General features: G+C 39.5%; 4 protein-coding genes across 6 annotated transcripts in view; 2 read left to right on the top strand and 2 right to left on the bottom strand.

Annotated features, from left to right (window-relative positions):
- Nucleotides 1-360: 360 nt before the first annotated feature.
- Nucleotides 361-7,252, bottom strand: LOC133142487 (uncharacterized). Its single transcript, XM_061263739.1, has 10 exons — nt 7,212-7,252; nt 7,010-7,079; nt 5,609-5,668; nt 5,339-5,488; nt 5,083-5,203; nt 4,598-4,810; nt 4,320-4,403; nt 3,740-3,881; nt 2,891-3,053; nt 361-2,350 (listed from the first exon to the last, which is right to left on the bottom strand). Coding segments are annotated over exons 3-10 (1,110 nt in total). The 5' UTR covers nt 5,611-5,668; nt 7,010-7,079; nt 7,212-7,252; the 3' UTR covers nt 361-2,115.
- A 782-nt stretch (nt 7,253-8,034) lies between these two features.
- LOC133105693 (chondroitin sulfate proteoglycan 4-like) lies at nt 8,035-31,142 on the top strand. The gene is made up of 10 exons (XM_061215971.1): nt 8,035-8,213; nt 12,650-12,813; nt 13,412-16,960; nt 17,453-17,926; nt 18,185-18,361; nt 21,344-21,542; nt 23,237-23,368; nt 25,963-26,135; nt 26,313-26,496; nt 26,702-31,142. The coding sequence occupies exons 1-10, from the start codon at nt 8,129-8,131 to the stop codon at nt 28,765-28,767; spliced, it is 7,203 nt and encodes a 2,400-aa protein (XP_061071955.1). The 5' UTR covers nt 8,035-8,128; the 3' UTR covers nt 28,768-31,142.
- A 9,491-nt stretch (nt 31,143-40,633) lies between these two features.
- Nucleotides 40,634-51,246, bottom strand: LOC133142105 (sorting nexin-18-like). Its single transcript, XM_061263087.1, has 2 exons — nt 49,474-51,246; nt 40,634-42,190 (listed from the first exon to the last, which is right to left on the bottom strand). The coding sequence occupies exons 1-2, from the start codon at nt 50,960-50,962 to the stop codon at nt 41,937-41,939; spliced, it is 1,743 nt and encodes a 580-aa protein (XP_061119071.1). The 5' UTR covers nt 50,963-51,246; the 3' UTR covers nt 40,634-41,936.
- Nucleotides 51,247-53,803: 2,557 nt separating this feature from the next.
- The window catches only part of arl15b (ADP-ribosylation factor-like 15b), a 98,115-nt gene continuing 90,970 nt past the window's right edge, over nt 53,804-60,948 (top strand). For all 3 annotated transcript variants that reach the window (XM_061263089.1, XM_061263088.1, XM_061263090.1), the window contains exon 1: nt 53,804-54,200. In XM_061263089.1, coding sequence (XP_061119073.1) covers nt 54,189-54,200 — 12 coding nt within the window. In that variant the 5' untranslated portion in view covers nt 53,804-54,188. The remainder of the gene's footprint in view (nt 54,201-60,948) is intronic.

Here is a 60,948-nt window from a genome sequence, read left to right as displayed (position 1 = left end):
ATGCTGATGCTGATTTATTTTAGTGCAGAGTAAAAAGTATGTGTGCTCTCCCCAACATTACTACAAATATTGCTTTTAATTTTACAATATTGTATTATGTGAATATAATTTTGAAAGGTTATACATGTAACTCCCTGAAAAGCTTCTGAACTCCTGAAAAAACATTACAGACATACATTTATAACCTTGCTAGCAAAATTTAAAATATCAATAGTTGGTCGTGGGTCTTTTGAGGAAGCACAGTTTGTTTAACAAATCGCAGAAACAATGGAACTTCTGACTGGATGGAACTGCTTCTCTGGACACTCTGGACTCTGGACACTGGACATGTGTATAATAATGAAGGTGCAACAACATTAATTTAAAGAAAGCAGCATTGAACATTTAATGTATACATTTATAATGATATACTGTACTGAATACGGATACATAATAACATAAATAATAGGAAACAAAAAAGGGAGTCATGTTTGATCATTTCACAAAGAATAAATCACAAATATATTTTTCATTTGTTTAATCATTATTATCAACAACAAAAGCTAGAAGATTAGCATTTGTTTGGAAGATTTCTGTCAAATATCTTGCAGCTTCTGGTATACAGTACTTAGCTCAGCCCTCACCCTGCCCAGTTCAAATAAAGAGACATGATTTCATTTCATTGTGACGGTCAGGATTCACAGCAGCCCACTCATAAAGCATCACAATCAATCAATAATACAATCAATAATTAAAGAAATCCAAAAATAAATCTATCAATAATACAATCAATCAATAATACAATCAATCAATTAATGTATCAAACAATCAAACAATTAATCTATCTCTTCTTTCCCAATTGGAAATTGGACCATTGAAGTCATAATGCAGGAATATTTCAGCAGAAATGGAATGAAAGGAGATTCAGGCAGAGAAAACAGATGAACCTCAAATTTCAAGTTCAGTAAATTTGAGGTTCATCAGGCTGGTAACATTTTTATACATCACCTGCCTTACCGGAAATAATTTCATGATTTGCTGGTGCTACACTTGTAAAGTAAAAGTAATTAAAACAGTGTAAGTCAGTGTTCTTTGAAATGTCTAAAAGTTAATGTAATGTAATGTAAATGAGCTGGAATCTGAACTGAAGTTGAGAAGCATGGTCTGTGTGGTTTCTGTAGTAGACATACCTTAAAATACAATACAATAAAACATGCAGAATACAGTTCACCTTGTCCTGTTTGAATAAGATAAATGAAATAGCAGAAATAAATAAGCAAAACAAAAACAGGAACACAGTGTTAAATACATAATTCAGCACATAGGTTCAATGATGAAGGCAGCATTTCTACTAAAAAAATCCTGCATAATAGGATACACTATTTGTGTATACTAGTTCTGAAATAAATGCTCTTGCATTCATTTTGAGTAAAGTGTAAAGTACAATAGTATGATAACCATACATCTTGAAAAGTATTTTGTCATTTTGACTGCCTTCATCTTATACTGGAACCATATTACATTGATTCAAGGAAGCAACACTCTTGAGCTTACTTCAGGAAGCACTTCAGTGGCCAGCATTATATTTCCTATAGCTAATATATATTAGTTATTAGCTTTCAAATTATAAACTATATGCTGCTCCCAAGAAATCCTGTCACCTTTGGTGATGCAAGGTGTGCAACATTTTCACAAAACGTTGAGCACGGAATTTACCTGCAACAGATAACTGCTAATATCCAGGAATAAATGTAAAAAATCTGTTTACATTAGCAAACACATTTACTTCGGGGGAAGCTGAGTTTTGGAAAAACTGTATAAATGCATGCAAATCATTATGCTCTGTGGTATCCTTCAACATAATGCTCGTTTCAGCCATTGAATGCAAAATTACAAAACAACAGGCAAGTAAAATGGGCAGATTTGTTCAATGCAACAGCAGGCCTGAGAATATTCAAAGTAACACCAAGGAAAATAAATATTAACACATTCAAACAAAAAGTGCTCAGATAACTAATACTGTAAATATGGTCAATACAATTGTTAAAATGGTGATGCTATTGTTCCACATCAACACAGTGCATGAAGAAATATAACATTGCAGGAAAGGAGTGTTAAAACAGAAAAGGGTGTTTTTCAGCATTTCCCCTGGAACTTGCTATACTCCTCTTTGACACAGCCATAGACAGTGTGGTAGAAGTGTCTGTCTGGGGCCATGAGATCAGTGACAATCTCTGTGTGGTCCATTTTAGGCAGGAGGTGAAGAGACACCTTCACAGACACAGAGGCAAGGACCTCTGAGAACCTGATGGAGGACTCCATGGGCACGATGATGTCATTTGTTCCATGGATCAAGCAGAAGGGGGGCATTCTATAAAAAAGGTTAAAAAATAGTTTAAAAAAGAATGAAACCACTTTCATACACTTCATTAAGACCCTTGTGCTCATCACATTATCCCTTATGATTACTAGTGCATACATCGTCCCTTGTGCCATATTATCTGGCAGCCAACACCTTCAACCACAGTGGATGAAATGGGTTTAGGTACTATGGAAGTGCAATATTCATCTTTTTATTAATTTGACAAGGAGTTTAAAGTTAATGACTGAATGCACTACTGCTTCCTGTAGCATTTGCTATAGTTTGGCTATAAACCAAACTAACTGTATACTATACAGAACTGTTAAGGCAGTTAAAAATCCATCAATTCATCAATCTGCCATCTGCCTTGAGATCATATTTCCCCCTCTAGAGAGTTAAATCACTGCCATCCCTGACTTTTGCACTTGTGTTCGCATTGTCATTCTGGATAGAAGTCTGCTTAATGGCAATAAAATAAAATGATAAATGATCAAACACAGTGAAACACTGAAACTTGCCAATTCTGCCAGAAATGTAACATTGCCTTACCTCTTGTGCTTGTCCTCGGTGAGTATCTTTAGAAAATCTGTAGGTGAGTAAAATTCAAAGTTCTCCACACCGCCCATGGCTTTGTGCATTGTGGAAACATACTCAATTCCTCGCATCTTCTCATGCTGGTAATGGTCCAGTATATTGTAAACACCGCTCAATCCTGTAATTCCATTTCATGCAAAAACCAAAATCACAAATTCATCCATTTTATAAATTAATAGTCACAGCTTAACAAACAGGGTAATGTATTATAAGTAAATGAACAGGCCAAAGTCTATAAATAATGAAATCAGATACATTGAATCCCCATCAGGTGCAGAGGTATCCCTTTTGCACCAATACCCCAAGATACACTATCCAATAGAGGATACTGCCACATATTGATCAGATTACCACTGACCTCAGAACTCTGAGCCATAAATACAAAACTGTCTATGGCCTGAAACACAAGGAGAAGTCTTTATATTCCTGACATCACTCCCTGACTGTAAACCTACTGTATGTAATGACTACTCAACTTAATAGAAACTGCCAACAACCCACTCAAGATTACATTTTTCTTCAAATTGGCTTTGGTCAAGAAATCTGCTGCTGTTTGTCATGCATTATCATACATACATTCATTAAAACCAGGACATAATATTGTTTTCAGATGCATTGTGAAATAGGACACTATAAATAACCATAAAAGCATAATTCAGAAACTATGCTTTGTTTGAGTTCCAACACTGCTCTGCATTTCCTGTTTCTTTTGAAGGTGCTTTGTGTCAGAAAAAGAAAATCTATGGGAAAGTAACAGAAAGCTTTCAGAGCAGTTTGCTTTCTACAGTAGACGTTTACTGGCACCTGTGACTCCTTTGATTGACTGGGCAATTTCCTTCTGTTTGGCCACTTCTATTGCCAGCTCTTCCATTCCTTCCACCAGAAAGAGGGTAGTCAGTGCACACAAGTGAGCACCCGCTGAGTGGCCAATCAATACAATATTGTCCTGTAAACAGAAAAAGGTCAATAGCACCTCTACCAAGCATCACGCTACAATACACATGCAAGAATTTGTCCTATTCAATGCAACAATAAAAACTATTTCTGCATCACTTGTATATGATAACATACTGTATATTATGTGTGTCAAGGAACACTTTTTTTTGTGCTTTTTTGTGCTTTCTTTATTTACTCTCAACCAAAATTCCCTCCCAGCACTGTGCTGCACGTTTCTCAATAACTTTCACAGTTCAAAGGTTCCATATGAATGAACCATAACTCTGCACTGGTAAATAAATAAATACACATTTTTATTCATTACTGTTCCCGTGAATAGCATTTTTAGACATTTCTGCATGGCAGTGACAATGAGACCACAGCTCACGTTACGCATATGTGCTTAAAAGTTCAGTTAAAATGAAGCCGTTACTGTAGATGCACTTACTTTGTCCATACTGAACTTATGCCCATTGTCCCCTATCCAACCGAGACAATCAGCAATATCTTGAACCATATGTAAAACTGTCCCCTAGAAATAAGAGAATAGTATAATAGTTCCGAAATGTCCGTTTACTGCCAAAAACTGCTCATATAATTGGCATGAATTTGACATCACAAGATACAATCATGTTAAAAGCAATTGTCAATGATCTGAGTTTCACCCATGTTATAAAATTAATGTAATTTCCCAGTTTGTTAAACATGGCTGATCTAACACTGTACCTTTGGATAGGTGGCATAATCTGGGCAGACCACAGTGGCATTGAGTTCTTTTGCCATTTGCAAGGCCAGCAGACAGTATATGGCTCGCTCTCCTGAACCCCATGCACCTCCGTATACAAAAACAACCACAGGTGTAGCAACACCACTGGAATGGTCCACATTTGGAGCATAGTACAAATCCAATTTGTTCCCACGACGGCCAAAAATGATACCCTGAATTAGAACAAGCCAAGCATTTACACGGTTATTGTGAGGCAACACTTGGGAAACACACTATTCAATTTCTATACTGTTACAAAATAAATGGAAATAATATTTTTAAGCTTTAATTACATTTTGTATCGTATTCATCTTTCCCCAGTCAGAAAAATGTAAATACAGTCTATTCTGTAATCACATAATTACAGTTTTCCTGGACCATAAATGTGAATTGTCTACTCTCTTTTCATATAATTAATGTTTTCACTTAGATACTGTACACTTACCTTTTCATAATGTTTATGGTTATCAGTATTACTGTACCATGACTTCCACTGAAAGTACAGTTTCCCATACTGAAGATACTTCAGCATTTCCAAAATAGCTCTAGTTAGAGAGTATATCCGCCTAGGAAGAATTTGGGTATCACAAGTAAACTCCAATTCTCATGCACTTACAACACAAATAGACCTTCTTATGAGAACAATAGCACACAAAAAAAAAAAATATATATATATTATACGTGTGTGTGTGTTGATTTACCTTGGCCTTAGGGCCTCTATGTATTTTTTATACCCTGGTTTGTTTGGCCACCCATACATCCACTGGGCCATGAGGGAGATACTGTAAGGAATAATGACAAAGAAAGCCCCAGCTGCCATTGGCAGGGAAATATGGTACCTTAGCCCCATCCTAAAGAAGAAAAACAAACAAATAAGGACTTCATTATCAGTTCATAAATAACTTTTTTCAAATAAATATTCAAAACATTGTATAACCTGAACTGAGTGCATGAGGATGTTTTCCACTTACATTTTTGTTTTTGCATTTACTTCACCAGAGACACAAACCCAATGGACAGTGCCTTGTTCACTTTAAGGAAAGGAAAAGAAAAAAAAATTAAATGTGGTTCGGAAATGAACACCTTTTACATTTTAAAACAAATATTTGTTCATGAGAGCACACAATTTCAGAATGTAAAGTGTTTTGTTTAGATAATATAGCCAAACTGGATATAAATGGATAGGTCTAATTATAGCACTACTTTAAAAACAAAGGGGCAGGAAAAAACGACTGTTAAAGGTGATCGACTTTTGACGTTAACATGTTGTAAAGTATAACCAAGAATGCAACTATGATCTAGCTGGGCAGGGATGCAAGATTCAGGAATTTTCAACTTAATTATGTAATCAGCTCAATCATATTTTGATCTGACATTAAGCACCAGCTACATCCACAGACTGCAGGCTATCCTAAAGATTTTACTGTGCTCAAGTACATGAGTGAACAAGCCTTTTTAGCCTTTTTAAAAAATAAAAAAAACACAAAGAAATTGGTTGAAACAAACAGCAGACCAGCAACCTGAGACTGGAGTTGTGCAACCCTGCACAAGAAGGTCCAAGGTTTACATACTTGTTTTTTCTTATTAGGCTTTTATGTGGCTAATATAATACTCTAAAGATTTTCAAATTGTTAATGCTTGGCTATGGATACATCTGTCATAAACGTTCATATTGGTATGTCTTCAGTGAATAACTTATTGGTCATCAAACTATCACTTAAAACAGGGTTGACCAATTTTATCCAAAAAGGGCTTTGTGGATGTACATTTTTGCTTTAGCCCAGCGCTACAACACCGGATTCAACTAAATAACTAACCATGGTCTTCAATCAAACTGTACCCACATGGCCCTTTTTTGATAACATTGGACTTCATCTGACTTAAACAATCTAAGCATGACTGGTCCACCATGGGTATCTATGGAAAAAGGCAAGGAGCGCACAACTCCAGTCCTGGAGGGTTGATCTGCCTGCAAACAATTACCACAGATTTATTTTTCTGACAGCAAACTATGGCGGTTCATCCTGCATTTGAGCCCAGTAAAATCCTTACGATCTTGGCTTGTACCGACACGAGTCCCCACTCTCGCATGAAAACAAATAATGACGCATCCCCTCTCTCTATTCCGAATATGCTAGCTGATGCCACATTTGACATTTTACGCGTGTAGCATAATTGCACAGAACTTAGAAGGACATAACAAATAGAAACCATTGAGATCCCGCCTACAAAACAAGAACATCTGTCCATTTCCTCTCTGTAAACTGAAGTGAAGCAGAAACGACGATTACCAACCAATTTAAACAAAAGCAAAACACTGTTAAATCTACGTTCAGTAATCGTGCCTGGATGTATCACCATTTAAAGCTTACTTGGGAATGGTAGTAGCTAGTCAAGGTTATTGTGCATCCACAGGATTGAGGCTCTCAGCCATCGCGACAGCTAGGGCATAGACGGAAAAACAGTCATAATAATGATATGAGCCGTAGCCTATCATTTACATTCAGCGTTGGTATAACGTCAAATAACATACAAATATTCATTTTCTAAAAACGAAGAGGGCAAATTGCAGACCTGCGCACTTGTCAGCCAGTAGAACACACAGGAAGCCGGGCGGTCTCTCAAAAGACAATAGACTGGAGACTGCGCAGTGACAACCAATCCCAGCAAAGTACAGGTCGGCGCTGGTTTCAAGTGCCTTCCCCTGCATTAGCTAACAATATCTGAATGTAGCCTTAGTAGCTAGTACATTTACAGTAGCCGGTGGCATGTAGGCTAGATTCATATGTGGGCAACAAACAACTATATGCAACCTGTTAGCTGATCTGTAGCACTGGATGATAATAGCCTGTCCACGAAGTGGGAGATGTTAGTCTAACCTATATCATTTTCGGCCTGGGGAAGAGTAGGGTACAGTGGAGGGAATGCGAATTGCATGCTGTGTATGGAGGGTCATCTGACACGTCCGTAGACTGAAACGAACAGCTGTGAAGAACAGACCACTGTAGGCTTATCAACCTAAAAGGAAAAACATTAAGAAAAGCCTTTCATCTCAATAATTTGACCTTTTCAAAATTAGGCTACATAACAATCAACATTTTATGAACATAACTAGTTCGTTTTTAACAGTAAAAAAATGTGTAAACTCAGTCTAGACTCAGCCCCAAATAAGACCACAACTCCAAACCCATAAACTATTGTTTCTAATTCTGACTCCGGAACAATTGCTAAGAATGGGGGGTGCGGAGTTGGAGGCTGCACTGGTTGAAGGCTGGGGCCATGGCTGGGGCACACCGAGGAGGAGTTAAACTGTAGCCTACGCCTCTGACGCTACTTGCGTGAGGGGGACGCAGGTACAGTGGCAGTGCTACTTCTGAATGAACACATCGAGTGCCTGGCTTCGTCGACGAGGAGTGAAAATGTGATCAACTGTTCCAATTCCACAAGGAGTTGGAGAAAAGGGGACTACGAAAGCATTTCAAAGGCGAACAATGGACGCCGTTATAAAATGTCCCATGTGGCTTTTGTGGAGCGGACTACTACTGCTTTCACTGTGGAGTAAACTTGCACTCGGAGGTGAGCCCCAGAAAACGTATTGCGAGGTGCAGATTTAGCCTATTTATCTCATTTTTACCGGCTGGAGTAGGCTACAAGCATACGAGATTACCTCTGTGAAGTTTCCACTCTCAATGTAGCCTAGTTGAACGTATTATTACGCTGCTGCTAGTATGATATTAAACATAATATGTCAAACCTTGCGTCTGAGCAACTTTGAAACATTGGTGAAACCGTTTCAAAATGGATTTTCTGCAGTCTACTTGCTGGTTTTGCAGGCTGTTTCGAAACTCAGTCTTGTTTTGCTACAATATTATGCTAATAATAGATTGAAAATAGATGGGTCTCTCAAAATAGCAGGTCTCTCATACTCACATATATAAATATAATGTTTGTATATATTTATGTAGCGCTATATGTAGTTTAATAGAGAGAGATCATAAGCTTGCACCATGTTTCCAAATATTTCCCTTGTTATTAATCCTCTTAAAGCTGTGCCCCTGTCCCCTGACCTAGAGACAATGTCTGCGAGTTATCATTCGAGATTTTGGATTTTCTGTGTGCTTTATATTTCTACGTGTAGCGTACACATCTTGAATTATGTGGAGATGGCTGAAGCCTAGGTGTAACCAACCCTTACACTTTACTTGAGATATCGTATCGAAAAGTCATTTTGTTTTTAAAATCATTCGGGATATTTATCTGCGTCAATAGCACCTATAATGGCACCTTGGATGATGGAAAGAAATAAAAATAAAAACACCAGTTTTTAGCAGCATAACAATGACCACACATGTCATCCGTGTTCTAGAAAAAACCCTGATTATGATGGTTGTGTGTGTGTAGGCTATGTGTTATGTCGTGACAAACTTTGCTGCCGACCTGTGAGACAAGTAATGTGTGTTTTCATGCTTTTTTTGTTCTCAGCAGTTTATTGAATTAGTGAACCTAAGCGCGCATTTGCCCAGTCCACATATCCAGCCCAATGCATAACTGTATAAATGCTTTTTCAGAAGAGGAACTATATTTCCCTGGGTTTTTAAGATGCTGTTGAGGGTTGGAAAAAGATAAGGAAATTTCAGATTTAAGGCCATATTAACCTATTTCTGCATGGTTAAGTCATTCTCACACTCAAGTTCCAAATGCTATTTTGGGTTGTTTACATACTTTCTCCTGCAATACTGGGTCAGATGTGCTTTTTTTTCTCATGAGTGTCAACAGAATGTCAGTATAACCTGCATGCATTTATCCATTATCCAGTAATGATTAGCAGGGCTTTCCAGTGATTAACGAGGATGGTTGTCGTGTGCTAATACTGATCACACATGATTGAACACCGAAGTAAGTAGCTTAATGCAGTTTATGTGCTAGCTAACATGGGAATACTCATTCAGTGATCATCTTAAATCACATTCGCCTTACATTTTCAGCATATTAAATTGGAAGATTAATTTCCCATAGTCTGCTTCATCAGAATGCAGAAAGTATGCAAAACACATTTTTTGTTTTATCCTCTGCCTATATTTAAAGACACAGGTAAAAATAAAAGATACAGCATAAGCCATGTAAAAGCAACGTATGCATAGTGTTTACTTTCTTTATTTTCAATATATAATAAAATGTGGACCCAGATAGTTTTCGTTTTGCATGATGCATTGGGATAATTATGTTTTATTTGTGTGTGATCTAGTAAATGGAACCTGCCTAGGCCAGTTCAGTTGAAGTATCCTGAAAGGCTATGGTTTGAACTTTGAGGACTCTCTTTTTCTGGAAAAGACCCTGCTCAAAGTCAAGATCACTGTTAAAGATAATGAGAGAGCCAGGAGATCCCACTTTGATTGCTACTCTTAGCATTATTACACACTGTTGTGACATTATTGTAGTCATTACTTATTGCATATTTGCCATATTTTACATTGTTGGCTGGAAGTATCTCCACCGATAAAGCAGACTAATTATATGGTACACAGACTATTGTTGTGTTCATGACATCTTGGAAGTCAGCGGCTTCTGACTTCCAAGTAGGAAATATCCTATTGAACTATATGTCATAATCGCGTAATCTTGGGCACCTCCGGAGTACTCTGAGTTTGTGAGAGGATGAAAAATAGAATGCATCACAGCTATGACAAAGCGTCAAAGCTGAACATCCTGGTTTATTGGTGACATCCAATAATAAGCCATTATTCCGAACATGCATGAAAGTTGAAGGGTTGGAGTGGTGTTCATTTTGTTGCCCTTTGGTCCTAGTTCCAACCTTCTGACACGGGCAGTGAACGCACCATATCTTTTAAAAAGGTATACATACCAGTATGAATTCAATTATAGATTTGAGCACATATATTAAGCACACTGTTATTAGAACCAGAAATCTACAGTGTATGGCATCGAAATATATCCTGATGTCTCACAAATAACAGTGTTGGGACATCATTCTGCAGTCAAGACATTTTTTATACAGTACCGTAGACAGGATTTACATATTTTATTTCAGATTTATGTCACATGTCGTCCTGTTTTAAATTGAGGAATTTCTGAATGTTGCAACTGTGAAACTGCATAACTGTTTCTGCTGGCTAATAGGAAGCTGAGGTGGTCTGGCATCTTTATACCTTGGACATGTGGACATGTTAACCTCTACATCTGTGTACAGCTACATACAGTGTAGCCTTTCAGACCTATAGTCTTCTCACAGTGGAAGGATTGAGAGGAAAAGTCCTGAGGATTTATTCAGATCTGAAACAAGGGTGGACCTAGTTCCTATCTCTCAAAGATAAAATCTTTTAAGCACTGAGTTGGTGATAGCTTCCATGGTCTAGCTTTGAATGATTTTTTTAGTATGCGCGTCCATGTTGCAAAGTACTGCATATGTGGCATTTTAAATATAAATACTGAACTATATGCAGCTAAATGCATACAAGCATGCAGACGTGGTCAAGAGGTACTTAAAAAAAATAATAATAATTCAGATTTTATGGTGAGATAATTAGTGTACAAACTTGCTTCTCTGCAAAAACAAAACAGTGGAGTATAACCAGAAGAGCCACTGTGTTCCAAAAGTTTCATTGGGACGAGCAGTTGGCTAATGCTTTTAAAAAGCATTGATTGCATTAGTACACATTCATTGAATTCAGATAATTAGGACTGCATAAGTTGCTATAGTACACAGTTAATGGTCCAGAAGTTGCCAGAACTCATTAGTGCAGTGTTATTCGATGGTGCCCCAACTGAAGCACCCATTGTTTGGTACTTTCTGTTTTGAATATGTAAGGTATGAGAAAAGCAGTTGCAGGGCAGCGAGGCTTAAGTTCACATTAACCAGGCTCTAGCAGCGATGAAAGGGAACATCAACAAATGCTCGGAGAGTTAATAGGCAGCCACAGAACATTAGTCAAGATTAGAGGACACCACATCATGGCAGGGGAAAAACAGCTGCATCTACACCTTTTGCGGGTGTTGCAGTCAAAGCCAGAGTGGTGATGTCAGCTTGCCTTTCATGTCCATTCGGAGGTGCGGGGGAGAGCATGCCAGCACAAGTTTGAGCTGTACTCCCCTAACATATTTCTGTGCTGTAGCAGCGCCCCATTGCCTGTTGTACTGTAGGAGAGATTTGTGTAGCTTATAGCACCGAATGCTGTGCCAGGGTCTCCAAAGCAGAGCCTGGGAATGTTGGGGGGTGTATCAACAGGGAGACGTGTTTTCTCTTCTACCGTCTGTTAACTTGGAGCTTTCAACCCCAAGTTTACATTTACTTTTGTGCTCAAGAGGGCATCTTGTGAAAACTGCTTCTAATTGTTGTTTGCCTTTTATTCTGTGTAGATAAACAATTGAAAACTGTAAATAAAGAATAATGCATCAGTTCATATTTGAACATATCCTTGAAATATTGACATTGTATGTCATGATGATAAAAATAGTCAAATCTGCATTTCATTTTAAGTTAAGATGGTTTATGCCAAGCTGTTAAAAATGAAGTACACCTCTGATCTACCAGCACTGTAATGTACATTTAAGAAGATGGGTGAAAAAGAAAGTGGCATTGTGGTTGAAATCATTGGAATGTGTTGCTCTTTGGTATGCTCAAGTAGTATTGTGTGCGTTGCGATCCACAATGCTGTAACTAAATTTTATTTTACAAAAAAATCTGCTCTGGCATTTACTAATTGTAATGCATAAATAATGTACATTTCTGACTTTGTCAGTACTATTGTTTGTAAGTTGATTCATTTTATTACATTTCTAAATAATAATGGCATTACTTTCACTATTTTATAGTTTTATTCCTTTCAGTTTTAGCATACAGGAGACTTGAAGTGATTCAGCTTATTACTTACCCTATTCAAAGGTTCAACGCTAATATTCTTAGCGCTAACAAATTGGGTTTTAGTTCCATAACCAAACCTCTATGTTGGAACCCTGAATATAGATTTTCTGATGATTTCCGCCCTGACCCACAGCCTCGTTCTATGGTGACGGCTTTGTGCAGCTGAAGACGGTGGAGTCTTCCAGCCATACCACACTGCACATCAGGTTCCGTACCTCCAGCTTCAATGGGCTGCTCTTCCTGGCTGCAGGTCAGAATGACTACTGCCTGGTGGAGCTACATTCCGGTCGGCTTCAGGTCAGTGCACAGCAATGGCACCAGTGAAGAATCAGCTCTAGCTGACCTTTACTTCCTAAATACAGAGGATGTGTAAATGTTTTAATGTTTGTGTGAGAGCGCATGTTCAACTCACATTAAGCCCATGTCTTAAATCTTGGCTCACAGTTTTTTTTAATCATTAGATTTTTTTCAGGGTGCAGGGTCTTTCTTAATGAATCAGAGATACACCTCCCAAGATTTATTTTCTCTGAATAGTGATTGCAGAACAAGCCTTCGCACGTTTGTCCTCAAAAAACTGTCGAAGTTCACAAATTAGCCAAAGGCAAAAAAAAAAAAAACTACAGGAATATTGTACTTGCTCAGGTTTTCTATAGTAGATGTAGAAATAGGTAGATAAGTACAGAGGATGTGTTTTATTATTTGGGATGTTTGCAGTCGATGAATGAAAGGTAGCTGTTGCCGTTAAAGTGAGTCCCATACTGTAGAATTAAACAGAGATTTTGCTTAGTTTTTCTTTGGTAATCACCCCTTGTTTTGGTATTGACTTTGTTAAACTCACAAGCTGTGATTTATGTTGGCAGAAGAACCAACTGCCATTTGTTGTCTTCTTCTCCAGGTGAGGTTAGAGTTGGGGTCTGGAGAGCGCACACTTCAATCAGAGAAAGGAATCCTTCTGAACGACCTGGCCTGGCACTCGGTGGAACTGCGACATGAGAACCTCAACATCGCACTAACAATAGACAAACACTCCAGCACAAGGCTGAAGATGCCCGGGCCAGAGAGGGTGCTCAACATCCAGGAAGGTCTCTATGTGGGTGGCACAGGTGGTCTGGACAAGCCCTATCTTGCCAGCTACCCAGCAGGCTTCAGGGGCTGCATTGATGAGGTGCTCTACAATCAGCACAACCTCCTGTCGTCACTCAGGCCGTATTCTGGCTACAAAAGTGTCTATGAAGTTTCTCTAGGGTGCAGCCCTCAATTCCTGGCAAGCGTTGACGACCCCATAAGCTTCTTCAGCTCCAGAGCCTATGTTTCCCTCCCTCTCTGGAATGTGCAGCAGGAGGGAGTGTTTGAATGCGTAGTGCACACATCAGCTGAAGAGGGGATTATCCTGTACAGCGCTGCACGTCAAGGGGACTTTGTCGCTATGGAGATCCGTGGGGGCTTGCTCGTTGCGGTTATAGGAAAGAGTGGGACCAAGACAGAGCTGCGTTCCCTGACATTTATTAATGACCTGAAGTGGCACCCCGTCAAGCTTCACTTCACTGCTAAGAGCCTTGAGCTGTCTGTGGATGAAGAGACCGTGAAAACAAGCATCAGCTCTCGTGCCCGTTCTCTGCAGCTGAAGGGATCCCTCTTTATTGGAGGCATCGATGACAGTACACGCACAGAGGTCAGGAAAATGGGGCTTGCCTCCGTATCAGGGAAAAGAGTCCGAGGTGGCTCTTTCAAAGGCTGCCTGAGAGACATCAAAGTCAACACTTTAAAGATGGGTCTTCCCAACACAGTGGTGACTAAAGATATATCTGTGGGATGTGAGCCTGAGAAAGAACCAGAACCAACCCCCACAATGTCTGCTGTCCATGTGACACCAACACCAGCAGTTCACTTGTCCACACTCGCCAAGGGACTGGATAAGAAACGTGGACAAAACTTCTTCCTGCTTCGGGACCTTGTGGTTCCTGAAGGTGGAAGAGCATCTTTGGAGTCTAAGCACATTAAAGTGAACCTGGATTTTAAGAAGTTGGGGATCCGCCAGTCTCAGATTGTGTTCAGGATTGAAGAGCAGCCAGTTCACGGTCAACTAAGGCTGGATATAGATCAAGACCAAGAGGAGAACACCTTCAGCATTTTGGATCTGTGGCATGGGAGGGTTATGTACATTCATGGGGGTTCAGAAGACCGACAGGACTTCTTTATGTTCTCCATTTTCAGTAGCAGTAAGCGGGAAGTCCCTGCTTACCTGAAGGGGAATAAGCTGTACCGATACAACATCACTATCACTCCGACTAACGATGCCCCTGAATTGAGCCTTCCTGAAGGGAACCTTTTTGTGCTGCTGGAGAACTCCAAGAAGCGCTTGAGCAGTGATATCCTCAAAGCCACTGACATAGACAGCAACTATACTGACCTAATCTTCTCTATACTTGGAAATCTCAATGCAGATGCTGGGTTTTTGGAATGTGAGGACAGTCCAAGCAGTGCAGTGACCACTTTCTCACACATAGACCTGGAGAGAGGGAGGATAAGTTATGTGCACACTGGTGTTAGGACGTCCAGAATTGTGTTACGAGTCAGCGATGGCGACAAAGTCAGCAACACCGTCGTGCTGAGAATCATGGCCATCCCCTTGGAGCACGGAATCGCCAACAACACAGGACTAGAGGTGACGCAGGGTGATGCCACCCTCATAGGAACAGAGCAGCTGGCTGTACAGACCAATGCTGTGAAGCAGGTGGTAGATATTCGGTATGACGTGACCGAGCCGCCTCAGTTTGGGGAGCTGCAGCGGTTACACTCTAGTGGGGAATGGAAGGCCACTAATGTCTTCTCCCAAAGGCTGCTGGAGAAGGAGCGTCTGAGGTATCTTAGCACCTTCCAAGATATTCAGATGACTAATGTCACAGATCATTTCATATGCAAGGTCAGCATTGGAACTATGGCCACTGATGAAGTAGTCGTCCCAATCACTGTAAAGTGGATCAGATATAACCTGGTCAGAAATGAAATGGTAGAGGTGGACAAAGTGCGTAAAGTATCTCTAAGCTCTGAGCACCTTTACGCTCTCAGCCAAGGGGTGAAACTTTCTGAAGATCAGCTTTACTTCAGACTTATGACAGTTCCAATGAAAGGAAATATTCTCCTGAATAATAAGGTATTAATGAAAAACTCAGCATTTAGCCAAAAGAACATCACAGATCTAAAGGTTGAGTATGAGCTTGTTGATCGGCCACGGGATGACACAAGGGATATGTTCACCTTCCAGGTGTTTTCCAGGCATGCTCTTTCAGCCAGCTATGACTTCCATATCAGCATTAAGGCAGATGTCAACAGTGTAATCTTACAAAATGTAGGCCTATTCATAATGGAAGGAGAAAGCAAGATCATTACCAAAGAAAGGCTTTTTTCAGAAACCCTAAGCACCAAAATGATGTTCTACACTGTGACTAACAGCCCTAAACATGGGAAGTTAAAACGTATAAACCTCTCCAGCTCCACCTCCAGCAATGATAACATTACAGCTTTCACCAATCAGGACATCTTGGAAGAACGGCTGATGTACGTACACGATGACAGCGAAACCACATACGACCAGTTCACATTCATTGCCTCTACCAGTCAGGCCTCTCCATCCGCTCTGATGAAGGACGAGAGTGGTGCTTTGGAGGCGACTTTTAACATCTCCATCCAGCTGGTCAATGATGAAAAGCCTGTGCGTCTCGTCGATAAGGTCTTCCATGTGGTCAGAGATGGGCAGAAGCTGCTGACACTGGAGGACCTTTGCTACCATGACGCAGACTCCGACTTCAACGATGGGCAGCTGGTCTACACCCGTCGTGGCATCCCCATGGGGGAACTCGTGCTGGTGAATGACACATCCCAGAAGCTCTACCGGTTTCAGCAGGAGGATCTGGAGCAGAAACGTGTGCTTTTTGTGCATCACGGGGTGAGCTTTGGCCGATTCGTACTGTTTGTATCGGATGGGAAGCACTACGCGTCAACACTGTTGGATGTTAGCGCACAGGATTCATACCTGAAGGTAGGCAACAACACAGGCCTGCTGGTCCAGAAAGGGAAAGAAGGAGTGCTCTCTTCTAGTAACTTCAGTGTGCTCACTAACATGGACATCAGAGAGGACTCAGAGATCACCTACAAGCTTTATGTCCCTCCAAAGTATGGCGGGCTGTACCGCAATGACCTGATGGTGGACACTTTCACCCAACATGACCTGAAGCTGGGCCTCTTGGTCTATCGTCACGATGATAGCAGGAACCTGGGAGACTTCTTCAATTTCACAGTGAAAGCTAAGGGCATGCGCCTTGATGGCAGCGTGAACGTCAAGATATACTTGGAAAGCCACCAGCGGCCTCCAAAAATCATTCATCACGACACTCTTCTGGTTGAGGAAGGCAAGCCTGTGAAGATCACTAAAAGGCAATTGGAGGTTAGTTTTTATTGGTTTTCTGGATCAAGCTGTGCTTTACATTTGACCTTGGAATTATTAGGTTCCATCTGCGTTCTGAGTGGTTTTAGGATTTAATTTCACAGATGCCAAAGTGAATGGGCTCCAAGCAGATGTTTTCATACTTTTAAACAGCATTTTTTGTAAAACTTCACACATGGAATAAAGTGTAATTCTGAATAATTTTGTCAGTTCCCGTTTCATCTATGGTTAAGTAGCTCCGTCTGAAAGGAAACTGACTTGGGTGAGAAGGTGCTACATAAATCTAACATAGTCTGCAGCACACACACTGTCAGAGTAATCTGTACAGCCACGGTTAGCATTTCAGTTTCAGGTTTATACTATTTCAAACTTTCCTAGGCAATATTTAAAGTAGTTTTACAGGGTAGACAAAAAAAGGAATATCACATTGTTTTCTTTAAATCTTATATGCATATTGTATTATGCTATTATAATACTGTTGTGCATTTACAGGTTACTCATGAGGATAACTTGGCATCAGAGATTGAGTTCACTGTAAAGGTACCCCCCTCTCACGGTTACCTCAGAAGCTTTGCAGAGAGTGAGGAGCGCTATATGGGGACAGAGCAGACGCCAATCCGGACCTTCACCCAGAAGGAGGTGAACAAGGGGAATATCCAGTATATTCAGGTGGCAGCTGACCAGGGAAATGACACCTTTGTTTTGGATGCCACCAATGGGATCACCGAAGTCAGTGACATCAGGATGTGGGTCGACATCATCCCACAGCTTATCCCGCTCCAGGTTTTCAATATTACTCTGAAGGAGGGATCCACAAAGGCTTTGACCGAGGAGGTCATTGAAGTTACCAACCAACACTTTGCTGGCCTGGACTTCCAGTACGTTATCTCAGAACCTCCACAACATGGCCACATTGAGCATTCTCGCGTCCCGGGTGTACCCATAACCACTTTCACCAGGAAGGAGGTAGGAAAAATGATAATCAGTTGGGATGTCAATATGTGACTACAGTATGCTAAATATCTGTTTTACTGCTTCACTTGTTAGCTATTTTTAATATTTTACTTAGTGTGTTGAATTTTACTAGTGTTGTTTCAGTTGCTTTTCAGTGTTTGTTACTGATATTTCCTTCTCCATACTGCATCTAATTTTGTCATTGCATCCTTAGGATAGAAATGTCTTTCTTGCTAATGTATATTTTGTTTCGTTTGTTTTTCATTTCAGGTTGAACAACAGTTCATTTATTATGTCCATGATGATAGTGAGACAGTAGCTGACAACTTCACTCTCATTGCCAATGACACTGATCTTCGAAAACATAGCCTGCCGCGGATGTTGTTTGTCAACGTTACTCCAGTTAATGATGAGCCACCGATTATAACAGCAAACAGGATCCTGAGGGTGAGCTGTCCCAATTTAAACCGTGTCTAACTTCAGCAGGGATATTCAGGGCACATTGGCACAGCTGTAACAAGTGGTCGTGCACTTTTCACTGGACGAAGACGCCTGGTGAAACTATCCAAAAAATGCAAGCGGGCCTTTTCCAGTGTGCAGCCTAGAGTAACAGACACTTTGGCCCTCTGCCAGTCTGCTCAAGGGAAAAGGCGGAGTGCAGAGGTGGGCAATCATGCAAATCAGGGTCAGTGAGGCCAGGTCCATTTAAATGAAGCTAACCAGTAAACTGGGGCCCATTAGGGAATCATGCCAATGGCTGTCACATTTGCTGGGGGAATTTGCAATGCACTGGCCTACTTTAAACCTCTGTCAGGCTGGAGCTTTTGGCTACAGAATAAAGAAGTCTATGTCACTTTTATAACACATTCTGAATGGGTGTGTCAGTAGGAGGTCCTGTTGACTGAGCTTTCTTTTGCTACAGTATCATGTTTCTCACTGGATTCTTTGCTATGTATCCATTATGTCAGGCTATTTTAGAAAATAATTTTACTGTTATTAAGAAAAAACCAATTCTGGTATTAGGAGTAGCTTTATAGCAGATTACAGAGAATACTTGTTCAATTGTATTTTAGTTTCAGGGCAAGATAAATACAAGTACTTTTGGACTCAAGGGAAGATGTAGAAGATATGTTCTCTGTACTTTGACTTACTTTGAGCCATTGCTTCTTTCTCTCACAGATGATAACACCAATCATTGCAATTATGTGCATGTTATTGGCCAACCTTTATATTCATAAATCCCAAAATAGATACTTTTAAATCACCCAGCAGTTTAGTAAATATACATATTAAGCATGAATAAAATGTAGCTACGTTATTCTAAATGAATTTTGGCTTTGCATCAATTTCACATTACTTTTGATGAGGCATACTGATAAACATTTGTAAAAAACGAACAAAGAAGTTATGCCCTTGTAATATTATATACATGTGTAATCAATCAAGCCCCACTAGAAAGATATTTTTAATATAAAGGTGGTTGCCTATTCACCAGCTGAAGCCTTCATCATATTTAAAGGCAGAGTATACAGATTCTTTGTATAGTAGGGCCCAATCATCTCCTCTTGCCCCCCTCCTTCTTCTATTGGATCATAGAGTGTATTCCTACCTTTCGCCCAATGTATGCTGGGATAGGCTCCAGCCCCCCTGCGACCCTGTTCAGGATAAGTGGGTTAGGATAATGAATGAATGAATGAAGTAGACAAGCAAGGTACTGGGCAGTGAACACAGGTATAGGTTGCCAGTGTATCATGTTTGTTTTATAATATTTAATATATTATTTATTAAGTACAATTTCCTATATATTATGCCTTTGATTATAATTCATATAGGTGTTTCCTATATGCATTTTACAACCCACATTGACCTCTCTGATGAGGAGGAGTCACTGCTCACAGTATGCTGCAGTACACTAATAGTACCACCAGGTGGCTCAATAAATCTACGATTATGGCATTCTTGCAATACAATTAAGATCTGTCAGGTTTCAACTCTCAACTAATGAACATATATTTGGCAACTTTTCATCAAGCAGTTTTGAAGACATACATGAATTCTGAAAGAAATTTAGAAATGTATTATTAAAATATTAATGTTTTGTATCTATCTATTATGTATACATGATAAAAAAAAAAGATGAAACATATTTAAAAAGTCAAAATAATTTCAGAGACTCTTCACCCAAAAATTAAATGAAAGTATGTTTCAACTTTTTTTAGACACAGTTTTCCCTGATATAATGGGCCTCTATGGACCTGATCTTGTCTGCTAATCAGTGCAGTGAGTGCACAAAGATTTGCATTCGATAAACTCAACAGAAACGTCTCTTTCTAAATATTATGCCATAGTTACTTGCACACATCAACAACTCTCCAAAATGGGAACTTGGCAACTATGTCCGCGGAAGCAGAAGTTTTTGCTGAAGCTCACCAGTATTCTGGGGCAAAGTGTGTTTTTTTCATTGCCCAACATTGTGAGCTAAAGGAGTTAAGGAGTTCCTCTATTGTCTTGTCTTGTATAGATTTAGATTATAATGTGCATTTTTGAGCTATGTTGACGTTCGTGAGTAACTGTCATTCTTATTATCGGAAAGTGAAGCTGATGTTGGCACATCTATTATAAGAAAAGATCAGGTCCGTAGGTCCATAATGGACCCATTTTGGGTCCATTATATCCTATTAGCCTTTTATCACAGCCTATTATCACAGCAAATTCCATTTTTTGGTAAAGTGCTTTTAAGTTTGTCAACTGTGTCACCAAATGCAGGAAAACAAGCATTGCAACCCATTGGAAAACCAGATATAGTTGCTTCCTGTAAATAATAAAGGAAACAGTTTTATTTTTCTTAAAATTGACATTTCGATAGTATGTCAAAGTATGTATTGAGCTACAAGTATTTGCCCTAGTTTTTCTGTGTTGTTCTTGGTGGGTAATTGGAATTCTAGGAGGATGACTCATGTTTGTTTGTATTGTGGCATCCCTCTGTGACTTGCTCTCAGCTGTTCTTCCCTGGGAGTCCATCAGGTGCTAATTGAAAAACTCCCCCTTTCCCTCAGCAGAGACTTCACTTCCCTGACTTTGTAAATGCTGCCAAATAAATCATACTCTTAGAAACCCACAGATCCACACTGCACTCTGCTATATACAGAATGTCAGCCGCTCTTTAAGAGATGTCTACTGATACAAATAGTCCTGCCCTAAAATAACCACTAAATGTATTGTTTAATATTTAAACAATAAACTTATTTAAACAATTTAAACTTCATCTGGTTAGAAATATTCAGCATTTTTACTCAGGGAATATCTTGCATGAAACAAGCTATGACCCAATACCCCAAATGAAAAGCTGTTGAATTGAAATTGGGATGGGAGGGAGCCTGGGATAGTCATGTGGACATGCTTTGATCATTTTCTGGTGCTGCTCCACAGGTTTGGGTGGGCTCCATCACAGAGGTCACTGCTGATGACCTGGAAGCCCAGGATAAGGATTCACCGGCAGAAAAGCTGGAGTTCATCATCACCCCACCCAGCAATGGGCACCTGGCCCTAAAGAGTGCCCCTGGCCGGCCCATTCTCAACTTCACACAGGCTCACATCGACCAGGGCCAGCTGGTCCTGGTGCACAGTGGTGAGACATGGCCTGTTTTCATTATCATAGCATGTCTTCTCTTCAAGTGCATGGCCTTGTTGCCACAGTTAGATCATGAAGAAAATAAATGAACCAATAGGTATGGAGTGAAGTGTGTGTGTCCATTCTGCTGTCTGTTGGGGAGTACGAGCATACTGGTTTGTGTAGATTATAACTGATCAGTTCTGAAAAAGGTCACTGTTTTGTCTAATAATCAGCTCTAGCACTTGTCATCAGTGCACTGCAAGTGGTAATCTTATCACTTTCATTTATTTTTATTTATTTTTTTATGTGACATGGCAGAAACATGCAAAGGCCGAAATTAAAAAATCTAAGCAAGCATCTCCAAATTAACCTTGAGTTGCTCAAATAACATCCAAGCCTTTGGCAATTTAGCCACCCTAATAAATATTGTAGGGTAAATCACTAAATGATTTATTTTTATACTCTTCACTCTGGACCTCAGTGATTGCTTCAGTGTAAGTCAGCATCACCTCACATAGTTGCTGTAATCAATTCAGATTCACTCACTCTCCAATTGACATTATTATTTTATGGAAAATTAGCTCAACAAGATTAAATAGCCTGGCTGTTACCTATATGTCCAGAACGTTCATCAGTTGTGTGCTACACCTCATTAAGTGCAGTGTATTTTGATAATGAAACCTGGCTTTGCATTTCACACCAATACATACATAGGAATTTACTCTATCATCCATCAGGTGCTGCATAGTGTTACTTCACTAGTTCTGTTGACTCATTTATACCATGTGCAATCCCAGGAAAAGGCGGTATGTATGTACAGTGCCCTCCTTAATGTCTGGGACAAAGACCCATTTCGTCTTGATGTGCCTGAGTTGCCACACATGTAGATTTGGAATCATACTATTAACATGTGGTTAAATGGTATTTTTTTATACATTTTGATTTCACAGCGGTGTTTATACATAGTCCCCCCATTTCAGGGCGCCATAATGTTTGGGACACAGCAATGTTATGTAAATGAAATTAGTCATGTTTAGTACTTTTTGCATATCCTAGTTTGCATGCAATGACTGCTCAAAGTCTGCAACAATGTGTAAAATCTGACAATGTGCACTTTAACCACATGTGATTTTTTATTTTATTACAAATCTCAAATTGTGGAGTACAGAGGCAAATCAATAAATGATTTTCTCAAACATGGAGGGCACTGTATGTATGTATGTATGTATATATATATATATATATATATAAACTGAAGTATTTTAGGTAACACTTAAAGGTACAATAGGTCATTTTGGACTCAGTCAAGAGCGGAATTGCAGCAACAAAAATCCCCCTTCTCTGTCAGTAAAGCTGACGTAAAATCCCTCCTTTTTTCGATGATTGGAAGGGATTTAAAATGGTCTTGTAACAATGTTTTAACACAAAACTCTTACCTATTGTACCTTTAAGCCCAGCTCGTCATAGACTATAATAATGTTAAATATTGTCAGCCACTACCACTAGGTGTCACTAAATGAGATTATTTTGTCACAGTTGAGATTTGGTGGGCGAATATGTATGCCACCACTCTAGAGGATTCCTTGGCAGCTGCTCTGTTTTTTCTTCTTATCTACTTCTCACATGCACAAAACTGGCATATCTAAATGTAAAGATTAAGAGATGAAGCTGGAATGTGACCTTGCTTTTTCTATTGCAATGTCATACAGGTGCCATGTCAGGGGGCTTCAATTTTCAGGTGAATGATGGGGTGAACTTCGCCCCCCGCCAGATCTTCAGCATCACAGCCAGGACTCTGGTCCTCAGTGTGGAGAGGAACTGGCCTCTGAAAGTGTTCCCAGGTAATGAGCCTGTAGCCTGTAGCATGGTTTAGCCTGTTATGTTCAGCATCAAGGGATTTCTCGCCTGAATCTCTTTTTCCCCTTTGCACTGTGAACTACTCTGGGTTTCGTACTTTGAATATTGTTCATATGTAAAAGTACCTCATTGGCAAATATTTAAAATAACATTATTAGATAGGCTCTGCACTGCAGCATTATTTTAAACTTTAGGTAGGAACTTGATATTTAAGATTCTTTTAAATATATGAAAACATGGCATTATACATTTATCTGAGGCCATTTAAAGGTTGGTGAAACATGTTTAAATGTATCTAAATCAAATTGATATTGGGTATAGTTGGAAAGTGGAAAGTTACCACTGCTTTTCACCAATATGCTTCTGCAACATTGTCTTGGTAAGTAGAAGTGAAACTTGAGGTTTTTATTAAACTATATTTGGAGGGCCATATAAACAGCTCTTTATAAAGGTGCTTCCACTGCTTGTTATCTTAACCTTGTTAATAATGATATCAGCCTTTATATCAACAATTGAGTCACACTGTGTGTGATTAGCGGCTGTTATGTAGAGAAGATTTGAATGTGCAAGGACTGCATTGGCTTGAGTGGCTGTGGTAATGGCTTATTTGGTTAGGCTGTGAAAGTCACACCATAGCTTTCTGTCTCACAGCATGTAAACCTTGAAGTTCTCAGACCAGGGGCATCCAGTATATCTGTGTCATCTTCACCTTTTAGGTTACTGGCCTGATCCAATGTAATCGTGTAGCTCATATATCGTGGAGGACATCACAGTCTTCCAAACTGCTTTAAACATAATGGCTGTCAGAAAGAAGGCTCACTGCTGTATACAGTTAAGTAAGAAAAAGTTATCATTGTTCATCGTTAGGCAATTTATTACTTATTATTTAAAGTGTGAAAAATTCAGCAAGGAACACACACACACAAATGGAATAATTAATATTTTATGTTTAGGTCAACTATTTCTCAATTGCTGGCAGAGAGCTCAATGTTTCAGCAAATGATTTTTTGAGGCAGTTCTGGAAAGTACTCCCTGCCTGTTTTGTTGTTTGCTTTGTTATTGTTTAAAAACAATTGGTTTGTGTTCCCTCATATTTAAAAACACATGCTGAGAATAGGTGCCCCCAGGACCAGTCAAGTAATTTTATTTAATTTTATGGAGAGTTGCAAGAGCCAAATTTTCTGCTAACAAAAAGCTAGCAACGTCTGATTATGGTATTGAATGTTAATAATACACAGCTGGTTCCCAGACTAGACCGAGTGACTGGCAGCTGGCTCTGAGCAGGGAAACCAGCATTCAGTGTTTGAGTGCTCTGAGTGTGGGTCAGGCAAGGTCTTGTCTGGTGACCTCTGATGGCTTTGTGAATGGTTATTTCCCCAGCGGCAGTCTGCTCACACATTCCCCAGGGTCTCATTACCACTGCAGCTGGCATCCGCCACAGCCAGACGGCCACAGGCTGCAGTCCCCTGTTCAGTCACTCCTGAGTGGACAGAGAGGTCAACAGTGCTAACTTGTTCTTCTCTAAGCTCCTCAGACATAAAGTGTAACGAGTGAAACTTTCATAACTGCTCAGAACTCATAATTGTCTACGTTGCCCTTTTGATGAGAAAAAAAAGAAGAAGGTATTTCACCTAAACCTGATCTATAGCGTACCCATTTGTGCAAGAACATGCTACTTGCTTAAGTACTTACAGTACTGTACCTTTAGAATTACTCCTTTTTATCTGGATATAGAGTTCAAATAAAACACTTGCTTCAAATATCTGTAGTGTTTAACCTTTGTCCTGCTTTATCATATGATATTGTTTCAAGGTTATGCGATAAAGGTGCTGCACTACAATGAGAATGTGTGGGACCTGTTTGATCCGTTTTATCAATACCCATTCATACATTGGGATAGTTATGAATAGTTTTCATCACAATACATTTGATGTACATTTTTCATTCTATGAATCTAAATATTTTCATTTTATTATTTTGGTTGTGCTGGTTGTATGGTTGTCAGTTCACTCTATTTTATTTGCCAAGGGAGAAAATGTTATGCTGTAAGATATTGAATATATTAATGGAGTAAATGTTCTAATGTTCTTTTTGAACATTCTCATAACCTCTGCAAGTAAACAGTCTGAATTGCAGGATGTTTACTTACTGTTTACTTACTCTGTACACTGAAAGTAAACAGCTTGAAGTTCAGTAGATCTCTCAGCATGTACTGGAACGATGGCTTAGTTTCCTCATATCCTTAAAGGTTTTTAGCTTTTGGACAAAGTGTCAGAATCTGGACACTGCTCTGCAAATTGCTGCTATATTCTGCTTCTCCGTGATAAGCATAGCTTGTCCTTTTTAAGGAAGAAATATTGAAATCACCTGGAGAATGTAATTTATTTTGACCGATAACACAAACGCAGTGTACCCATGGCCAGCACATGAGAATATTCAGTCTTTTTCAAGCTTAACGTGTTTATAGCTCGGTAATGCATCGGACCGACTGATTTCAGTCAGTAAATACACCTGAAATGAGATCTTGATACAGCATCTATTATTGTGAAGCAAGGCATAATTGTTCTCTCTTGTACAGATTCCTTAACTCCAATTTCCACTGAGGATCTGCATGCAGCCAGCAATGACAATGACATCACAGGGAATCGTACCATTGTCTTCACTGTTGTTGGTCCACCAAAATTAGGGAAGCTGGTCAAAAAGCAGGCTGACAACTCCACCACCGAGGTGTCCTCCTTCACCCAAAGCATGGTGGGTACAAGAGCCATTGTTATCCGATTTTCCACAACATAGTTCCAGGCATAGTTCATGAATATTGAAATAAGTTTTGTAGACTCCATACTTTCAGGGGCTTTATGTGCAATTGAGGTGTTGCTTATTGAAATCATTAAATATATGGAATAAAATCTTTCAATAACTCTCTTTCAGGTGGACGAGGGAGAAATATTTTATGAACAAAATGGTGCTGCATTTGTGGGGTGGAGGGCTCCAGACTCATTCAGCTTCACCCTGTCATCTCCTCCTGCTGCCCTTGAAGCCCAAATATTTACAATTGACGTCTCGTATGAAAATACTGGCCCAGACCACAGAACAATTCTCCTTGCAAATACAGGTACGGTGCTTTCTATGTCCAAATAATAGTGCATATAGAGAAAAGCCCAAACCACATACCTTATACATAATGGAGTATGTCCCAAAAGACAGCTTTGCTAAATATATACCCAAAAATTAGGGTTTCTGCTTGGATTGTATTTAAACATGTTATAATATACATCCACTGCATATAACTAATGCTCTGTTTTGTTTTGTCTCTTCAGGTGCTGTGGTGATTGAAGGAGGCAGAGTAGCAATTGACAAGTCAAAGCTTGATGCCTCTAATCTAATGGCTAAGCTGCCTGAGTCGCAGCGTCAGTCCCATGAAGTCTGGTACCAGGTGAAATCTCTGCCTCAGCATGGGGTCATCATTGTGGGGGAGCGTAATCTTACTAAGGAGAAGCCCAACTTCTCCCAGTTTATTCTCAACAAGTTTGGAATCACTTACGTACACGACAACTCAGAGACGACCTACGACAGCTTCAGCTTCGATGCATGGTTGAACCTGAAGAGCAAGCCAGCCCAGCGCCCCATGGATGACGGTGAGGTGGTGGAGGACTCCTTCAACATTACGGTTACACCTGTCAATGACCAGCCTCCTGTACTCAAGACCAAGGCCCCAAGCGTGATGGTGGTGCAGGGTGATATGGTCATCGTGGGGCCAGACAATCTGAACGTTGTGGACATGGACAACCCTCCTGAAGATATCAAGTACACTGTGATCAGCAAACCCAACAACGGCTTTCTGGCCATGGAGGGCAGTTTGAACGAGTCTACCCTGGCGTTCACCCAAGCTGATATCAACAGCAAGAAACTGTATTTCATCCAAGATGGAAGCCCTTTCTCTGGGGTATTTTACTTCAGTGTTACAGATGGCCAACACCGACCAGTTTACAAACTCTTCAATCTGGAGGTGACTGAGATCACAGTTTCACTTATAAATAACACTGACCTGGTGCTAAAGCAGGGTCAGAGCTTGGCAGTTCTTACATCTCAGCATCTGGCAGCAGAGACCAATGGAAAAAACACAACCATCCATTACCGGGTGACAGGGCCTCCAAGTCACGGCAAACTTCTCATCGACGGCGAGGAAGCTACTTTGTTTGACCAGAGCGATCTCCAGTCTGGCAGATTGTCCTACCATATGACAAACCTCACATCGTCCCTTGACGGCTTTGAATTCACTGCTTTCACGTCCGAGAGTAATCTGACCGAGCAGGTGGTCAACATCACCGTGATGCCCCTGATCCACCTGGGAGAAGGTGTACGGATCCCGAACGGCATTGCTGTGAAACTACGAAAGGACATCCTCAATGCCACCGAGTTAGCTGTCCTCACTGGCAGCGACCCTCACTTTGAAATCCTCTCCCCGCCGAAACATGGCAAGCTGGTGAAAGCCACGTTTGACATGGACGGAAAGTTTCAGCCCGTCACGTCCTTCTCCTTCCAAGATGTGGTACAAGGAAGGGTGGCCATCGAGGAGAGTGCAAACCTGACTGAGGTCCAGCAGCTGAATGACTCGTTTGTGTTTATTTTAAGAGCTGATAATGTCCAACCTGCAAGAGGAGAGTTTCTGTTCACTGTTGTGCCACCACATGATCTCACTCTGGGAAAGGGAGTCGTAACAGAGAGCCCCACTCCGACTAATGCGTCTGTCTTGCTGAACCAAACTGCCGTGACTACAGCGACAGTGTCCTTAGGTCACACTGTATCTAACTCTGTGGCCCCAACACACAGGTCCCACAAGACCTTATCCAAGGTCAAAGGCCGGCACCGCTGGGGTAGCCATAATCGGACACACGCACACGACACGACTGTCCCAAAGACCACCTCTGGGAAGCGGGACCTCCCCCACAAGAACACCCCGGGGCGGGTGGAGTCCTTGCCCAAGCCTGCCTCCGACCCTCTCCTCATCATCCTCCCCCTGCTAGCCTGCCTGTTGCTCATCATCATTCTGGTCGTGCTGATCCTGGTGTTCCGCCACAGGAGGGAGAAGCGGGCCCTGCCTACCTTGTTCCAGAACCTGTCCAGCAACACGGTCCCAGGAAGCCCCTATCTGGGGCAGCCAGAGAGGAGTCTTGCTGTCCCCTCAGTCATCGTCACCCCGATGACCCCCAGCTGCCCTGGCAGTCCCCTTCTGGATGGGATTCACGAGGGTGCGCTGGTGCCTGTGGTCGGGCCACATGGTTCCTCTCTGCTGCTCTGCTCCTGGAACAATCTGGATCCAGAAACCGCCCAGCATTGCCGTGCCACCCATCCCACCCTGCGGGACAACCAGTACTGGGTTTGATTCCCCGCTCGGTGCTTACTTCTCAGCTGCGGGTCGGCTAGAGAAATAAGATTAAACACAAGGCCATTTTGCGCTTCTATTTTTTAAAGAAATTGTTGCCTGCCAAAAATATTCATAATATGGTCTATGAGTGTGCAGATAAAGTGACAGTTAATGGTTGTCAAGCGTTTAGAAATCCACTGTTTTTTTGTCATCTGAGGTCTGCTTTAAGAGATTGATGAATTGGTGTTGTTCTTTCGTTATATTCCAGAATGTATCAAGTTAAAACGTGTGTAAATGTGACATTTGGGATGTAACTGCAACAAATACTTTAAAGAAACTGTGACATTTAGTCCCTGCTTGATGTGTTTTTGTGTGTATTGTGGCAGGTAGACGTGTCTTAGTATGAAACAACTACACTACTTAACTGTAGTGCTGAGGGTGATGTGGCATTCAAGCACCAACCAGAAATCTTTTTGCATTCTCCTTCTTAAACCTAATAAAAGTTTAAGCCCAAGGCACCACCTGACAGCTGGCCCTGTGTGGAGGTGGGGTTTTTTGCCTCAGAAACCAAATGTGCTGAAGTAACATGCTATCATACTGGATGTAGATGTTTTGTGAATAATTGTCTGGGAGCAGAATCTAAGTTACTTTTCATGAGAATATTTGTGTTATTTTAGTTATATCTTATAAACCATTTTATTATTGTCAAGAGCACATGTGGGGAGTTCAGACAGACAGAAGGGAGTTATGCTGCCACATAAAAAAGTATTCCACAGCATCCTGCAATGTAACGAAGAGTAAGGAAAAATGAAAACCCATTAGAAATTAAAAAGGGCTTGTCAGTTGGCAGTGTATATACACATTTATATACACATTTATTTTCTCAGGAATTGTAATCCTTTTCCCGAATGATGAAAGGAACTAGACTTCATTATGTACTACTGGTCTTGCACTGTTGACGTTTTGTTTTATCTTTAAGTTGTAAGATCTTATGTATTGTTATACATATGAACATTATACATTTCAAATGTGATTTTAATGGGCTGTCTGAATAAGCTGTAAACATGGCCATTGTCTCTTCAAATTAATACTTGTGATTTGAGGTTGGGGATATTAGCAGCTAAGCAGCTAATTACAAAAAAAGGGCTGCCTTTTATTTGGAATTCATAAAGCAGTTTAATATGCCAATTCCTCTCCACTGTTATAGTATGATATTTACTACACAGACATTTTACTTTAATTAATTGTATAACCATCAGATATATTCAGATATTGAATTATATATCTGTATCCTTTACTTAAATACTTTACTTCTGAAAGTAAAGTATTCAAGTAAGCTGAAAATGATTTTACATGAACTTGGTAGTCCTGTTTCCCAGTGCTTGTTGGTTAGGAAATGATACATGCAGCACAAATGAAGACCAGATCATGAAATTGTTTCAGCATCGAAAACTAAAATTTAAATGAACTTGCCTACAGATGTAGTCCCATATGAAACTACTGTTTATTATTCTACTAGTGTACTGTATCTATATTTTTTACTTTACTTAATAATACATGTGTTCAGAACACTGAATATTGTCTTTTGTTTTTTGGTTTCCAGGAGGGAAATTGAACCATTAATTTGATATGCTTACTGGGATTTATTTATTCAAAAGGTAATGATTAACACTGAAATGTAACCCACTCCCCATTCACTACATTGTACAGAGACTGATGGTCACTTTTCAGTCCCTTACTGATTGTCTAATGATGCAGTGCACCTTTAGTGAAATTCACGATAGCTACAATATTTTATTTTTGCATTGTTTTTCAGCTGCACCAAGTCAATGTACTGTATATTTATTACTTTAATAAGTAGTATTTTAATATCCAGATGTAAGAAAATATGTATTTCTGAATGTAACCACTATGATATGAGACACTAGGAGAAAATGGATACCCTCTTTCTTTCTGTAAAACCGTGGTGAAATATAAATCAGTTTGTCAACTACAAATTATATTTTGAAGATGTAAAACAGAATGAAAGGTTTTTTGTTTTTTTTAACTGTCACATTATTGAAAATATATATTTACGCCGTTATATCCTCTGTAAAAATGGAAACTTCTTCCTAAAGTATACAGTATTTGTGTATTATTTTTTAATAAAACTCATTTATGTGCAGGATTATTATTCTTATTTTATTTTGGGGGAAAAAAAGACTGAAAATTGTAAAGTATGAAGTCAAGATTTTCAATGTGTGCTGCACTTGCCATGTGAGTCACATTTATAACTGTTAAATGCTTTTTGCTGGAATTCATGGCAATTAATGTTCCACAATGCTGCCATCCTGTATTAAACATGGTAAACCTCATGTAACAATGATAAATAAATACACATAATAACAATAATAGTTGTTTATGTCTCTGTGTATGTGTATGTGTTTGTGTAAAATACCAATATATTTGCCAGTGAAATTTGTAGTGAAATGGCAAAAAAAAAAAAAAAGATTAAAGAAGGGTATCATTTAGTGGGCTTTGATAGGGGAATACCCATCTTGCATAGTATAATCGCTCACACCCAGTGGAAACTTTGACGTTTCTTGCCCTTGCTGGTTATTGTTAAGTCAGCCCATCCCATAAAAGCGCTCAATTTATTCATACAAAGAGATCAGTTTTTAAGACATTTTATGTGCCGAGCTATTCAACAAACTAATATAAAAATGCAAGAACAATTGAATGTTTACAATTTAGGGAGGAGGATTTGGCTCCTCATTCATTCTCAAAGCTTGCAGTATTGGCAAATGAACACACGTTTTACAGTGAATTTAAGATGTGTGAAAGAAACGGCATAGGCCATGATAAAGGTAAATACCTTAACGCCATGCTTACTGTGTACAGTATATGGTTACGTGTAAAGCAATAATGGGAAATATGTCAACAAGGAGCCTCAATGAACATAATTTTGTGTTGGAATATTCATGTGTTCAGATTCTACTGCAAATCTACTATTCCTGACCAATTCAGCAGAAACTGCACTCTCACAAATAAAGGTACAAAAAAATGCCTAAAATGGTGCAAATGCTTTTTGCTACACTGGGGCAGTACCCTATAGGTGTATTAAATTGTGCCCCGAACCAGCAATATGTAATTAATTTGTACAATAACATTGCTGTACTTTCTGCATACATTTGGGAAATATGAGCATTATAGAACAAAAATGTGCCAAATTGAAAACAATCTCCTTAAATCAACATTTATGTGGCTTTTAGGAGAATTTAGCCACAGGCATGCCTTTCTCCCAAGGACGTAAAATGTTACAGCCTTGAGAAGTGTAATTCATTGGGATTCTTTTCTGTATCATGGTTTCCACTTGTATTTAGTATTTGGCACCCACGTAGCATTGTTTAAAAATATAGCTACACTAAGTTACATGGCATGCAAAACATATGCCACCAAGTGTAAAAACGTAATCTATGATTATCTTCATTTGTCCAATTATTTTTGAGCCCCTAGAATAATTCCTACACCGTTTACCCAATTTAGATGTAAGTACCCTCAAATTAAAGCTGAAAGTCTACACTTTGAGCTCATATTCATTTTTTACTCCAATATTTCTCCAAAACTATTTAGCTCATTTAAAAAAAGCTGCATGAGCCTGTAATGAAATAAAGATGATGAGTCTGCATTAACAGACATATCACATATTGACGTTATTCCGAGTGATCTTCACTTTGTAACTGCCACGACAAAGTGTTTTTTTGTTTTATAACACAACATTGCACAGCCACAAAGGGGACTGGTCCAGCCCCTGTTCCATTCACTTTGGTATCATTGTTGCATTTCTTACTGCTTACTCAATCACAGTGCAACTGACACTCTTTAACTTTATGCAACACTTGAACATTTTGTTGTGTTTTGTGTTTTGTTCTGACTAAATGGGGTGCATGATGGTCTTGTGAGGGGTTGTTTAAGAATCTTAGGTGATTGTATTTTTACCAGCTTTGCATTTTCTTTCGGTGAGTTAACATTCAGCATTTACTCTGGCATAACAACCTAACAACAATAAAAATATAATTCCAATTGATAAACAGGAAGATATCACTAGGGTTCATTATACTATGCTTGGCAGAATAGAAATGAGAAAACGCTAATGCTTTCTCAGTTTTGATCTTTATTTTTTGTCAGAGCAATTACTATTTATTTCGTTCATCATAAATATGCAGAAATGCAGCTTTAATTTGTTGCTTGCCATACTGTGTGATGCAAATGAAGTCCGCTGAACACGACGTCCTGCAGAGAGTAAAGTGAGCCCGTGTTTGTGAAATGAGGCCTCTTGGAGCGCGGCCAGTGGGGGAAGCAGTCAGCGTTTCTCCGCGCACATGAATGAGGCCGGGTGCTGAGGGCTTCCTGTTCGAGGCTTATAAAAACAAGGATGTCGAGGAATGCTCTCAGCCCCCACACTCTGGACGCTCTGCCAGGTAAAGGAAAGATCATCCCTTTCTCCCAGACTACAGCTGAAATGAGCTGCTGCCAGCACACATGGCTCAGGCTTTTATTTCACACATTGTGCACAGTTCTCAATTGCAGTTTTAAATCAGAGTAAAAGTGACTTTTTTTCTTGATGAAGGCTCTATGATATTTTCAAAACACATTCGCTAAAATGATTACATGAAGAAAACTTCTCAATGGGCTTCATAAGAAATGTCAATCTGTAGATGGTCTATTTTCTGTCTATCAAATTAAGCATGTTAATGTCATGTTACATTTTGTGTTGTGAAATTGTAGACACTAATCATTCATCTAAATTTATAGTGGTAGTGTTTCACTCCGGGCTTATGCCACTGTGCAAGACTCAGTCACATTGAAATATAACACTTACTCTTCCATACTATCTCATGGAATGTAGGTGGGGATAATGTTATTCCAGGCTACATTATTAGATCACAAATTATGTTGACTTCAATATATAGTAATTTCATTTTATCGGATAAATCACACTGTACAATGGAGTATTGATCACACCAAATTGTTCAACTTTGACCCCATATAGATATAGACCTATACCTTCAGCGCACCGAACTGATCAATTATATGACCAGATGGCGGTCATAATTCGATAAATGTAAGTTAGCATAGGCAGGAAACAAAGACCATATGATTTACATCACCCTGTTACAGCACCATCATCACACAGTGAATGTACAAAAGATTCCGTCATTAAAGTATAATCTTTAAACAGGCAAAGAGCTAATGTATTCCCTGAGTTAAGAAGGAGTTCCCCAAGGTCTTCTCAACAATAAAAGATAGTGTCAATTATGGTTGTTTGAAGAAAGCTTTTATTTCTTTTTTACAGGGATTAGAACATAACAATACCTTCTATCCGCTTTGAAAACTTGTCTTTGAAGTGAAAAATCCTGTGTAGTGAACTGTAAAATAATAGCATCCATGAAGTCATATGGATGTAATCAGTTTAAATATGTAACTCCCTCTTGGAGAAAATGATTTATGCTGAAGAATAGTTGGGATGTATGTACATCAAAAACTGATATATTGTTTTGGCGTGAATAATCTGATCTTTGAAGGAATCTATAGGAAAGTGAAGCTACCATATATCATTGACTGCCTGGTAGACATTTTTAATAATTCATTTGAGTAGATAAAAGCAGAACCCACTCTAACATACTAAAGTATGCAGAGCTTCTCTGCAGGGTAGAGTATGGAAACTGGTGGCAAGTAAAGCAGTGTGGAAATAAGCAGTTATTTATAGAGAGTTAATTTGTAATAAACAGTTTGTTATTAACAGTGCTGCCTGTTCTGCATTAAGAAAGTACACCATCTTATAGGCTGTCCTTCAAACAATTTGATTGATCCTTCCCTTTCTAAAAGATTATGTTGAACCTGGAAATCCATATAGGCAAATCATGTCTGAAATGTATCTGAACGTCTAAACGGTAATTGAAAACTCACAGGTAATACAGGTCAATACGTGACAAAAATGTGGATTACAAAAAATGCAGTCCATTTTTGTTGGTTCAACCAGGTAAGCTATGAAACCATTTTGTTAACACATTTGTTTAGCGATAAAGTAAGACACTTGTACCTATGGTAAATAGGCCAGAGTGTGGAGTGAATTGTACTGTAAGGAGAGTCTGACATAAATAATGAACACAGTGAGGAGGTAATCTGAGCTGAGAAGGGCGGGGGAGGAGTCTGTTTTCTATGGAGAACCCCCAGGTCAGGGCCAAACAGAGATCAAAGGCTATCAGAGTCCTGTTCATTTGAAACAGATTTCTCAGGGCTCTAAGCCCAGGCAGACATTGTGGGGAGTTGAAAAACTGGATAACCACTAACATTTTTTTTTCAGGATAAACTGCAGAGATATTCTCGATTATAGTACTTCGAAATGTTTCATAAATATTTATGTTAACTGTGAAGAGTAGTTTAGGTGGTTCAAATGAAAATAATTCTCATACTTACATACATCAGTGCTATTTACGTAATGACACAACATACAATTTAAGTGCAATTTGAAACCTGTGTTTGGAGATCTTCGTATGAGAGAAAATGCCCAGCCTAGAGAGTGCAGCACATGTCTGAAGAGCTCATCTGAGTCAGGACTGCTGATCTGGCTTCAAATGATTTACCCATCAAAGCCATGCTGACATATGAATAAAATGTGCAAGTGACAATGGGGAAATGGATTTATGTGTTTGTGCGTGATGCCTGTTGTTTTCTACAGAATTTAGCCCAGTAATGTTCTCTGTATGTATTTTGTTTTTTTGTGTCTGCCTAAAGACAACATGTGCCGTTTGGCTTGGTGGATAATTCTGGAACCGCCATGTGGCTATGCACTGTCCATATCACATAAATAAATACATTTCTCTTTAAAGCTGTCATTGTTCCATCCATCCGAAAGTCATTTTGTCATTTTAAATAAATTGTCTTTATCAGCAGGGCTCTGGTACTGAATCCCTTCACTTATTTTTCCTGTTTAGCGAAGAGCCCTGTGACTAAATTATGTTTTGTGAGGTACAAAGCATGCACTGAACGATGAGATAACCGAGTGGTAACATATAGGTGGATTGTAACCACCTAAAGAATGAACTGGTTGAACATGGTGAAGTCTCTCATCCAGGTCAGTTGAGATGGTTTGATTTGAAGAAAACAGCTGGGAGGAAAGTTGGTTGGGGTTTGCTATTGAAGTGAAAGAGACTGAAAGACTTCTGTTAAAGTTTAACAGAGGTCAGAGGAGAGTAAGACATTCCAGTCTTCAGCCTCACTAAATCAAACATCTGAGTCACCCACTAACCAAGAGCAAGTCAACTTCATGTAGCAGTTTGTGTTCTGTGCCTGCAATTTTGTTTATCATTTGTTATGAGTGTGTGCCAATTTTTAAAAAAAATTCCCTGAAACTTGACACTTATGTTCACTCCTTTGAGTCATTTCTTTTTATGTTAAGAACCACATTCATGTTTGTTTTCAAAGGTTGAAGAGTTTTAGCTCCCAGCACAAAGTTGCAGCAGCTGATGTGATCGTGCTCGGCTGTAGGTGGTTTGACCACATTGTGTTCACAAATGAAATTCAGAAGAAAAATCCCTTACAGAACTTTACTGTAGTAATCATTGAGCCAATGTCTGTGAATCAAAACCATTGGTTTATTCTTTTAAATTTGAGCAATACATGCACTCACTGAGCAATTTATTAGGTATTTACTAGACTTATTTTTTTGACTTATTAAGTCTTCTGCTGCTGTAGCATATCCACTTAAGAGTTATGATGCCTTGTGTTTTCAGAGATGCTCTTCTGCATACCACGGTTGTAATGCGTGGCTATTCGAGTTACTGTCACCTTCCTGTCAGCTTTGACCAGTCTTTCTCCTCTGTCATTAACAACACGTTTTTGCATGCAGAACTGCTGCTCACTGGATGTTTTTTGGTTTTCACACCATTCTCTGCAAACTCTAGAGACTAGTGTGTATGAAAATCCCAGTAGGCCAGCTGTTTCTGAGATACTCAAACCACCCTGTCTGCCACCAACAATCATTCCACGGTCAAAGTCACCTAGCTCACATTTCTTCCCCATTCTAACATTTGGTCTGAAAAACAGCTGAACTTCTTGACCACGTCTGAATGCTTTTATGCATTTAGTTGCTGCCACATGATTGGCTGATTAAATATTTACATTAACAAGCTGGTGTACAGGTCTACCTAATAAAGTGCTCACCAAGTGAATAGTGATTACATAAATGGTGGTAGCCTTCCTGGAAGGTCATCAAGTATTCATAAAGACACATTGTGAGAACTACTGGCAGCAACAATCATAACCTCCTTAAAGCATGTCATGGTCAGAATGATTGAAAATGAGAAAAATCCAGACAATCTCTCCTCTAATAGTTGCCATTCATTTATTCATTTTCTCCTAAACCTTGGAAAATGCAAATATCTGATTTATTGTTAGATTATTGTTAGAATTCCTTATTATCCAATTCAATATTGGACACTGATTTTGCAGCCCTACTGCTGTAATAATCCTGGCAGAATTCTTTCAGACAATGAGCAGTACTTCACATTGAATGAACTCATCCTGGCCACACTCCCTGTTTCTAGCTGACATCAGCAGCTTTGCTGCATGAAAAAACATTTGGTACCCTGCTGTTGCAAATGACTTGGAAAGCATTCCATCTGATAATTCTCAGACACATTCTTACAGTCTCTTGCTAATGCCGCTCTGCTTAGTCTCAGCACAACCGTGTCATTGTAAATAATGTCAGATTAATTTATTAAGGACGTGCTGCCCTCATGTCATAAGATCACATAACCCCAGGCAGCTAAATAAATGTGCTGCTGAAACAACTTCCTTTCATTACCCTTCTATCTCCATGACGCAAATACACAATGTGAGATTTGAACAAACAGGACATATCAAACCTATGCTGAAATACCAAAATCCGTATAAACATTACCCCAACACTACTATGAAACCTCCATTTCCTAACAAATGTAATAAAAATTGCTGTGATTCCCTGTATGTTTTTTTTTTAAATTACTTAACATTTTGATTTGAGTACATTTATTTCACATGGTACACACGTGCTATTCTTTTCTTTGTTCACTTTGTTTCTTTAAAGACAAAAATAAATAAAAATAATGCCATGGAAATAGACTAAATCATAGGAGACTGTTTTGATTGAAGAACATTGTTTCCACTGGACAGAACTACGGTGTGGTGAGGGGGAGAATAAAAAAGTGACATTATTTACTTGCTAAGCAGATGCTTTTGTGTGGAGGAAGCATGAGGCTGGAGAGGAAATGGCAGAGAGCGAGGGAGAACACAAAGGTACTTGCCACAAGGGGGTTTATTTACACGAAGGACGAATAAAACCATATCCGAGGTTGGGTCAGGACAGACATTGCACACACAGACCCTATACAATTAATAGAAGCCATTTAGTTTTATTTGTGAGGAATAAAACAGGATGGATTAATGTCTATTTACAGTCTGTTAATGATATTTTTCCAGCAGTGATGGAGAGGCCATCTGAAACCGTGCGTTTCATTCCAGGCAAATGGCCCACGCTTTTATGAATTAATGTGAAAGACCTAAAATGCCCCACAGAAACATTGCACAGTCTTGCTGGTCATATGATCAAGATGTAATTTAGACCTATTCCCCCTCTGCTGAAACTGCAAGCTGCCATCTTACATTACATCTCAATGATTTACACAATGAAAAATAAGAGAAAACATATGTAAACATGTAAGCGCCCCTTCTTACAGACTGCATGCAGTGTTCCAGGCCTGGTCCAAACTCCATGTATCAGAAAGCCATGAGGCTAGAAGCACAGCCCTCTTCTCAAAGTCGGACTTAAATGGCATGACAGACAAAACATACTTACTATCATTCGTTCAAATGACCTTTTCATATCTTAATGTATACCGTGGCAGAAATGAGTGTGAAACAGTTCCATCCATCCATCCATTATCTTAACCCGCTTATCCTGAACAGGGTTGCAGGGGGGCTGGAGCCTATCCCAGCATACATTGGGCGAAAGGCAGGAATACACCCTGGACAGGTCGCCAGTCCATCACAGGGCAGTGTGAAACAGTTGCCCTCTTAAATTGAAATGTTTGTGTATTTGTTCTGTTCATACATTTTTCATGTGATTTTTAAAAGATCTTATCAACTTTTTGCTTAAAGACATCATCAACAGTCTAAGGCATTAAATGCCAGTTTGGATGTCTACTTAAAAGTGAAGTTCCACAGAGTAAAAAAAGCAAGCCTGCAGCCAATTCCCAATGGTTTGTGCAACAACAGTGTGGTCAGTTGTAACATGAGTTTTTAACATATAACGCCATCCATTGCCAGACACGCATGACCCTGGCTTTATGGGCCAAATGCCACATCCCCCTGCGAGCCAGGCCATCATCAGAATCATCAGAATTCGCTATGAGCTGCTTTCAGACACAGAACACGCAACATCGCCATCTTAACTTCTGACATCGCTTATGGCTTCTCTTGTCCCTCATCATCTTGTTGTGTTCATAAAATTCACACAGGATATGCCAATAATTGTTGTCTGAACAAGTGGCTGATAAATACTAGAGGGCTAGTGGATTGAAGTAGCAAAGTCAAGAGCATATGCAGTATGATTTTGTTAAATTTGCCTTACTGTCCCATGAGCAAATGTTAACTGTTAAGTGGTTCATTTATTTATTTCGCACTCGGAGAACAACATAACTGGATAGATGTCTAATAGATGCCTGTCTTTTACCGGTGGACATGCTAAATAGTCTCTGTTGCATGAGCTAATTCATGTTAGAGCTAAAAGACTTCGACTGGAAAAATTCCGCAGTGATCAACAGCTGTAAAAAAATAAAAAAATAAAAGAAAAGCCGCAAACAAGACCAGGTACACTTATTTATAACATTTAACAACATATTTGTCCACCCTCCGTGTCTGCTTCCTCAAACTGCACAGAGTGGTCACAAAACACTGGTGCACAGTTTGTCTGCTGTAACTGCCATCATGCCAACATACAGCACTCTTCAGAGGACCATGGACAGACTGGACATACGGTCAGACACAGTCGAGTTAAGTGCAGCACACTGTGTTTATGTATTCCATGAAATGCTCAGTAAGATTCATCAGACCCCCTGAAACTAGAGGGTAGAACATTCTAAGAATATTAAAGTTAGAGAAATCATGAAATAAAACAAGATATAGTGCAATGAAAAATAGCCTAATAAAAAAAACCTTTATGTTCCTGTTTTATAACCATTTTCTGCATAAATTGTATGATATAGATTTATTTCTAGTCTATTCGAATGATAAAAGCCTGGATTTTAAACAAGAGGAATACATCTATGAAAGGTGAGACATTGTCTACATACAGCTTTGATCCAATAAACCAGTTGTTCTCAAACCTGCGTTCCCGTTTATGCTGGTTTTTTTTGTTACAGCCAATCTCTTGCACAGTTATGGCTGTCATTCATAATTTATTTCCTTAAATTTAACACATTGCAGGTTTGGCTAGACGTCGTTTAAAGTACCAAACTATTCATCTGATTCACTTCACTCTATCATTTGATCAATTAAAAAATGTTTTACTGCATTGTATGCAATCACTTGCAATATACCACAATGTGAATTTGATACTTCTATTCCTCATGGCGTGCATAGCTATTTCTGACATAAAATGGTTTAAGAGTGCAAATAATCCCTCAAAACAGAAAGTGTGCAATTCAAAGCAATGAACAGTTTATTAAGATGCTGGGATAGGAATCGTTGTTGGAATGAAAGCCAGCAGGAGTCCCCAGGACAGAGTTTGAGAACCACTGCAATAAGATGCTTGAAAATAAGGTGGCAAAATATTGCGGCAATAAAAATAAAATGCTATGAGAAATCTTTGAACAAGATGAGTTTATTTTGCTTAGTTTTGTTTTTCCAGCTTCTACACTAAAACAAATTTCACATCTCCAGCACTATGAATTATAATAAAACATAAAACAATAGTGGCGAGCTGCGAAGTCAAATATTGTAATTATTGTTTGAAAAAGAAAATACAAGATATCCCTGACTGGAATGGCCATGCACCTGGCTTCAGACGCCTATAGTCTGAGGAAGTGAAACCATGGCAGTGTTCCCTCGAGATAAACACATTAGCCTGTGTTTGAGCTCTTGCACTGAGGGTATGAAGAGTTTGCTCTGCTGATGGGAAGGGGAACATAACCCACCTCAGTCTTGGTATCCCTTCTTTTGTTATGTTCCTTTCTTGGATCACAGACAGATTTCGCAAACTTAACCGTTGGAATTCCACGGGACGAACACACAATACTGTGGAGCACTTGTGTTTATGCTGCAATTCCCCCCCTCTTGCTAGATGTGCCTCGCCGAGAGGGGGGAAGCTTACAAACACTGTGGACAGTGTAAGTCAACAGTGAATGGGTTCCTTCCAGAGTGCTCTGTATAGCCAGGGAATTGCCCTCATTCAACTCTGATGCAATATAACAAGATGGAAATGTATAATGGAGTCACTAAAACAAAAGTCAAAATATATATATATTTGAGAAGTTATAAAAGATACCTTAAATATATGGTTACAAGGCACAGGGTGATATTAGCTGGTCTGCTTGGAACGTGAAATATTTCCTTTTCAAATTCAGAGGGCATTTGGAGGGACTATCCAAGGCAGAGGTGGAAGGCCAATCAACGGTGATGAAGATTAAAAAGTGTCTTTCTAGTAATCGGAGCATCCATTTGGAGGCTGGAGAAACGCATAATTCCAAACATTTTTCTTTAAAATCACTGTGATAAAGCTAATAACAAAAGCTACATTTGTAGAGTAAGCAAAGCTATAATTTGCTTTCATGGTACATGCTATTTACTTCCAATATATGTTGAGCACAAATGCCAACCACATATTCAGCTATAACCATTGCTAGGTTGAAAGCCTTTATTGGCTATGTTGTTGCAGTTACCTTAAAACATATAATACTTAAAAATCTCATTTTGATGATTGAATTCTCCACCTTCGGGAAATGGTGTCCAGGAAGAAACTGGTAAGTATTGGTATAAAAGTGTAGGTGGATGAGAGGACACACTATGTCTCCCCTGTATTGCTAAAGCAGTGCTTGCTAATCCCCTCTGTCTATGTGAAGATTGAAAGGCATTGCATCGGGGACGAGGTTGAGGCACCAGGCCTCGTCTTAGGCATTGTCGTACTTCTGCAAGGCCTCCTCCAGCTTGCCGGTGATCTTCTGGAAGAATCCGATCTGCTCCTGCAGGTAGTGCTGCATCTGTGCCTTGAAGTCTCGCACACGGGTCTGGTGGAAGTGCTGGATCTCGGCCAGCGTGGCGAAGGATATGATGTTGCAGCGCTCGTTAATGCCCTCCGCCTGAGGGCCGTCCATCTTGCCCTCCTCCACGTGTTTCTGGCTCTCCTTCACTTTAGTCAGTGCCCCTGTGGGCCAAGAGAGGACCACAAGTCAGCCAAACTCAAACAAGAGTGATCCAAATCAGAACAATAGATACATGCGGTTCAGGTCTGCTGTGGGGCAGAAAAACTCATTTTGTTTGCCATCAGCATCAGTTCTTACTACTTCCACACACAAACCCTTCAAACCTCACCTGTAACATATTACAGACAAAAACATTTTGAGGAGATGGACTGCATAGAGTAGACTTTAGGGGTGCAAAGTGTACTCATGCCTATGAATGAACAATGTGAAAAATGCTCACCTGCTGCTCATAAGTTCATAAGTCAGTTGACCTGAGGTCAACACAATATTTAGTGGTAACGTGAATATGCAATGCATGCCTAGCTTAAATACCATCCATATGAATTAGAGAACACAATGAAAATTGAGAGAAGGGCTGAAAATGCCTGCTAAGAAGATATTGTTGGATATTTAAACCTAGCATGTAAAACATTTTACAATGAATAATTTGATAATGACTGATATATTGTTGTTTTCATAGAATGCAGCCACTTGAATTGTCCATGTAAGCAAATAAACTTGTTGCGATTAAAAAATATGTACTGAAACAACATAACATTGTTATAGAAACGTTCTTTCAAGGAAATGCACTGAATGTGTAAAAAATGTTCAACAACTGTATCCTTCATCAGTTCTGAATAGGAAATGTAAGAATAGAGAACTGATTTTCAGTAAGTAAAATATGTGTTTGTGGCTCCCAGACCAGAGTAGTGGCAAATCACATTGCCCATTTCATTGTTTTAAGGGTCATGTACACTCATTTGTGTACACATGCTTGGTTATATTCTCATAATTGCAAATTATAATCTCAAAATAATCTTCCAAAACAGCACAGGCCTCCTGCTGTTTTTTAACACAGCAATTTTCCACATGGTCCATGTCACTCAGATTTTGATATGATAACATGTTGGGAAACAAGCTGCCATCCTTCTGAGTTGGTTTCATGTTTTTTAAAACATGAACATTTTAAAACAATATTTTAAGCAGGTCTGTGTTTTGACCAATGGCTGATGTAGATGCCATTGGTGTTCCAATGGATATGAACTGGGGTGTGGTTGGGTTACTCCACCAAATTCTCTTGCCAATTATGAAAATTTAGGGGAGAAAAGTTCCATTAATCCTCATCAACTTTGAAATCTTGGATGGGGGAAAAATAGGCTAATTACCCACAAAGTGAATGTCTCTAGTCGTAAATCTAAAAAAAGAAGATGACTAAATTCAGTGGGGGATGGTACAAGGAAACGCTGATGGTTGTAGGCATTTCCAAACACCACGCCCTGAAAATGATTCACTTTGGGTTTACATGCTGGAGCAGTCCCGAGGGACACACCTCCATCACTCAGGCCAAACATACCCCACTGACCGCTCTGCTCCAGAAGAGCATTTTCCATTACGTAATGTGGATTACACAGCAGCACTCCAATGCAACCCTTTGACCTGTTTAACACACCGCAATCTCAGAATGCAGTCAGATTAGTGGCTTCCAATGTACAGTACTGTGCACAAGTCTTAGGCACCCTAGACTTTATTATATATATGTTTATTTTTGTGTGTGTTAGTATAAAAGAACACATTCGAGATTTCCAAATATTAATTTTCCAATTTCTCAATTTTTGTATTTAATTTTAAAAAGTAACATATTACTGTAAGCAATTGACTATTTTTTACATAAAAACTTGATCAAGGCTGTCAGAGATCAGAAGCAAGGAGCCAACCAAAGTCTGTGGCAGGTTCTCCAACATGCTTGGAACAACCTCCCTGCTGATTGTCTTATAGAACTGCAGGACAGCGTTAGCTATCTCAGAGAAGTGACACCAAAGGGTGGTCACAAAAAATATGGATTTGATTCAGTTTTTAACTATTCTGCCAAATTACTAAAATGTAGTGTAAAATGTATAGTACGTTTATTTAGGACCTTTCATTGAATTATTTTTGAAAGAATCTTATCTGAACAGAATGCACAGGTGCCTAAGACTTTTGCACAGTACTGTACAGTGCAGTGAAAAAAGTACTTTTCCTCCATTTTATATGTGACTCACTGAATGGTTTCAGATCTTTTGACAAAATGTAGGGAAAACTGAGTAAACTATTTAAATTATTATTTCATTTATTTAATGAAACAAAATAAACCCCCACATCACCAATAAAAAAGTAACTGCCCCCTTAGATAAGTGATAAATACATCTGACTAAAATAAATACAAGCTGACTAAACAGCACCTGGCTTGATTGCAGCCAACCCTGTTGAATCTAAACTTCACTCTTATTGAAGATTACCATCAGAGTGAGGTAGTCACCATCTGACATCTGCAAGCACAGCATGACCGATCAAAGGAAAATTCCATTATAGATGAGAAATAAAGTTGAACTGCCTTTTTAAGATGCTGGGACTCCACTGAACCACAGACTTGGAACAGTGGTGAATGTTTGACCAGCCTGCCAAGGATGTTACAGATCCCAGAAGAACATCCAAAGACCTGCAGGCCTTTCTAGCCTCAGTTAAGGTCAGTGTTCTGTACTGTACTGCACAGAAAGAAAGAGATTGTGCAAAAAATGGCATTCATGGCAGAGTAGCAAGGCGGAAAAGCACTGCTAACCAAGAGAAAAATCAACAGTCATCTCATGTTTGCAAAAAAGCACCTGGATGAACCCCTTTTGAGATAATGTCCTATGGACAGATGAAACTTTTTGGATGAAACAGGTTCCATTATGTCTGGCCCAAAGTAAAAATAGGATTTGACAGTGTTACCATAACAGGAAGAAGGATAGGTAAATGGATGATTAACTCAGGTCCTATCTGCCAAACCAATACTAAGTAAATCTGGCTAGTCTTCTAAGGTTTATCGTTCACAAAGTGGCATGCAGCCTACCACTAATGGAGATTAAATCTCCACCCATGATGGCCTTAAAAAATAATAAAAGAAAAACAGCAAATAGTGTCCTGATGGAAGGATGCAATCCAGCTGGAAACACTCATAATTATTGGACAATAATTGGAGTCACAGCACGGCAGTAGGGGCAAAAAATGTCAAAGCCAGTGGGTGGAAAAGGGTCAATTTCAAGTAGTACACTGGGACAAACAAAACGGGTCAAATACAAAAGTCAATGAAGTATTCACTAATCCACAAGCAAACGTTTGCAGCGCTAGTTGACCTAGATCAATGCAAATGACATTATATGCATCTCTTTATTTTGAAATAGAGGAAACAATAGCAAACCGAACAAAAGTTTACGATAGAGGTCATAACAACAGTACGAACATAGCAAGTCAAACGTGGTGGTGGTAGTACGATGGTGTGGGGATGTTTTACTGCCTCGAGGACAAATTGCCGTTACTGAAGGAATCATGAATTCACTGTACCAGAAAAGGTGGAGAGAGAATGTCCGGTCATCTGTCTGAGCTGAAGCATAATTGGGTTGTGCAGAAAGACAGTCAGTCATCCATTATACATTACATTATTGGCATTTGGTAGACGCTCTTATCCAGAACGATGTACAGTTGATTAGACAAGCTGGAGACAATCCTCCCCTGGAGCAATGCAGGGTTAAGGGCCTTGCTCAAGGGCCCAACGGCTGTGCGGATCTTATTGTGGCTACACCGGAATTAAAACCACCGACCTTGCGTGTCCCAGTCATTTACCTTAACCACTACGCTACAGGCCGCCCACATCCAAAACACAGAAGCAAGTCCACTTGAACCCAACAGAGATGCTATGGGAGAACCTGAAATTAGCAGCACATGCTCAAACACCAACCAATTTGTCTGAAAGAAAGTGGTTCTGCAGAGAAGAGTGGGCTAAAATTTCTCCACGACAATGTGAAAGACTGATCTGAAATGATTGGAAGCTGAACTTGAGCAAATTAAGTGCTTCTTTACACTGAAAAATCTTCTGCAGACAGCAGTTACTGACACATCCTCTCTTGCCTCCTGAAGAGAAGAGAGAGTTTCTGAAGCGTTTGAGGGTTTTTATTCATTCTGGTGAGAATTCTTCAGTCACAGATCTGTAGAGGTCTTCCTTTGCCTAACAGGCACTTTGCGATTACTGAACTTTCTCTTCTTACTGATGTTCCAAGCAGTTGGTTTTGATAAGCCTATATGTCTTGGAATGTTTTTTCTTACATCTCAGTTTCATTATGGTTTCCCTGACTTTCATCAGTACAACTCTGGTCCTCATGCTGACAAACACCAATAACAGTGAGTAATATGATTAGGTTGCAGTTAGCAGAAAGCGAGATTGACTCCGTTTAAGATGTGAAATACGTGGCAGACTGAAGAATGCAAAAATACTGCTGCTTCAAATCACATTCAGCTGTGATATGCCCCCATGTGAGGCACAAAAGCTTATAGTAAGCACACATAAAAAAAAGTTTAGAAAGAAAACAAGGGGTCTTGAATTTCATGAATTGTCTCCAAGGCAGAAACTATACCGCAGTGCTCACTCAGCACTCATTGCATTATTTAACACTGAACTGTACAGTGACAGTTATGCAACCCCTTTTGGAGCCTCAATCCTCATTCATGTCAGAAATTCAGTGGCACTCAAACCAGATTTGCTCTCTGGACCTCTATACCAGGTCATAAAAAAGGTAAACACATATATATTTTAATGCCATTTTATAAACATACAACGTCAGGCCACAAGTTCTCCTTGACAACAAATGATTCCTCTGTTGCTAGGCTGGGGCCAGTACCAGTCATGTGGACTAATGGTACACTCATGCTGTGCTTGGAGACTGTCACATACAATATTGCTCCAGGCTTGTAAAGAACATTCAAGCAGACAATGTTTTAGAGAACATGTGTATCACTCCCTCCTACAGTCAAGAACCAGCAGAACTTCTAAAATACAACTTCAGTATCAATGTGTGTATGTGCATCATAATTGGTGTAATCATGATACATCTGGTGAATGACAAATGCTGCCATGTCAATGTGTCATAAGTTGTTCTGTAGCTCCCGTCATGATATTGTTAAAACAGTTGGGACTCAAATAGCGCAGTTAGTGTAGCTACTTATGGCAAGCAACATAAGCGGTTAGCAACATGTTATGGCTTCTACAACTTTATGGATCATAATATTGTTACACTGTTTATCATTAGGCTAACTGTCACTTGGAATAACTTGTTATAACAAGCGTTATAAGACATTGGCTTCAGGTAAATCAACTGCATCTATTTATAGCTTTACAATTGATGCCTCTCATTCACACACCCTCACTTGCTCTGGGACACTTCGCCTCACCCGTGGCAGGGGATTGAACAGGCAACTGCCAGACGACTGCTCTCACTTCCTGAGCTAATGTTGCCCCACTAATGTCATAAGATTTTGGCTTCAGGTAGCACAAGTAGGCTACCTAAATTTGGCATGTGACATAACATTGGTTATAACATTTACCAAAAAACTGTGTTACGCCATTTGACATGAACTGACATCAGCTGTTTAGTCATGTGTATGACAGTGTGGTCAGCCTTATGTCAAAGGGTTCCATTAAAGTGTTACCAATTTTTGCATACGGCTGCATGCATTTCCATTCTTGTATTATGACTAAATACAGTCAATTGGTACGACATTGACAGCAACAATGATTGACAAGAGATTACCTAGAAATATCAATAAGATTATGCATATCATAAACAGGCTCACTCATCTCCAGATGTGTCCCCTAATTTAGTTCTTCTTAGGAAGTGGTGGGTGGTTGTAAAGTGTACAGCCATACACTAGGATCTGCTTATAAAGGCTGGCATGTCACACGATAGGCTATTTTTTGTGAAAATGACTCGATTCAAACTAGAGATTTGAAAAAGTTAGAAAATACATGGGCTGCTAGCTCTGGGGGTAAACAGCTTTCAGAAAATAGAGAATTTAACACATAAACTGTATTGTGGTTAGAAGGTCCATCTAATGTACTTATTCTCAGGATGTGACTCACCCCGCTGTCTATAATTATGGCAGAAGTGATTGTGGCTGCAAGTTTCACTTGATTCACATAATTGGCCAACTGGAACTGAGGGATTGAGAGTTTTAGTTAGTCGGACATGTGCCCCAGCTACTCTAATACTAAACTACGCAGGACCCCGACCTTACACACTAAACTCTCCAATCAGTGAGATAAATTAATCAAATGGCTGTACTCTTATCATGACAAAAACAAATTACAAAAAAGTGCTAAACGGATGGATACTCTACATGGAACTTAGACTAACTTAAAAGAAAGCGGTACATGTCCAGTAATTTCATAGCATTTAGGATTAGCGTGTACACTTGTATACACTGCACTCATGTGGAAGGACTCACAAGCCTTTAATGGTGTGGACACTGTTCTTAATGGCAGAGCCTACTCCCTATTCAACAATTGCTCTGATGTAGCCCACTTAAAAGTAACATTATTGATCAAGACATGTTACACACATGCACTTTTCCAGTTTCAGAAGGTTTGTGCATCAAAGGAAATATTCACCACTGGAATGCAAATTCCATACAACTGCCACTACAAAAGCTGCATCAGAGTAGCAGTTTGTTACTATATGCATACATCATTATGTGCATCTCTTTATGCTATATGCTATATGAATAAACACTCAATTTGACATCTTATTTTCAACAACAATATCATTCCCTACAATGTTTACTGCTGGTTCAACACACTGCTGAGAAGGCCACTTTGATGTGTGGTGCACTCCTGCACAATCATGTTGTAGAGGGAGCATTTACTTCCACATTTTGCATGATGTCCAGTTGCATGAATTGTCAACAGATAGCATCTGCAAATACAAAATTGTAATAAAACTACATGCAATTTTGAGTCATTTATCAAAAGGATGTATGTTGAGGTGATTGTCATGCCTTGCGGCTCTGCTGTTATTTATATATGGCAGGTAACACACATACTGCCTCCCACCCCTGACCACACACAGTTTGCAGATAACATGCACACACACTTTGCAGGTAACATGCACACACACTTTGCAGGTAACATGCACACAATACAACACATGCACACAGTCAAACACTTTGCAAGTAACACCTTTACGCATGCACAGAGACACACATTTGCAGGTAACATACAAGTGCACAGACACAAACACATCATACAATTACGCTTCTGGTAGTTTTCCGTAGCCTTGTCTAGGCTGAAATAATTATCTGCAGCAGGCGTCACTTATTTAGAAAAAAATTGTGGTCATATTTTTGCCAAGCAAAAACACTAGCGGTCTTCAATAAAGGAAGTGAGGATAATGCAATTTACCTTTCTGAACATGGATGATATCTGGATAGTTAGCCAGGTGGCCCTGGTAAATAGCCAAAAGGTCCATTATAGGGTAAAGATCCTGCCTGGGTTGATCAGCGAAATAGTCTCCAATTGCATCATAAGCTTCCCCTGTGTATGCGATCGCATGGTTTAAACCTGCAGAGTAAGCTTGTTGGTCCAGCTCAAACACTTGGCTTAGGACTCTAAAAGACTGTCCAACTTTCTGGTACTCCTTCTTAAATCCCGTTATCTGCTTTCTGGCAAATTCGTTTACTGTTGCGTTGACGTGCAGCGCGCTGTCGTCCATCTTTTTTGTAAAAGCTTTGAAAGCATCAATTTTGCTCTCAACGTCTTGTAAGTCTAGTGGGGCTGCCGGAGTGCTGATGGTAAGGAAAAAATTTGCACCCACCATGTCATCCTTCTCTGCCTTTCTTTTTCCCTGTTTCCAGGCCTTTTCATCAGTACTACTGCAAACGAGGAAGTGCTGAAAAACATCACATCGAGCCAAGACTGGATGGCTAGTCATATGATTCATCCACCATATCAGGCCTTTCCTTCTTTTGGAAATGAAATCTTCCTCAAACCTGCCAGTGGCTTGCTTTTCAGGTAAGTGTGGAACCGAAATAACGGGGAACTTCTCCACTAACCTGGCATACAGCCAATCAAAATGTTTATATCTTCGATTGACCTGGCTCTGCGTGTGAGAAGGCGTCAATTTGTAAGACATGTAACTTTTCATGCCTTTGAATTTAGTTTGTTTGGTGGGGTCATCGATGTAGCAGGAAAAGGGATAGGGGTTCTCCTGCCACTCTGGACCATATTGACCCATCACAACGCAGATCTTGTCTCCATCTTTCACAAAGCCAGAGGCTTCCCCCAGCACAAAAGCCTCGCCACCGGATTTTACAAAGGTTGAAAACCTATTAAGGTTTCTACTGACAGTGGCCGAACTCTTAGCTTGTTGCGCGGCCCCTCCTCGAGGCATTGAAGTGGATACTCTGTAGGTAGAAGGTCCATTGCCATAATCCTGATAACTCCCTCCAACAACACCGGGTTCGTCCGCAACAGTTGAACTGTCATCCCAGTCGTCGTCCCAATCGTCGTCACTCCCTTGGCTCACTTGATAATTTAGCTGCTGTTGAGCAGTAACGGGGAAAGTCGGAAAATTTGAAGTAGGCGCTTTTGTTACATTATCCTGAGTCGTGTATGGGGCGTCATAGCCACCTGATGGGACGTTGGCATACCTGGAATTTTGGGATCCATCCCCATATGTGCTGTTGTTATTATACGAAGAGACGGTGTCATTCTTGAGAATTTCCACGTAGGAGGCAGGGAAGAGCCCCCGTTCCCCTCTACTGTTCGCCCCCTCCAACCATCCGTCAACGTCTTGTTCGCAATAAAGGGTCACAATTTCGTTTTCCTTCACTGATATTTCCCCAGGATTTTCTGAATTAAAGTCATACAAAGCCCTCGCCCTTAGCGCCATAATTCGGGACAAGAGCGGTTTCTCAAATTGAATACAGTGACTAGCTAGCGCTCGAACTGAACTCACACAACTAGCTAGCTAATTACTTTGTACAGTGGCTCCTCTGGTTATTTTCTCATCGTCCGTGAGTATCCGAAGGCATATCACCATGCATTGGGTCTCAATACCGCGTTTAAAGCATCTCGTCCTCGTGTTAATATCTGTAAAAGTCGGATCAATTTCAACCCGTTTAATCTGAAGTTAGGATACAGCCCTTGCAATCCCCCTTTTCGCGCAGCAGCAGAGTCGCTCTTCTAATACTGCACCAGCATTTGCCACAAGCAATCAGCCTGAAATAATCGAAGGAGGAGCCACGCTGAACGGTCAAACAGACACCACCAATCGACCACAGTTTTAGGATGGGTCCTAAATTATCCTAATTGTGGATTACGGAGGTGGATTGGGACGTTTAAATTGAATTAGGCCTTGGCTATAGTAACAATGTAGCTCGCCTTCGAAATACACCAGGAATTCCAAAGTCATCCTTTAAAGCTGGAGTGGTCCACCTTGGTCCTGGGAGCTGCATGCTATGCTATTTTTTTGTTTTCACCTCAATACAATAACCACTAAGACCCATGAAACTAGATGATGCGAGTTAACTGTGTAATGGACTGCTTTAATTGATGACAACAAACAAACAAACAAACAAACAAACAAAACCCCAGAAGATCCATTTCATGCTCACACTTGGGCTGGCCACCCCTGCTATACAATAAACGGACAGATATAAATAACAGAGCACTGTGCACTTTGTATGATGGTTTCCAACCACAATCAGATCATTTTAACAAACTGTACAGTTTTGTTAATGAGGTGTTTTTCATGTTCATAGGGTTTATCTACCCTCTCAAAACTCATTGTCAGAATTAGCAAGGAGTGCAATGAAGAATAAAAGTCCCAAATTCACATTTTACTTAATGTGCTATATATTACAATGACATAAAAAGAGGTAACAAAAAACTCTGGGTTGCTGAACACATGTTGAACACATGTTTAATATTTTCCTTCCCTTAAACTTATGAACACAATACAGGTTTGGGTTGTTACCAATGGTTTTGTATGAATTCTATTTACCAAATGGCTACACTTAGGAACCTATTGATCCACCTAAATCTATAATTTGATCAATTAAGGCCCGTTTATCAAAATAATGACCATGAATCGCAGTCTATGCTATAAATAGACAAAGAGTGCCATCTTGTGGTTGTGTTCTAGAGCAGAGGCAGACTTGATTTAATGTGTAAGTACTTTTGTGATACAGGCCCCCGGTTCTGGTTTTTGTTGTTGCTCTGCATTCAATCGATCAATTAAATCAGTTGATTAACTCACCTAATTTGTTTTAATAACTGTCACCCCTATTAGCCATATGCACCATGTTTACATCACTGAATGTGGTTAAAAATGACAGACCATGTAAATGATTGGGCTAATTAAATAATTAAGAGCAGAAATTGGTCTGAAATGCAGAAATGGATAATGGCCTCCCAGGCCCATCCCTGATTTAGGTGAAAGCAAATCACGTAGCTCCCAGATCAAGGGATATTCCATGAAGGATTACTGAGTTAGCTGTAAACACTGGTCTGAGTAAAACCCAGAACAGCTCTTTTTACTTCAATCCATGTTCAATCAATCCAGATTTGGGAGGGTTCAGGGTTTCATTCAGTGCAAGTTATCCAGCTAACTCACTAATCCTGCTTCTTGAAATACGCCCCAGGCTTGGTCACTCCTGTTCTGGTTTCATGAGGCATTGCATTCTATACTATATATACCTACTACCCATTTGAACTCATAATGTTGAACTATGTCACATTTACACTTTGAAACATTACTGTGGTAGGCTATAACTTCATAAAATTATTATAAAACTCACGCAGTCAAACATTCTGAGCCAAGTATAGGCTATAAGTTGTTCATAATCACCGTGTATATTTCATATTTAGGTTAACTTACTTTCAAATGTGTATTGTTTTATCTTTGAAATATTGTTATACGTTTTTATAAATGTATTGTATATAAAACTGCACGCATATCTTTTGTTATATTTGTTTTACGTTTATTTGTTTGATGCCCTGTACTGATTTGTTTCGTTCACCGGGTGAAAATGTATGATAACTTGGTTCTCATTGTCCTGCCCTGTTTATATAAATGTAAAAATGAAACCAAACAATTCAGATGGAAGAAGCCAGGTAAAGAGAGTTAACAGTGATCACTTTTACTTGATCAATTAGTAACTAAAATCGACGCTGTGGTTCTCTTCGCTAATATACTTAGCTAGGTAAATGCGCTTGTAGATGCTTCAACTGGCGGATTGTAGCCTGAAGTACATTTATTGTGAGAAAGTATGTGGCTTGCGAAAATGACATTATCAACGCATTTATACTTAAAATGGTTAAAAATGGTCAACAAACGAAATCTAACGGCGTTTAAGAATTCTGATGGGCTAAACGTGAAGTAGCCTACGCTAGCGTTAGTTGGTTTAGTTACATAGCTAACTGCTAACGTTAGCTAACCTATTTAACTTGATATTAGCCTACAATTGCTGCTTCAGGTTTTCAAACTTCCACGTTCTGAGGTTTATCTAATGTATTATACAAATTCGTTAAGACTTTATCTAATTAAATAAATATAAAAAAGATACAACGTAGTCATATGTACAACATATTGTACACGTGAAGTTTCCCCCGGTCATCAAGAAGGAAGCTATCAAAATAAAGCAGTAGCATGTACCCTGCTCACGTGTCAAGTGTTTCATTCACTATGGCTTCACAGCTGATGGAGTTGCGTAGTTTACCACGTGCTTGATCAGATGACTGCGCGACGCAAAAGAAAAGGGGGTTTTCATAGTTCCTGTAAGATTGTGGCTATTTTGTTTAACCAAACACGGAATTTTCGTGATCAAAGTAAATTGAAGCCTAAAAACACCCGCGCTAAAATGGCAAGAAGATTATAACTGGCAGGGGTGCAGTACAGTTACATAATCAAGATTGCAGGCATATCGAAACCAGAAGCACAAGGAATTATTATATAGACTTTATATTGTCCACTTGGAAGGCGGGGAATACAAAGCACCGTGTAATCAATACAGCATTTGAATGCATCCGTTATTCACAAACTATTCAAAAAAGAATCCACTTTGCCAGTACAACTTCATCTTTTGGAAGAAATCGACAATCTACTAACGCAGTACATGGATTATCTGGTATGGAACTTTGTTTCACTTGCACTGATATTGGCTTGCTAACTCACTAGCTTGTTATTTATTTTCAGTGTTGTGGAGCTGTTAACCCACTGACTTGACGAGCAAATTGGCTCGGGCTGAATATTGTGGGCTTCCTACTTATGTGTCACAGTCCTGTTCAAGGTCTCAGTTTGATTTGTGCATTTATGAAATGTAGTACCGTATGATATTTTTGTGGTTTCTATTGAGCTAGCTCTGGCTACATTAGCACTATATGTGTTACGTTGATCTGCACAGAGACGCCTACCTGTAACTGCAACCTTACATAGGGAAAAGCAAGACCGCATCTTATGCATGGGTGATTTTGAATTGTAACCCCAGGCACGAAAGCGGGAAGCTTCCGAGTTAAAGGGATTTTAATGTGAACTTCAATGTATAACTAATTTGATCCTATCGTGATGGTTGCAATGGTGCAATGAAGTGTTTGATGATAAAGATAGGTAAAATTGGTCTTGTACTCCTTGGTAACCTGATTTTATTGAAATTTGGGAGAATTTCTTTCTATTCTATATATTCAGAAATTCTAGCATTATATTTTTGATGAATTTTTCTCTTGATTTGTTTGGTTCCATATTTATAAAAGCGTTTTGGTATACCAGTCATAGTGGGGGCTTTTATTTGATTTATTTGTTAGTTAAACTAGGTTATCATTGCTGCTGGAAACGAGCCTGCAAGACATTGCAAAATATTAGACTTTTTGTTTATTTATGTAAGCCAAACATGTACAATAACTTGTTTGTGCAATTTTTTAAAGAGGCATTCTCTTAAACCATTCAAAAGGTTCCTTATCTTTTAGAATTGGCTATTGAATAGTAAAGATAATGATAAACCGTGATTGTAATGTCCATGTCTTTCTAAATCCCAGTCCCCTAACAGGGTCACTGGGGGCAAAGGACCTGTTAGGGAGGTCTGTATATTTTCAGTGTCCAGTTTCCTTTTAAGTAAACAAACCTCTTTCTAATCCTCTTTCTAAGATTGGTGGGTAGTCTGGCCTCAAGGATTCCATGGCATTCCTTACATTTTCCTGTGTGAAAATGTTTTTTATAACAGTTTCATACTTGTATTTAGTTACCCATAGGGTGCCTGTGAACTAAAAATGATGAACACCAGTTGACCTGGAGCTTCCCTTCCAACAGTCTGTTATGTGAAACTGTTTTTTGTTTGCGCTTTTTTGTGCTTTGATGCCCCTAGGCATCAAAAGGAAAATGCTGTTTCCACTTCTATAAATAAATTCCCTGTTGTTTGCGACACTCCCTTGGAAAGATTCACATTCACACATACAGAAGGGAGTTAACACAGTGGTCACACTGAACCATACTGGAGAGAGGTGGCGTTATCGGATTTTTTTGGAATGATCTGATCGAAGACAAAGGGTAATACCATTCTTTGCTTAATGATTCAGATTGACCCCTTCAAGGTACATATTAATTAAGTTGCATGCATTTAGCCTGTGATGAAAGAGTGCAGACTGTGTTTTATTCTAATTCTTGCCAGTCTTTTCCATTCCATTTTATCTAAAGAGATTGAAGATCTGTATAATTTACGGAAATGATGTCCTGTACATTAGATGAGCAATGTAATCAATGGCACTTTGTCAAAGTGCTGAGGAGTGGGCATCTCTCCCATCTCCTAATGATGCAATATGCCAAGACATGATAATGTGGCCGACCTTTTTGAAGCCCTTAATAAAATGGATGGAAAAGAATGTCCATTTCTAGGTTGAGGTGCCTGTACTGAAGTTGCCTGTCAAACTATAGCTACTTGTTCAGCCACTGAAGATCATTTAACCATGTTCCTACAAAGCATGTGAACCAGTTCTGGTATGAAGTCCAACATAATTATTCTATGAAATTGCGCTAGATGCAATGGCACCATGCACATATATATCACCATGCACTGCATTATTTGTTTCACAAACACTGGGTCGTACGATTCGCAAGGTGCTTACAGCATTGTAATGATATACACCAAGGGTGCCCAATCATGCCATTGGGGGCCAAGAGCCCAAATAAACTAGTTATATTAGTGTTTGCATTCGTGCCTCAAAAGGAGGAGTGCAAATGTTATCATTGGCATTGAAGCGACAGGTAGGAGTGGATTAAGAGGTAGGAGGGGGACCATTTTAAGGTAGGGATTTTGGTGTACAATAGGGTAAGCTGATGAACCTGAAAGCCAACTGTCAACTCCTGAGAGGTCCAGAGAAAATAAAGAAACCAACAGATATTGTGTAATGTATGCTTTGCATCAGCTTAGGTGAAATGTCCTTCTTTGGGGAAGATGCAACTTCACAAAGATGTTCAGTGATGGCAGTAATTTAGTCTTTACAGTATATAGCAATTTTAGGCATTCTGGGTCTTATTTGCATATTATATGTCCTCTAACAGACATATTTCTGTAATTGGTTTAATCTGCTGGAAAACCTCCAATAGCACTAGGATGGTTTATTTTCTTTCCTGAAATTGATAACCTGAAAAAGTATTGCTTTGTAATCATGTTAATGATGATTTCTGCTGCTAGGAGAATGCTAGATGAATGCTGGCCAAACAAACTATTTTGGCTCGAGTCCCCCTGAACAAGAGCATTTGCTAAATGTCTAAAATGTAATGTACTGATTAAACGACCATTTTCTTTGCTCTTAAAGCAGTGGACCTGTAAAAAGACAAACCTACAAAACTTGAGGCTCTTTATAGTTCTGCAGGCGGCCTATTTCGCACTCAGCCGCTGTGGTTGATTTCCTTTGTGGTACGCACCAGGAATACATTTAATGCTCTGAAGCTATTAAAAAGTAAGCTTTTAACATATTTAAATTGTGTGTCATTTCTATAAGCGTTGTGTGTATTAAGGCCCATGGAAGTAAAGGGACATTGCAAGTGAACAGAACTTTTCTCCAGGTAAACCATGAGAAGGATCAAGGAGTGGATCTTGGCCTACTGCGGTTGCTATAGTTTTTCCAGTAAAAATATGACACGTTTATTGTGCTATTTCATTTGTCATAGCAGGTTTTGCAGTGGGGTGGGCGTGGAGGAAATCAAGTGCATTTCACTATTTCCCAGGTTGAGCTTGAGATGACATATCACCATGCAGCATGAGATGTCCTTCAGACAAGCCAGAATGCACTGTGTGACCTGAGTGTCAGATGGAGGAAAGGAGGGTATTGTCCGCATAGTGGTGTAATACATCATGGGAGGAAATGACAGACCCCTGACATTAAATGTAAAGAGTGAAGAAGAGGCAGCCAAACATTACTGGCATTATTGGCATTTTGGCAGATGCTTTTATCCAGCGCGACGTACAATTGATTAGACTAAGCAGGAGACAATCCTCCCCTGGAGCAATGCAGGGTTAAGGGCCTTGCTCAAGGGCCCAACGGCTGTGCGGCTCTTATTGTGGCTACACCGGGATTAGAACCACCGACCTTGTGTGTCCCAGTCATTCACCTTAACCACTACGCTACAATGCGCTTCTAACATGGAGCGTTGAGGGACTCTGGTAGGAAGCTCAGAGTGACGAGACGAGCCATCCCAAGGAACCATAAAGGACCCTCCAGCGACCGAGGATTCAGTTCGCTTGAGAGCTGCTGCTAAGGGTGTGGTCAGGGTGGAGAAGAAGGGTTCAGATCTGCAGCTCCAGTATGTTTATTGATCATAATGGTCACATTCATTTCAAAGACAACCAGTCTAATGAAGTTCATGCAAGCCTTGTTTGAGTAGAGTGCAATGTGGTTTCTTGCCTTACGTTTGCGTTTTGCACTAATGGGTGGAATGATTTGTTGGCTGAAGAACCTGACATTACACATTGTGTGTTTTTTCAGCCTGCAGTGTTTCCTTCAGACTCTGCATGGGGTTTGCAATGAATGCATTACTTTCATCCTGTGAAAACTGGAAAATCTATATCCCAAAGATCCCCTGTGGCTTTTCAACATTAATTGAGACAAAAAGTCAATACACAGTTCTCTTTCCCAAAGGTTAATTATAGTACATTTCTGGCACATCAATGTGTAACATTTTTCAATTATATTTTATCAGTGAGACACATTCACATTGTAAGATATTGTTTATTTTATTGTGTCCTGTGAGGTCCAACATTAAGTGCCTATTTTCCTGATGAGGTCACTCTGCAAGCTGAATAACACAGTCCTGTGTAGGTCCTTCAGAATAATCAATATTTTGCCTGCCCCAGAATGGCCCTACACAATGTTATGCAGTTTGTGAACTCCCAATTACTCATCCTGGTTTCAGGACTTGCACCATTATTTTACATCATTATAGAATCCATCCCATGAACAGTCAATGTAAATAACCATAGCTGAAAAGCCAGTAGGCATTTCCATTGCAAGTTCTTCAAAAGAAATGTGGCTTTTTAGAAAATATTGAAGACAATGTATGTAATGGAATCTAAGGCTTTGTGCACCAGCATTTGAAAGTTGCCATGCATTCAAATGGCAAAAAGTGAACAGACAAGAGTAGCTCAGTTTTTCTTTGGCTTGTACACATGGCAATTTGATACATATAACCAGAATTCTTCCTTGCACAAGGCATTAGGAATTGAGCCTAATGCTTGTGTGATAATGAACATAAAAAGCTTCATTTATTAAAGCCTGATTATAAATGCCCTTCGCTCTTGTGTGAAACAACACCGTCACTGGTTTCCCATTTGGAAATTCAGTACCTAAGACAAAATTATATTTTAATTTGAATGTCCCTTGCACATTTGTCTGCATCGTAGCAGTACTGATAACTAATAAAACCTTGAGCCATATTAAGATTCATCATTATATTAAATTACACTGCAGTTTTTCATATTAAATGTTTGAAAGGAGTTACCTGACTGGCATGACGCCATACTTTTTAAAGGCATCACATCCTGTGATATTTCCATAATTCCAGGAAACAAAACTCAAGATTTGTATGAATATTAATATGTATCTGGTTTTACAACGTTGTAGCTTTTCGACATTTCTGTGGCCTGATATTATTTGTTATTATTAATAAAGTTATGATATTAATTGGGAACCCAGCTAATTTCATATTTTTTTGCAGTTGTGAGACCCCATGGAGACCCTCGCAAGTAGTTTTTCTGGAATTTTAGAGCGTGGTTAGTTGGCGGGGTTTCAAAAACAACATCCGTCCCAGATTGACCCAGACAATAGTGTTGGGTGAAACCATTAAACCAGCCATTCCTCACATGGATCTGGCCTGAGAATAACAGATGGGATTTCAGCATGAAACCATGAGGTCAGTTGTTGTATGAATTAGAGTTGGGATTTGTGTGCTGGCATAAACTTCCCAGCATTGTCAGTTGGAATGACATTGCTTGTGCATAGAGTGAGCTGGACTGAGGAATGTTACAGGGTTACAGGGTGACCTGTAACCCCTGGTTCCATTGACACCCAATGTGTCCATAGTTGTATCTGAAACATTTAAAGTTCTTTATTATTAAAGCTAGAAATATACAAAAACTGGATTCTGCTTTGAATTTACAACCCTTCGTTCCTGCACGCTGAAGGAGTCTCACCTGGAAGAATCATTTTGAATCTCTGAATTGTTCGAGGATTAACTCTGTGTCATGGGCTTCAAATGATGGCAGTATGATGTTTATTACACATTACGGGAAATGTAGCCAAATGCCACATGCTCTCTTCTCTTAAATGCAGCCTCTACTGCAGCCATGGTTTGTTAGCAATCTGTGCGTTTTACTCCTTCAATTTACTGAATCCCATCAAGACAACGGCAAGAAAATGTATATCTTGATATGCATTTTCCGCTTATGCTAACTGCTGGATGAGGATTCCGTGAATATCTTTACCTGTGTTGTGATACTTACTGTGATATATGAATTTATCAGATTCTGTAATACAGGTTAATATTCAGATAATTCAGAGAACCGCACACCAGATGAGGAACACCGATGGGAAGTGAAAGTCAAAGTTGCTGCTTGTGTTGGCCGTCGGCATCAATGTGATACAATCTTTACTGGATTCAAAATCATTCACCTCCTTTCGTTTCCATCCAACAGCTTTGTCCTGGTCCTTTTTGAGGCCAAAGGCAGTACTTTCCAGGGTACTTTTTAGCAGCAGCCGTTTGCGTTTTGCAGTCAATTTGAATTAGGTTAATGTTATACTTCCGGCCCTGTTCGGTTGACCAGACTTTTTGGTTTCCTGAATTTCAGATCTCTTGGAGTTCTAATGTAGCCTATATACAGTGCATATCTCATTGTATCACAGTAAAGGTTAACTTGCATCTTGCAAGGGCCAGTCTAAACTCTTGAAGATTATTTACACAAATTGTTGCAGAATATTTAGTGTTTAAGTGAATCTAAGATTTAAGTGTGTCTCCCCAAATTTTGTTTGTCCTACATTTGAAGGACCCCCCCCCCCCCCCCCCCAATTATAATTGTGTCCTCTGTCAAAGAAAAGTACAAAAAAAAGGTTTTAGCTTCAGTATATCCTTGATATAAATCTAAGAAACATGCCAACCGTAATACTGAAATAAAGAAACAGACCCCAGTGATCTAATACAAAGTGCATTAGACATATTGCATTTTAAATCTCACTGATGTCTCATGTCTCCAATCTCATTTGATTATCACTGCCTTAAAGATATGTTTGCACCTTGTAATGACAAAGATCAACTAATTAAAAAAATTACATTATTAGCAACGGTACTGTTACTTATTCTACAATTTTGGTAATTATAGATAAATGCTTTCC

Source organism: Conger conger, chromosome 12, assembly GCF_963514075.1.
Source record: "Conger conger chromosome 12, fConCon1.1, whole genome shotgun sequence".
NCBI lineage: Eukaryota > Metazoa > Chordata > Actinopteri > Anguilliformes > Congridae > Conger > Conger conger.
The sequence above is the reverse complement of the archived record's forward strand: the minus strand, read 5'-3'. Positions and strand labels throughout refer to the sequence as shown.

Excerpts from the sequence above, each read along its gene's own strand:
- LOC133142487 (XM_061263739.1), bottom strand. Across the intron at positions 4,811-5,082 it reads ACCATAAACATTATGAAAAG|GGTATCATTTTTGGCCGTCG; the intron begins GTAAGTGTACAG and ends GTTCTAATTCAG. Across the intron at positions 2,351-2,890 it reads ACCGAGGACAAGCACAAGAG|AATGCCCCCCTTCTGCTTGA; the intron begins GTAAGGCAATGT and ends CCTTTTTTATAG.
- LOC133105693 (XM_061215971.1), top strand. The coding sequence starts at position 8,129 with ATGGACGCCGTTATAAAATGTCCCATGTGGCTTTTGTGGAGCGGACTA. Across the intron at positions 12,814-13,411 it reads TACATTCCGGTCGGCTTCAG|GTGAGGTTAGAGTTGGGGTC; the intron begins GTCAGTGCACAG and ends CTTCTTCTCCAG. Across the intron at positions 18,362-21,343 it reads CAGCAAACAGGATCCTGAGG|GTTTGGGTGGGCTCCATCAC; the intron begins GTGAGCTGTCCC and ends GCTGCTCCACAG.
- LOC133142105 (XM_061263087.1), bottom strand. The coding sequence starts at position 50,962 with ATGGCGCTAAGGGCGAGGGCTTTGTATGACTTTAATTCAGAAAATCCT. Across the intron at positions 42,191-49,473 it reads TATCATCCATGTTCAGAAAG|GGGCACTGACTAAAGTGAAG; the intron begins GTAAATTGCATT and ends CTTGGCCCACAG.